General features: G+C 37.8%; 1 protein-coding gene and 1 long non-coding RNA gene across 3 annotated transcripts; both read left to right on the forward strand.

Annotated features, from left to right (window-relative positions):
- Positions 1 to 41,315: 41,315 nt before the first annotated feature.
- aqp1a.1 (aquaporin 1a (Colton blood group), tandem duplicate 1) lies at positions 41,316 to 43,420 on the forward strand. The gene is made up of 4 exons (XM_028020448.1): positions 41,316 to 41,766; positions 42,196 to 42,357; positions 42,527 to 42,607; positions 42,836 to 43,420. Exons 1-4 carry the CDS (start codon positions 41,404 to 41,406, stop codon positions 43,013 to 43,015), a joined length of 786 nt encoding a protein of 261 aa, XP_027876249.1. The 5' UTR covers positions 41,316 to 41,403; the 3' UTR covers positions 43,016 to 43,420.
- Positions 43,421 to 47,862: 4,442 nt separating this feature from the next.
- On the forward strand, positions 47,863 to 53,593 carry LOC114146433 (uncharacterized). 2 transcript variants are annotated; one of them, XR_003595897.1, is made up of 4 exons: positions 48,536 to 48,913; positions 50,579 to 50,675; positions 52,962 to 53,085; positions 53,249 to 53,593. It is a non-coding gene; the product is annotated as an uncharacterized LOC114146433 (long non-coding RNA). The 2 variants fall into 2 exon arrangements; XR_003595896.1 differs by having other exon boundaries at positions 47,863 to 48,913; positions 50,579 to 53,085.
- The last annotated feature ends 7,355 nt before the right edge of the window (positions 53,594 to 60,948 follow it).

Consider the following 60,948-nt stretch of genomic DNA (forward strand, 5'->3'; position numbering starts at 1 on the left):
CTCCCCTGTGATCTTCCGGGTACATCGGCCTCACGCGTACCAACCATCAGCTGAGGGACTAAGTGCACTCCCAGATGACACCAGAGACCAAGCCGTTAATGGGGGTTGGACAGGCCCCTGGGAGCTGACCACATGGGCACATCTGATTTTGGAAGTCATCAATGACTGCACAATTCCTGTGGTGGATTTACCGGACGTGCCAAGGGAAGATGGAGTACGCTGCTCAGATATGTATTACTACACCACTGAGGTGGACGGGTGGGGCAGCAATGCGGTAAGACCTAAGGAAAAGTCTTGCCTGTACTGGATAACAGCGGAGTCCCAGTTTCGGGATGGAGTATTGCAACACCCGGGAGGCGTGGCCCACAGAGCGGGTACGCCCTCCGATCCTAGCACCTCCTGCCAGATTCAGCTGTCAGTGCGCATGATCACCGTCCCCTTTAAAGGAATCTACTCCGTCGGAGCAGCCATCAAAGTGGTGCCAGACGAGCAGAATTACGCCACCGTGTCCTACACCGAACCGGAGCCTCCTAAGAAGAAACCCAAGACCCACGCCTGGCAGAAGCTCGCTTCAGCATTTCCATGGAGGAAGAAGAACCAAGACTAACGGATAAACCGGAAGGGGGAAAACGAGTCGTCAAGTCCCAACGTCAGTCAAAACCCACAAGACGGACAGGTACAAAGGTTTTTGTAACTAAAATGTTCAAAGTAGGAGCTGGAGTCTCGTCGGGACTATCAGATAAAGGTCCGTTCCTGAGACTTCCTACTACCTCTATTCTCCTGGATATGCCAAGAGAAGATTTCACTCCTTCCAATCCGCTCACCGAAGCATATTTTCTCAAGTACCTCATATATCTTCGACCCACTGATTTTCAGAACACCAAACAGGTGGGGGAAAGTGAAGAGTACACGTCACCCCCTCCAACGAAGCCACATTTATTCATCCCCACCGCACCGCCTGCTTGGCAAGGACGAGGGTCCAATAACACGGTCCATTATGCATCAATTTCACCTATGAGCCCAAGATCTCTGCCATGGACTTTTAATACAGTGTATCACAGGGTACAGGGGATCGAACTACGGATAAGGTGGGGTCCCCATTACCTTGAACCACTGCAAGGACTGTATTGTGAAATTTCACTTAATGACATGATTATTTGGACCACATCACCAAGTATGGCAAAAACCATAGTAAAGAGGGAAATGAATCCAGAATGTTATATATTTAATAACACCAGGCTTCCATTGAAATTGGAAATAGACAGGGTCTACCCCAACCCACCACACCAGAGGATTTTTACCCCGTCAACCTGGGGGTACCGCACCAGACTAACTTTGCATGGGCAACCTTTGTACACCTACATCTCAGTACCCGCCCCAATAGGGTACAATCACGAATCTTGGTATGACCAGGCGTTGAAAAACGGCACCGCCCAAGGCCCGTTTCCTCGGCCGCACTATTGGAGGGTGTTCCACTGGAAGTGGGTGTGGAGGGGGCTGGAGCCCGACTTACCCTACCCCTCTCCTATATTTACAGCCTTGCAACACAGAAGAGCCACCAGACGGGTTGCGAAGAACCCTGCTCACCGAGGCTGTATCAAGGCTGTAAGAAAAATTTGTACAAAGCGTGATGAACCGAATCCCAGAGAATCACTAATCTGGCCAGAATGGATGCTATCGGCATGAGGCGCAAACCTACAGACCAGGGTTGGCTGGACTCAACATCGGATTCGGATAGCTCTACCGACGCTGACGACGACTCGGACACCTCTAACGAACCTTTGCTGCGGAAAACGACTACAATAACAGAAAAATCCCTTTGCCTGAAAGGGCTGCTGACGCTTCTTGCTTTGCTGTTTGCTGCTGCTGTTCTCGCTACGATCTTCTACTTCATCGGAGTTGGACCGTGGTACCTTACGCATACAAAGGTCACTTATGGACATTCCAAGTATGCCACCTTCAACTGCTGGAATACAAGCACCACGGCTATTTTTGTGCCATGGGACAACGAAACTTCTGCCCAGAATCGAACCGGATTATTCGCCAAAGAAAACGGCAAAAAGTATGTAGAAAGCCGAGCCTACAAATTGAACGACTCCTCTCTAGACGACCTCCTGAATCGGACCTGGGAGATCTACGCCTATGACTTCCTCAATACCGGAGCGCTCTGCTGGATACGGGTTCTACAGCGCAAGGAACAACGGACCATCAGGTGTAACTGGATTCATCCGGATCGAGGATTTCCAGAATGGCATTGCAACATGGCTTGTCGATCACTACTACTGTTGCCGAACCAGGGGTACTGGGATACCGAAGTAGTATACCCGGCCCCGCACAGGTCCTCAGGCTGTCAGGCCTGGCTCCCACGAGGGGAGTTTTGGGGTGACTATCACCTAAATTGCAGAGAGGATGTCAACATCACAGAGCGATCGCGGGTTAACAGCACCTCCCGAAACGACTTTCTCGATTGGGCAACGAGGCCACCCCCCAACGACAGTTTGACTAACATTACGGCCTTCCTGATTCGACAAGGTCCAACACGGTTTATGTACCAATCTGACCAGCAGCATTGTTATAGGAACCACTTTAGGTGGTTAAATGCCTGCCTCTGGAATAAGTTTGTCAAATGCAGGGGCCAAAATTATATTGTCACAGCTGTAGAGGAATACCGGTCGGATTTCTGGCACTCTGTACGCTCAATACGGACAGAAATTGAAACCTGGCTAAATCACACATTCCCATGGACGTATATAGCCAAAGACCAAACGTTCTTTGAGGGAGACTTCCCCGAGGGAGCGGTTCGCTCTCTTGCTGGGTTAGAGGACTTTCACATTGCCAACTTACGTACTCAACCCCTTCCAACTCCTGATGACCTTCTGAGCGTTCCTAAAGGCGACTTTGCAAAGATTGACAAATGTGTTGCGCGCAGTATTTTTGACAGCCTTAATAACACTTGTTGGGTGAAAACCCACTCGTCACCACGATGTGACCTCGTACAAACTAGCAAGACCTTCTATTCCACCTGGAGGTATCACTGCCCTGATCCTGACGTCCTTCCGACCGCTAAATGGGCTTTACGGGCCTGGTATGAGGATTATTCTCGGAATTGGGACTGGGAATGGTGGGGACTTCAGCAAAAAGAACTTCAAGCCTGGGTTATACCCTGTCTCCGTCAGTCTACCAATTATTGGATCCAGTACCAGTACCTCGCCACAGTTTATTCTAAGGACCGCATGATTTGGCCTGGGGTTTTTTGGAGACCTGAAAACTACGTCAACCCCAGACCCTGGCGCATGACTTGTAAAAATAACACGCGACAAGTCCTTGAGTGTGTCATAAGTTTAGCCAGAAGACCCTGCCATGAGGTTCGAGGTTGGGAGAGCTACTGCAACCAACATTATGCCGATGAGTATGACACTCACTCTTCAGAAGTTACTTGGCGCAAAATAAATGGTACATGGCGGAGGGCTATTGTAAGCGGAAAGACCTGTACCGACGCAATCCTAGGTTACCACCTCCAGAAGCGCAAGAGTATTCTGGGTCTGCCAGTTCCCTTCATCCCAAACCCCCTTATAGCCATCGCCGAAGGACATGCTTTCCGAAAGAGTATATGTGATGGGAAAGTAGACCCCGGGTTTGACTGGATTGGACCTAATCTTTTGTATTCCAACCTCACCTGCACAATCTCTAAGGAGATTTGGCAGAAATGTGGCGAAGGAGCGGACCAACACGACTGTTTCTGGTATGAAACTATGGGAGCAACCATCGTGACCGCAATCACCGAGGTTGTCGAAGAGGCTGCTAGTGTGGTGGAAGGGGGCCTCCACATTGTTGAGCAATGGCTGCTGAGTGCGCTGAGTATGCTGTGGCCATACATCCTGGGCCTACTGGGAGTGGCCGTGGCTTTAATCGTCGGCAAAGTTGTCCTGGAGGTGTGGCTGAAAGCACTTTGTCGTTGCAAAAAGAGGGAGTACCAGGCCCTCCCCCCGAAGGAGGAGCCTGCTTCTGCATAAAAGAGAGCTGCCGTGTGCCTGCGAGCCATTCAATCCTCGCTGCAGCTGCCGACAGCACCGGAACCAAAAGAACCACCATCGGACATCATGGAATCTAACTCTTCGACCAACACATCGAACCCCAACTCACTTTTTGCTCCAATTCAAGTGAGTACCCTTGAGCACTTAGGGGTTACCCTGGCCTGGGTACTCTACTGCCACACTGGTTCCTGGCCCAGGGGACATCCTATGAGGATCTTCGTTGCGCTACAAGGATATGTGAAGCTTATCCTACGACCCATCATCCTCCAGAAATGGGGGTTAGCTTCATCCCTCTTCGCTTGTTACCTGATGGGCCGTACCCGCATCAACTGGCGCAGGGGCGTTGTGGTCTGCCTATGGCTCGTCACCCACACCACAGCCCTGATACTGGAGTTGGTCTTTGGGGGTCGTCAAGCCACTCGAACCGCCCCACTTAAGATCCTCACAGCTATTCTAGAAGGGCTCTTCGCAGTATCTATCCTCGTCTACTTAGCGCGCCAAGCCTTGTCCATCAAAGGTCGGGGCAGGCGCATATGGCTGCAAAAGTGGATAGTTCTGGCTCTCTGGGCAACGGTTTGGGGGATCTTGGTGGTCCTCTACTGGCTTCAGGAAACCTCAGACCTAGCCATCGTTGTATGGATGATGACCTATGCTGCAATATTCCATGATTCCGCTCATGTCTATGATAGGGGCGAACCAGCTCCAGATCATGACATTCCGGTTCCTGTGATTAATTCTCCCTGGCTGGCAGCCCAAGCAGGCACACGAGCTTAAACCAGCTACACTCTCCGCTTTCGCTTTTGCATATTTGTTGTGTTATTGTTAATCCGAAACCCCTAATCGTGAAGTTACCTAGGTTGCTGTTTCTTCTCAGGCACCAACCTGCTGTGTGGGATGTGGGATCGCCGCAGAGTCCTATGGATTCATATGGGTTGCATCGTCCTCCCGCTGGTGTCACCGTTGCGTGAGCAGCCGTATCACCGATGTAACGGCAATTCTCTGCGCCACAGGGCAAGGAGATTTGCCTTACATAGCGGCCTCCACATCTCGATCCCTGGAACGGGTGCACAAAATAGTGTGGACCTCTGCCTTTGGCCAAGTAGACGACGACCTTATAACATCTCCAATGCACACGGGACTCCTGCTGCCCGTGATCCAGAAATTATGGGAGCACCAGCTTACTCGACAATGCCTGCCAACTCTACACCTTCTCGATGGACGAGTTGTGGCAGTGGGCGAGTACCTTCCACCAGCGTGTCCCGTGTCGCCGGATATGTTTATCGATGTCGGATGCCAAACCAGCAGTGCGACTCACAGAAAAGGTACCCAAACTGAGATTCTCAGTTCATCTCACCAAGCGTGCCAGACAGAAGACACCCTCTTCGTGTCATCTCCTTCACCGGATCCGCCTTCAACCGATATGGATTTTCAGGATCTGCTGACTGAGTTGGAGGGATTCTGTGACAACCCACCGACACTGCCAGACTCTGAGATGGATCTGTCTTCGCTTCTGCAATTTTCCCTGGAGGACATTAGCCCTCCCGGATCAGCAGGATCTCCACTTCCTCCACAGTTGGACGCCGAGTGCTGGATTTCTCCGCCGTCCAATCTGACGGAGTATGAGGTTGTGGATACCTGGACACCATCATCATCTCCGGTTGCCTGCTACGAACAGGACATCTTGACTGCTGATTGCGGTGATGGACTTGACCTCTTTTGACCTCGGACTTTGTGTTTTCTGCGATGCACCGTCCGATCTCAAGGAGGGGGTGTCAAGAAAACTGGTATGAGGTTTGAGATCTATCCAGGTACACACAGAAAAAGGTGCATGAAAGCCTGAAGGAAATAAAGCAATCTTGTGTTTTGATTTATAATGATTGAGTGTTTTGATAAGGATTAAGTTGAACATGGATGAATACAATAGGTAAAATGACTGTATGTAAGTAATCACTGAATGATTCACTGAATGATTCTGAAGTGTACGAATCATGATCTGTAATAACATGACAACAATGAAATGATTAAGGTTTGATGATTTATAATAAGTGAAAGAGGTGATTAATGCTTATGATTAATGCTTAATGGAAATCAGCACATAGTTTTTAATATTTGACTGTGTTTAAAAGTTAATCAGAGGAAAGCACATAGGTTTTAATGTTAAAAAGAAAAAGGGAAAAAGCAGAAGGGGAACTTGTGAGTTCCTGCTGTCGCAAGCAGTTCTGAACAGATGGCCAGATGCACAGGATGGGTGGGGCGGTATGGTTGGCTAAGAACAACGCTGAGGAAAGGACGGTACTTTCCATCCCAGCCAGCAGACAGGAGGGGCCGAAACCACGTAAACTAACACTCCCCATACACATATATGGCAGAGAACTGTATATAAGCAGACGGAAAAGGAGAAGTTCTTGTTCTTTGTCTGCGGCACCGAAGTAGAGCTAACACGAAGAAGCAGATCAAGGAAACAACAGCAGACCACACCCTGAAGCCACGGGAAAAGCTGAAGCTTCGTGCCGCCAAAGGGAGACAAGTTCCAATCGTCCAACCCGGGTTTCTGATTTGATCGTCGGTCTTACCTCAACCCAAACATTGCAACAGACTTGGAGAAAGGACAAAGGTCCCGGAGGGATAAAAGAGTTGGGTTTTCAAAAGCAATTGAACCCTCTCTACTTTGCTTCCATTCTAAAGAGGATTTTTTCACACAAAGGATAAAGACTCAGACCAAGGTTTTTGGACGTTCCTGTTGCCAAAGATCCACCACCAACTGGGTATGAGTTGAACTCGCTTCCTAAAAAGCTATCTCAGAATCTGCGACATAGGTTAGGGAAAGAGACAGGAGGGTATGATTGTACATGTTGATCTTACTACACTGCTCTTGACTTATATATAATTGATTATTGATTTGTATGTCACATATCCCTGCTTAAGCTTGCTTAATAAATTCTTACTCTAAAATTCTAATGAGGTTGGTGGACATTGGAATTAATTGAGTCATTTAATCATTTTTCAGTTCTTTTAATAAAGGTAAAACTAAGGTACATGGTTCTAGTGATAAGGAGGCTTCATAATTTCCTTTGGTGAGAGTAAAATAATGACCCAGGGACTTACATCCAAGTCACTAAATTTAACCTAGCCGGTTCCAAGAGCAAGTTATATTTTAGAAAGCGAGCTACCGTTAACAGGAGTGGTTATTGGAATTACGCAGCTGTGAGGGCTACTCAGCTGACTGTTTCTTAACTGAAAAGGGTCGTAACTTCTGGATTGGAGGTAGTTAGAGCTAGACGAATCGCTTTCGACACCAGTTTAAATAGATTATCTCTTATAGATCTCTTTTAGGGTAATACCCAGGTCTTAGAGATTTTCCGGACCTGTTAGACAGAGAACTGGTCAGTAGTCAGTCCCGGAGGGTTATGATGAAGTGGGCGGGGCTAGCTATTGCAGGATAACGGACACTCCAATCCTCCCTAATCATCATAGTTTGTTCGTCTTTGTCTTTTTTTTTTTTTAAACAATAAGCCTTTTAGAGGTATCCCAACATCAGCACTTACTCAGTACACATTAGTATCTACAGGGGGACGAGATATGAGCCACTAGGAAGACATTATCTGGCCTAAATGTGGCCCACATCTGGGTGAGGGTGACTTCCAGATTCCACATTTAGACTGAGTTGGGGTTTTCATTCCACAAAGTTGTGGATTGGATGTGGGCACTACATTTGGGCCAGATTTTGGTCAGGTTGCAGATGTGATTGGGTGATCAAGAATCTGTCCCTTTTTGTGGTTCAGCATGAAATTCCTCGTATAGAAATTAAATGCTTTATAAGGTTGCTTTTCTATCTCCTTGATGGACATAAAATAAATGGAAATGTGAGAGGAAAGAGACCCAAAGGCACACAGATTTTTTTTTTTATGCAATCATCAAGAAGCAGAACCTTTGCAGTTTAAACATACAATTAGTAACAGCATAATCAACCAGACCATGTAGCAGCGAAATCGGAAAGAAGACACAAGCATGCATGACAGCACAACAACCACTCAGTCAATCTTAACTAAAATTAAACAAAAATAAATACTGTACAGTTACTAAAAATAGCATACTGTGTTTAAAAGAAATGTGCAGTGGTGCAGGGTAATAATAATGTTCAAAATACACTGTATGTGCATATTTGTGCATAAAACACCAACCACAACATTTTTCAAAAAATCAATAAATGCTGTGCAGATAACAGCAGAAATAAAAAGTTGTGCAAACTGAGTCTGTTGGCAACAGTGATGGATATGAAGTGGCTGGGAGGAAGGATCTATGATGACATTCCTTTGTCTGCCTAGGATGCAGCAGTCTGTAATTGAAGGAGTTCTCCAGTTTTGCAACAAGAGTCATGCATGTAATGATAGACATTGGCCAACAGTGATGTTATTTTATCCAGAGATCTTCTGCCTGCCACCATTGGGTTTTGTTCCTAGGACAAATTATCTCATCTAACCGCTTTTTCTCAGCTGTAGATAAACTGCTGCGTCATGTTGCACCATGATGAAGATGGCAGGAGCAAAATCACAAAATGAAGTCTGTTATACTCTAAGTGACACAACTTTTGTTACATTTGTTTAGCATTTTATTTATTTTATTGACGCAATTTATATCTTTATGGAAAGGTAAAATGACAGAAAGATTTCTGTTTTACACACATCGTTTTCTTGAATAATTATCCAGTTGAACAATCCTTTGCTGCTGTCAGTATGAGTAAACAATTATATTATCAAATATTAAAATGACTTCACTAAATTGCAGGAGTTTTTTAAGTGGATATTGAATATTCTGTAAAAAAATTCGTAATCCCTTTATTGCAGCAGGTGATTCAATAACACAGGCTCTCCATTTCCTGCATGAAGCCCCTTGAGGGATTACACCACGCTGAGTTCAGATCAGGATCATTTGTTGCTGAGCGTATTCTCTCTTATTATTATCAATATGACAAAATAAATGAAGGCACAAAGGAGGTATGCGGCAATTTAAAATCAGTTTCAGTAGTTTCAGTTTCATATCTAATATTATTTTAGCAAACTGTCAAAAGGGCAATTTTCTGTTAAAAAGAGTGACTTTATCATGCTGCTTAGCCATAAAAATCATGAGAGCAATCTCCTAGGAAATCTATTCTGATAACACATTCCCCCAAAAGATCATTATTGTGCATTCCGTCACCAGTTTCCTCCGTTATTCACTTTGTCAAATATTAAAGCCACTAAAGATATTTTATTGTGAATTTAATTTGAGCTTTAAAAAGGTTTTGGGGAATCCATATGATGTTTAGTAAATGTGTTTGTTAGTTGCTTTTTTATTTGCTTTACTTCAAATTTGATTGATAATATGGTAATATCCTTGATGATTCACACCAACATAAGTCTATTTATTTTTAAGAAGGAAGGGAAGTCTTCTGTTGCTTCTCATATTTAAAGATTAGTGCTCAAACTTTTATTTGCAACATTTTTCAATTCTATTTTACCTATTTTTTTTCTATTAACACTATGCCAAAATAATAAGAGTGAAAAGGGGGGAAATGAAGTTTTATGATATGAACTTATCGCTGCAAATTTCAGCTTGTTTCAGGATAAAGCGGCTTTACCTTTGGTGACTTCCAAATCTCTGCTGAAAGGACAGATAAGACTATAATGGATACCAGGAGCTAATTGAGATTTGGGAGGTTTTCCTGAGCTGTCAGTCTTTTCTAGGGCAAACTGGCTAGTGGTCAGAATGTGTGTGTGATTTATTTATTTTTTTCCACTTTAATAAAGCGCATCAGCACTATCCTCATAGCCGACTTGGTGCTTCACAGGCAGTGAAATCTCAGACTATGTCAGCCTGATATTTTACATATTAAGAAGCGAAAAGAGCAGACACACCCATTATGAGAAAGACAGGAAGACAAATAAGTGGTGCTAAAAAATGTAAAGACAAAAAATTGAAACAGTGCAGGATGAAGCCAAATATACCAAATAACAGGTATTTGCTTTAGTAGAGGGACCAAGACCAGTAATGACTTGGGACCAAGCAGCACTGCTACAGCAACCACACATGTCTCACATAGTGTTTGTGTTTTTGGATGTGTTCAGGAAACAGGGTGTAAAAGGCAGCCTATCAATCAATATCAATCCATACTGGCTGATCAGTATGGATTCTCTCAGAATTGTTTCAAGTTTCTAGCCAACCTTAACACATGCCTTTTCAGTTTAGTTCACAAATGTCCTTTGGGTTTTCATGATTTGTAAGCCATGATCCACAAAATGTCAAGAAATACAGCCTTGATGTATTTCAGTCAATTTGTAAAGAATCTATATAAAACATGAGTGTGATCTTCTGAAATGAGTGATAAAAATATAAACTTTTTTCATGATATTCTAACTACTGAAAGAACAAACTGCTGATTTGACAACTGGACAGCAGCTGTCCAACTAACAATGAATGATGAATAAATGTACCATATTTCCATTAGGAAGGCTCACCACTTGTCTAATGCCTGTGTGGAAAGTAAAAAGCCTTTTATGGGCCTATTCAGCATCACTGGTTTCATACTCATGGCTGCTGAAGAGCCTTTTAGAGCTTGTAAATGCTTTAGAAATATTCCCCAGAGTCAGTCTTACAACATATAATGCATTGTTGAGGAACCTCTGTACCATGTGTCATCATTTACTGTAAGAAAAATCACACAGATCATTAACTAATTAATTTTTGTTGTTCATCATCACCCTAGTTGTCAATTATGATTGTTCCAGATTAAATGTACTCTGACAAGTCAAATTGTGTCTGATGCTATCTAATTGTACTTTTACAATTAAATAGCAATGCATTTACAAAGGAGCAAACTAACCCTATATAGACTCTGCAAAATCTGACTACAAGTCAATCAGTAAATATCTGTCTCTCTCTCTGGACTGTTTCACCATGTTTTTTGTGTTCTGCGGGATTTTAATCCTTCAAACTACTTAGCTACAAAAACGCCATGGAGCCAATGGTGTAAGCAGTGTTTTATGAAGCTATCATTGTAATCATGCAATGTGTGTTTAATCCACAATGCATATACATTTATTCCAATCTTTTCTTTTTTTTCCTTTGCATTGTGTTAAGTCCATTATTTGAAAAACATTTTTCCCCAGAAAAAAAAGAACATGCCATTCCCAGTTTTGCTCATCTCCATGTCCATTCAAAATAAGTGTATGATGAGGAGACAACTAGCTCATTGATGAATCATTTTCACGGAATATATATAGAAAAAAAAGAAAAGCAATCTGCTGTAGTTTCAATGAAAAAAGGCCATTTAGATTTTCCTTCACTATGGAGATCCCTGCTGGAGAATTGTTACTTTTACATCGGACTATGCATGCAGAGTTAATGGGTTTAAATGCACGTAAGTGGGTAAGTCTTTGGCAAGACAGCCTTTAAGGTGATTTTCAAGGCTTCATATATGGTGGATTAGTGTCAGATAGAGATAATCTAGTTGTCAGGAAGCAAGCAGGAGTGGGGGGAGGGTTGACAGATCAGATTATTTCACTCTGGATTTAGATATCATCTTTAGTTTGAATCCTAGTGTAAGGGATCATATTTTTTATGTTGCTGTCTGGCTCACTTTAAACATCATTTACCTGACATTCACATAGAAAATGTGAATAGTTCTAACCCAACATGGAGAAAATCTACTGAAATGCAGTAACATTTGTTTGTACAAGCCACTAAATTAGATTTAATACATAAGATATCAAACTATATCACAATCCAAGCTCAAAACTCAACATTAAGTGGTGAAGTCATGTTAGAGCTCTGAAAGACTTTGTCTCTGAAAGTAAACTGATGGTATACAGATTTTTAAAAATCTAGTTCTGTCACTATCATGGTTTAAAGATTTAAAAAAACTTAATTTAGAAGTTTGCATACATTACATGCTTCACATTCAAATTCATGTTGCCCAGAGGGAAAGAAACTGTCTTTTTTCATTAACAAATAGGTATGTTCCCTTAAAATTTTGTTATATCTTCTTACAGTTTTTCCTTTGTAGTGGTTTCCCATTTGCAAATTTAACATTGGTTTGTGAATTAGAGTGAGTTCATCCAAAATGCTGAAAAATGACCTTTAGGAGAGCTGATGGATGTACAGATGAGTGAATACTCATAATCGTCATTAAATGCATGAACACAAGTTCTGGCACTGTCATGGTTTAAAAGTTTTAACAGCTTAATTTAGAAGCTTGCATACATTATATGCTCACATTCATATTCATGTTGCCTGGAGGAAAAGAAACAATACTCTACTATGCCAACCTGTAATGCATATTAGGCCATAGATCAGCCCATTAACTACATTCACATGCACAACTGAAATAAGTATTTGATTTTCATGCTAACTTTTAAAAGACAAGTGAAAAGGTTTAGACATAAATGTCAATGAAAGACTACACATTTCATCAGTCCAGATATGATGTTTCCAGCTGCAAAAAGTAAACACACACAGTTTGTGTAATGGATATGGGCAGCATTTAAAATGTTGGGAGGACCATTAAAATGGACATAAACATCCATTATTGCCCCCTGCTGGACAGTAGGTTATTCTCTGTGAAAAGCAACGGCACAACCTGAAAGGTCTCCTTTTATTTACACATGTAACAAAAGCGGGAGCTGGACATTTAATCCTTTTCAAAAACTGGAAATACCCCTCTCCCACTGACTAGTTTACTATATATGGGTGGCATATATCACATTTACTGCATGGTTTTGTAAATAATGTGCCCATCTGCAAATATAGTGTGATTCGGTTGTGAATATGGAGGCGTTGTTTTTTACTCTCATTACATACTCATTCTTATCCAAATCAAATCCATAGCCTACTGTTAATGACAAACATGCAAATATATTTGTACAGTTTTCATTTTATAGTCCACACACTTTGTAACACTTTGCTATTGAGCCGAGAACCTAACCATGATGGATTGACAATGAAACCCTTTTCTTATTCTGATGTAGCATTGTTTTGCTTTGCAGTATCGTTATCCTATTGGAAGCCCCAAATGCCAGTAATAATCATCTGCCTGATTAATTGTAGATGGTGCTTGTAAAATTAAGAATCTATACAAAACCCTGTTAGACTGCATTTCTCACAGTGAATTAATATTTTTGCAACCACAACCACTGGAAAGTCGTTATAATTTCTACATTTTAAATTAAATTAACATGTCTTTACAGTTGCACTAATATTTTTTATACTGAAAGGATGTATTTAAATTTTATATCCCAAAAACAGATCTGCAGTGATTTTATTTAATGATAATTCATTTTTAATTTAGCCTTAATAGAGCCATAAAAAGTAGCTATTGAATGTAAAAGTAACAGTATCAAATAAAATATACAATACTTTGACATACAGTCTTTTTGCAATTTTCTCAATGAATTCAGTTGCTCTGTAAATCACTGTAAATTTAACAGTTATAAATTTGTTACTCTATAATTAATAAAAAGACAGCTAGAGTTATGAAAATAACTATTTTAATGTGTAATTTAAAACACAAAATTTAAATAACAGAAAAGAATTATAGATCTACTTTTATTCTGAAGAGTGAACATCATTTGTACTGGACAAAACCTTATTGAAACAAACATTTTTAACACAGAATTCCTTAAACAGACTCATAGGTATAACTGAAAGAATTTGACTGGTATAATAATGATACAATTTTCAAAGGCACTGAAATTCTGCTCCTTATTCTCAGTCATAGGCTACATGTAATGTCTGCAAAGCAATTCAACACTCCAGGGTATTTTCTGACAGCTTTGTCAGTGTTCAAAGAGAGCGAAGTCAGTTTAAGTGAAGGGCTCTCCTGCTGCAAACATCTAAAACAAGGTTTTTAAGGGAGCATAGTGTCAACACAGAATATACCTTTTGTCTCGATCACTGATCTCACTTCAGTGGTTTGTTCCTCTGTTGCTGGCTGACATGAAGGTTTCAGCCAGTAACATTAAAATCCAGTCTTTCAGGATCTTTGCAGACAGATTTGAAATGAGGGAAATCATCTTCACAACCCAATGCTGCCAGAATAATTCAGCTCAGCTTGTGGCGGTAAATTAAACCCAACTGGAGACCTTTGTGAGGATTGTTGATTTGATCTTGTTTTCAGTGGGATTTTAATATGGAAATAGAAATAATAATAAAACGGAAAGAACATTTTCCATCATAGGACATAACGTGTTTAACAGTCAGAGTGGGATTTTAGCATAACTCTGATTCATTCAGTGTAAATCAATATCTTTTGCAAAGGGCAGACTTGACATAAATGTCAGTGAACCCTATATGAAACATATTTACTTTCCTAATGTTCACATAACCCCTGGAGAAATACTTATGGGAAAAACAGCAGCCCTTAGGCTGTGCTCGTTAGTGCTGGGTGTGTTGATTTAAAGCTAAATGTCATTGGACAAAATGCTGCATTCAGAAGCAACAAACATTTACTTCAGAATCAAACTGAGACGAACAGTGAGCCTTTTGTGCACACGGTGGAGATGGCGAGTGGAACATTAGTATGCACTGTTCAAGTCTTCCATTACAGATATAACTTCATAATAATTTAAATTTGTATAAATACCAGGATTTTCAGCAATATAGTAAATTTCAGATTTTACTAAGTACATCATTCAGACTTTTTGAAACCATTTATTTTAAAGATGTGGTTTGAATATGCACATCTACTAAGTAGTCAATTCAATCCATGCATTGATATCAGTGCAAGGTTGCGGGGGAACTGGTGCCATTGGTCATTCCCCAGGTACAATCTGGACAGGTCTTTAACTACAGTAATTAAATAATGTTTATAGTAGTGACAATGTTTTCAAAATGGTGTAAGTTATCACCCCACCATGAGGAGTTTTAAGCTCCTGCTGCTGTTACTGTCTAGAAACAAAAGCATTTGTTAAAATACTAACAACCTCTTCCACAAATCTGCCTATTGATATATAAAATACAGCTTTGTCAATGAGATGTCTTAGCATCAGATTTACATTTTGGTAGCTAACTACTGTTTTGCATCTATATCATTCTCTGAGATAAAAATTGGGATTTTGTAAGAAACTAAATACATTAAAAACACTTTTGCATGATTTTTTAAAATAAATCTATAGCTTGTAACTTAAAAAATTATCTCTATGAAAATTACAGCAATTTTCTTCATCTTTCTTGTCATCTATTATAATTTTTTGCAGCAATTTGGCTTTTTTCCAGGGCAGACCATAACATAGCTTAACTAATCTAAGTCAGAGGTCTTCAACTTCGGTCCTCAAGGGCCGGTGTCCTACAACTTTTAGACTTTTATTTCTGCTTCAACAAGTTAAATAATTAGGTCATTAGCAGAACCCTGGAAAACTTGAATGCATAGACAGGGGAAAATATTTAGCTATTTCAGGTGTGTTGGACCAGAGACACATCTAACAGTTGTAAGACGTCGGCCCTTGAGGACTGGTGTTTAAAAACCTCTGACTTCTGTAATAGAAAACTCTCCAGTTCTGTTGGACTGAAGAGGAGTCAATGTTTAATCTAAGCTCAAGTAAAAATTTACTCTATTCAAACTTGATGTTTCTAGATGGCATCTCATAGGATCCCTATCAGAGGCTTAGAAAAGTTAAATTTTATTTGATTTGCACAAAATCTGAGCTAAATAATTGTTCTTAAAGAATGACCATTATGTGTGGCTTAAGGACCGCAAAGAGTTAAGAGAAACCCAGTTATGAAACTGCTTAAAAACTAATTTAGCGTTTCTTCGAAGAAGCGGGGGAGAGGGGTCTCCCATAAAAAGTGAGTGTCGTAAATTAGCCTGACAAAACTGATCACCTCCTGCCAATTCTAATTGACCTGGAGACCTTAAACACAAACACAGTGAAGGGAGGCCTCATCACAGGTCACACAAATAAAAGCTACCAAAATATACAGATATCTCCAAGTGTGTAGAGATCAGTGCCTTGTAAAAGTAATCATACCCTTGAAGTTTTACATATTTTCCTACTTTACAGCCACAAACATTAATGTATTTTGTCAGATTAAATTTCTGGATTGTATTTAAGAGCACTGCATTAAAGGGGAGCAAATATAAATGCAAGCCATATTTTTTGGGGGGGGCAAATATTGTGAAACATCTATCATTATTCTTTCACTTTACAAAAATGTTATACAGTGAACCCTCGTTTTTTGCGGAGGTTACGTTCCAAAAAGAACCCGTGATAGGCGCAATCCGTGAAGTAGTAACCTTTATTTTTTTTTACAATTATTATACAATGAAATACTCCATAATACATTGAAACCAAAGAACAAAACCTTTTTACAGGCCCAAGCATTTGTTTAACAAATAAAAGTACTCCACAAACGTTTTTTTTTTTTTTTTTTTTGTAAATAACTACTGTACTGTAAAATAATCATTTTAATCATCAATACGAACTGAAGGCTTCAAATTGTGGAGATCAGCACCGCCCCACCGCGACCCGAGTCATTGGATTAGAACGGGAGAAAATGAAAAATGATTATGAAAAAAAATACAAAGTATAGTAGGACAAATAGTGACTCACATGTATTTCACTGCTCTTCTGACTGAGCCGCTGCATCCTGACTCTGCTCTGTAGCGTTTTTTTTCTTCTAAAGCCTGTGGTGCAGGTGTGTTTTTTTTCGAGAGAAGAACATTTAGAGAAGAACTAGTTATCGGTAGTTGTTGTTGCTCTTTGTTCTTCTGGGCAAAAAGATTTTTATAAACCGACATGCCACCATGATTATGTTAAATTTGGCAAGCTGTTTTACATACGTGTACATATTAAACCGCAACGTTATTGACACAAGTAGAGAAGAAGCGGAGAGACTGTTTAGCCAACACAATGCACAATGCACGATGCAAATCTGTGAAAGGTGAACCGCGATATAGCGAGGGTTCACTGTACTTTGTTTTGGTCTGTCACATAAAATCTCAATAAAATACATTTAAGTTTATGGATTACCAAATAGGAAGAAGGTTTTAGGTGTGAAACTGTGTTCACAAGACACTGCAACTCTAGGCTTTATAATCTTCCCCATGTTAATTACCATTGTCTAATTATTCAAAGTGTTATTGTTTATAAACTTCTAATTTAGAAAAAATCTGTTAAGAACAATACATTGTTATGTTGATATTTATCTCTCGTATTGGTGTAGAGTTACGCGAGCACTCATAAGATTGGTGTAATTTTCCTTGAATGAGAAAGTTTGAAGATCTTGATAGGGACTCACATAATCCCTTAGCCATGTTCACTCTTAATGTGAATACAAAGGCTCAGAAGTAGCAAACTAAGCTTTGAGCTCAGGCAGGCTCTGGGGTAATAGCTGGAGGATAAAGAAAAGTTCTAAAGTTAGTTGAAATTTGAAACTGATTTTTTATATCCACTTTCTGCACCCTAGTGTTTCAAAATACAAAAGCTGCAGATGTAAAATGGTGTGTGAATGGTTTAATTATTTAGAGTCAACTGATGAAATATGCATATTTTTTTGGAACTAAAATGAAACCTAAAAGCATTTACTACTGATCAAAACTTTCATTGCTCACTAGAGGGCAATGGTGAGGTTAGAGAATGAGACTTGGAGAGCTGACCCAGGAGTTCATGGGCTGTTTGTCAAACTCATGTTTTAGGAACATGTTGCTTGTGTTTTTTTTCCTTTCTTCTTTCTCATAACATGTAAGGAAGAAAAGAAATAATTAACTTGGAGCTGCATGCAACGAGGAACTGAAGAAAAAGCTGTTGGCAAACTTCCATGAACTTGTTTTGATATTGGAAGTAATTACAAAGCATAGTGTGAAGGAAGTTCAAGCTCTGAGCTATTTAAAGTGTCTGCAGTGTAGTAAACAATGAAATCCATTCAGGATGGCAGACTGTTGGAGCATTATGTTGATTGCAGGGGTGACGAGAGTCAATCAGACCTATGTCACGAGGCATGAATGTGTGAGTTTAACAGTATTGTATCCCAGTGGACTTCCATTTACGTTGCTCCGCAGACCCCATCTTGTTAATGCTTCTCTGGGCTCCAATGGTCAAACCATCTGGTAGGAACATAAATCTTTCTAGAATATACTTCCATTCACAAGGTTCAAGGAATTTTAAGTTTCTGACAGGTTTGGAATAGACCAAAAAAAATGAATAATGTTCTACTATCTCTTTTTTAATTTGCTATTATGAACAGCAAAAAGACATAAATGTGGCCTGCAGGTAAATGGTATGTTTCCACTGCAAGGAACCTCCCACAAGGCAACATTCCAGAAGTGTTGAAGATAACATTTTCAAATTCTTAGAAGTACTAACTAACTTATCAGATCATTATGAACACCCAAAAAGATACCAAGGGCTTGAAAGAAATTTTATGTTTAAACTGTAATCCCAAAAGATCTACCACACCAAGTTTAGTATCAATCAACATGTGGAATGGAGGCTGACTTAATTTTTACAACGTTGTAATTTCCTATGTGCTACAACAAATCTTAGCTCTCACATGTTGTGTATGTTTGCAGCTTTGCTTTTACATGATGCTTTTTCACTTGCATAATAACTTTGATAACATATCCATACGTCACTCCTTCTATTGTTTGCTTCTGCACTTAAGTATTGTGTCGACTATATGAAACTTCTCATCTGAGCTATCAGCAGCAGGATCCATTTCAGCATTATTGTAGAAAGGTTAATAGTCTAGAAACAAAAAGAGACCCTCGTCATATGTCGAAAGCTGCCCAAGAGGAAGAGCAAGCTTGTTTACTATTGTAAACAAGTTTGCAACTTGACAAAAGATGCAGTCTTTGTTTTTCTTTGACTCTATGGCCTTTTGTGCATTCCCTTAAGACCCTAAAAATTTTGTTCAGTATACTTCCACATTGAAGGTCATTTGTGACACCAATAGTGAAAGTCTGCATCTTCATAGCAGGATATCTAATCCTAACCCTTTGAGTTATTTATTTCAGTATTCTATTTTCAAAATGCAAAAGCGTTAAAGATTTGCAAACAATAGAGAGAACTATGAACTAATTAGAATTTTTTCTATTCCTCTTGTCCTCAGATCCAAATTTGTACATTTGTACATACATCCTAAAATAGACATACATTCCACTAAGTTTTTGACAAAAGTCCCTTTCAAAATTTTCTGAGAAACAAAATACATTTTATTACCACCAGAAATATTCTGGCCTAATTTAACTATTTTTCTTATCAGAAATGGTAGACTCAATTTAAATTTGTCATGATGTGCGGTAATAGAGATGGTGAGGAAGATGCTCTGGACCCAGGTTGAAATGAAAGATTGATGATTTAATGATGAATGGCACACAAATAATCCAAAAGTCCAGGCAGTACAGAATGAGCAGAAGGCTAAACCTCAAAACTGGTAGCAACTGGTAACAAAAAATACACTGAGACAGACTTGACTGAAGACAAGACGAGGACCCGACAAAGAACAAGGAACACAGGTGGGTTTAAACACATGGGGAGACAATCAGGAGAAACAAGGAACAGGTATTACTAATCAAGGGGTAGACGGGACAACACAGAGACTCCACAGAACACAAAAACCAAAGTAAACACACAGAAAAACTATGAAATTGTTTGCTTCTATGGCACCGACCTGATTTTTCAGCAGAAAACAGTTTTAAGTCATTCCAGAAGCGCCATATTTGTCCAAATTTTAGCTGGTCTTTTATTATACTATTCACCTGGTGCAATGCACCAATACCCCTGGCATCAAATTAAAATCTTAGAATGATGCTATTTTCAGTGGAGCTTAAAGGTTTCAATTCCAGTGCTTCCAGAATAAAAGTGGTCTAAAGAGGATGCAACTAAATAAAATTCTAAAGTGTGAGTAGTTGTGAAGTGATGAGCTACAACCAGCAAGAACTCAGGTAATCTAACACTATTACATAAATCAACAACCACAACTTATACAGCAAAAATAAATATTCAAAACTCAAAGGTACATCGAAACTGTTTGTAAAAAGAACAAAGCAGATTAAGTTTTTGCAAGGGCCCTAATCTCAACCCTGTTAAAATAAAAGGACTATACTTAAAAGCCCAGTCTGAGCATCAAAACCAATGATTTTAAGAGTTGTTCTATTTATAATAAGGACAGAACAGTTCACAATAATCATAAAACATCTATTGTAGATCCAAATGAACTATTTGTAGATCATGCTCCTGATGGGTGGATGTAAACTTTAGACCAGAACCACAGTTTTTCTTCATCTTTCACATCACCTTTGCGGTTATTCCGACTAAGTCCTTACAGCATGATATAAGAGGAGAAAAAAAATGTAATGCACTTTTTGTGTAGTTAAATCAAAGGAAATCATAATTTCTAAATTTTAATTTTACCCACCCTGTCTTTCAATGGCAGGATACTGAGTTGCAATAACATGAATCTCATACTTTCCTTATTTTGAGTTCATCAGTGTGTCATCCTAATATTTGTACAAGTGCTTTGTCAATAGTGATGTTTCCTGTCCACCCATTCACTTTCCCAGAAATATCAGAGTAAATCTAAACGGTAATAAAATATTGTAAAACATACAGTATCTCAAAACTGTAAAGTACATTGCTGGATTTATTTTCTATAATTACTTTGCACAATCTGTCACTGTGAAATTTAGCTTGTAGAGCCAATTGCACAAGTTGTACATTTTCCTCCTCTAAACGTAACAATTAATTTATTAATTAAAAAAGATCCAGAATTTTCCAAATCAAACAATATCTTAAGCCAATATAAATAACCCCTCTAATCACAAACCTTTGTTTCTCTATAAAAAGCACGGAAGACATTATTTTGCTCAAAAATACTGATACAGTCCTCTTATTCAATATTCTGTGGCATTTGTGCTGAACGAAGGACACGTTTACTTTAGAGTGTTTGTTCCTCCATGTGAAAACGCAGCATTATCTGATGTGAAAAGAGTTGTTTGCTCTATTATGCAAGAAGACCTGATTATGGTTTATTGGCAACAAAAGAATCACATAAGTTCAACAAGTACTATAGTTTGTAAAAGAATGTGTGACAACAGTTCCCTTCTCTGGCCCCAATTGAATTCACAAATCAAATCTTCAAGTTTGAGAATAATGATTTGTTTATTTCTGGGTGAAAAATATTTTTTCTGCACAGACATAAAATGTTTTCACCAGCCGACACAAAGTGACGAATGTATGCACACTGAGACAGGATGCAACACTCCTATCGGACCAGCCAGAAGAAAACAAGTCAACCAGTCCAGTCTGGAGCGTATGTTTTGAACTTGGCTAAAGACACAATGACTGGCCCTGTGCCAAATGAGCCGTGATTTGTAGACAACATCTGCTGTGTCGCTACCTTAACCCATTGTATAAAAAATATTTTGTGGATTGTGCATGGACACATCAGTAGCATCGGGTGCTTCATTTGCAGGGACCTCATCCCTGAAGTAGTGCTATTAAGATGCATTTTGCTTCTCCCTACGCTGAGTGAATATTTTTAAAAGAGCTGATCAAAGTGGTCTAATGTATTTTGTTTTTGTTTCTTGCAGGTATGCTCATACTTAGAATGAGTCACTTCTTGGCAATGAAGGAACCGCCACAGAGATTTTCAGATATTTTGCCTTTTTATGTGCATCTTAGACACAGAGCTGTGCAGTCTGGTGAGTCACATTTGATACAACTGGGCTAAAAAAGCCATCTATATTTTTTCTTCGATCTTATAAACAAGAGTGTTTGGGGTAGATTTAGGCTTTAGCGTTGTTCAACATCTTGGCAGAGCCTTCTCATTAGCATAGGTCTGAAACAGCCTTCTGCTCATACAATTGATCCCATTTCAGTGAAGAGGCCCTACACCCAAGCTGAATCTATAATGGCTTTTATTGCTCTCCATGGGAGCTTTGTTGAAAACTGCAGCAACAGACTGGCATAAAGGACTCAAGAAAAAGACAAAGTGTCATTCTGCTACTTTTTTTTTCCTTTTTGGAAAAAGAAAGGTGAGCCACTCTTATAAAAGACACTCACTTTTTGTCTTGTTCCAAATCATAAAGGTGAAACTCAAATAGTCCGATTTTTCTACGATCCTGCTAAAAGCAGTCTTATAACCATATCTTTCATAACTTGAAAGGCTGGACATAACCTGTCCTACATAAGGGATATATTTATCGAAGAGGTTTTATATCTTAGTTTAATTAGATCAAAAGGTGTGACAGTTTCACTTATGGCGTTAAGAATTGAAGTCATTAAGCTACTGACCAATAAAATCTCAGTGCCAGTAATTATTTACCCACTGGTGGGCGGACAGATTTATGCTGAAGCATGGATGACACCATCTATCAAAGTGCTACATATCTATGCTCTGTGAAATCCAGGGAAGGTTTTAAAAGCCCAAATGTTCACCTTTAGCTGGCGCATCACCTACAGGACATAAATTCCACGGGTTAAATGCAGTTACACTTTTACAAATGTGTTTTTGGATTCAAAATATGTAAAATAGAAGCTGAAACATTATAGTTTCTATTATGTTTTAGAAGGTATGAGAGTAAAAAATAAATCCCAATGACACAGTGGGCTTAGGAAAACCATTTGCAGGTAAAATTGCAGTGTCTGTCTCCAGTTTCTTTCTTAGTCATGGAGTGAAACATCAAACAGCTTTTAACAGGTGAAAATTGTTTGAGAAGGAAAATCTGTGGAGAAAACAGAGAGGTCAGACAGTGTAGCACTTTCATACTGATGGCCTAAAACCCTTTGATCTCCAAATAGAAAAGAAAAACAGTTGTGGTCAATGACTCAGAAGAATATGAGGTCTGCCAAATTACATTCTAAATACTAACTCACTAAACAAAGACATTACACCACAGGAATTGCTGCAGATATAATTATATATGACAAATATCAGCAAATCCATGGGCTTGGAGAAAATGTCCAAAATTTAGAGGGTAAAAATGTATTGAAATATTGCTTTCTGAAATGTGAATTGTGAACGAAATTCCATTTTTTTTCCATCCAATTTGACTGAGGTTGAGGTTTTGACAATAAAAATGGTCTGAAATACCAGGTTTTCAATTATTTGAAAACCTGGGTTCTCTCCAATCAGTTCGTAATATGTCTGGTTGATTACACATATTTTTTAAGTTTAATAAACTTGTACATTTGACATTTTTACTGCTTTGATGTTATAATTATTCATATCCAGATATCTATTTAGTAAGACATAAAATTCAGAATGAAATAATAAAATAAGTGTTTGGATTTCCCTTTCTGCTGAATAATTAAACATATGTTTTGTCTTTTCCTAAATTCATAAGTTTTAGAAGCAATGTCATTCCCAAGAATATCAATAATCATCTTGTCAGAGATGGATAAAGTAAAACATGGAGCTGTTCAGTGGAATTCCTTAGAGGCTTATTCGCCAAAGAAACTCATTAGCTCCCTAAGGAAGTGTCAGATTTGCGTCATCAGCAGGCCAGGACGTCATCAAACAGTGAACATTAACAAACATGTTATTAGGCTGCACGCATATGCATTTTTCAGATCACTGCAACATTTCACTGTTTAGTCTGCATATTGAGTCACCTTGTCTTACAATTCTTACTAATATGTGTAAATGTTGGATATCTATGAAGATAAGCAGTGGGAAGAGTGCCAATGATGCGACAACAAAGCCCAAGTATCCATTAAATAAATGGCAGAGGAAATTCTTTGTTCTTCGACCAATCTGGCACAGTGAAATCTTGGCACCGTTCTTTGCGAGTGGAAGTGAATAGGTCTGCCTCTTGCTATTCAGTAACACGACTCACTGGTTAAACAGATTTAAGGTGAAATAAAAGTTGCTTCTTGTAGTAAAATAGTGTCAACATTGGAGCTTAGTTTTAAGAAGAATTAAAATGATTCCACAGGGTTCAAGAACCTCAGAATATTATATGCCTTTTTTGGAAAGGTTTGTCCTAGAGTCCATTTTTGTTTACTGTATTCTTATTGTTATTTTTAAAACAAGCCCCTTTACTTGAGCCAAACTAAATTTGAAATTCTTCAAAACCCAAAGCAAAAACACCTTGACCCAAAGCTGAAATGTTATCTTTCTCTGCTGACTAATGCCACCCTCTCACTAGGGGAAACAATAACACACAATGCAGGGAAGCAGCTCCCAGATTGTTTCCTTCCCCTGATAAGGCCGTCAATACTACAGAATAGGAGACAAGAGAGTCATTTTTTACACCCCAGGGAGCAGCTCTCTGTGAGAAGATCCTGCGCCTCTGGAGCCAACACCTGCTAGATAGACAACAGTGAAGTTCTCCTTGAGTTCCCAGTCCACCACCCACTGATTATCAACCTTCGGCGATTTCAACAGTAGACACACAATGGTTTGTATGTAAGATTTAATGCTGTCAGCAAGCCATTTAGGAAATGCTTGCATTGTGAGGTAATTACAAAAAAAAAAGATTACTTAAAAAATACAGAGAAAGGAATTGCTGAAATAAATTTAGAGTAAACCCTGTTTAAAGTTAGCAAAAAGGCATGCAAAGGACACGGCAAATATGTGGCAGAAGGTGCTGTTGTCTGATGACACCAAAAAGTAACTATATGTCCTACAGAACAACTGTGTGGGAGAAAACACAACACTTCACAAATTACCTTGAAACAATCCTCATCAAATTCTTTAAAAACTATGCATTGCTGTCCTTCCACTTCACACTTATTAAATGTTTTATGTTGGTCTATTACAGGGGTGCCCAAGTCCATTCATCAAGAGGTACAATCCTACATGTTTTAGATGCATCCCATCCCCAATCAAACGAACTGTTCATTAGCGATTGCTAGTAAGGAAATCTAGCTTTTCCAGTCAAGCACCCCCAACAGGTTCTGTCCTGCTCGGCCCAGGGCAGATACATTTTCCATTAGCAGATCTGGAGCAGCTCTGCTTGACTCTTCTAAAATTTTTGTACGTACTTCAGAAACAATTTTGTTGACAGCTGACCTCATTTGTTGACTGGCTCGTGATTACCTCATAGCAAACTCCAACCAATATTTCTCATATAGTTAGCTGTGGACTGCAGATGCAGTATGCCATCTGCTGTCAGAGAGCTGTTCAGACTGGAGGAGTGTAGTTATGAGTTTAATTACGAGCAGCACCAGGAACACATGCGGTAAGTTTTGGAGCGGAATGACCTTGAATTAGCAGCGCTGCTAGCAGCTCATCTCTGAAGAACGGACATCAATGAAGAGAGAAATGGTGCATCTGTGGTCAGAGTTCTGGCGGAGCTGCAATCTTTGTGTGAAGCACCTGAACTACATAGTAATTAAATTTTTCTTTGGATTTTTTTTTAAATATAAAGTTAATGTGTGGGTTTTGGTTTACATATTTTTGACTGCAGCTAAATCTAAAAGGTTGCACATCTAAGTGCCAGAATGTATATTTAAATGTATATTAAAATAATCTGCTAATTTGAGTTTTTAGCATTATGTTTGGGCCAGCAAGGACTTCCTAAAAGACTAAATTAAATATCGGTTTATTTGAATTCATCATAACTGCAACCTGAAGGTTCTCCACTGCTGAGTGCCCCTGCAACCATCAGCGGAGAGTTGACCACAGCTGCAGCACCTTCATGTCCTGCCCACGATAGTGACAATCAGAACCGTATTGGAGACGTTCACCTAAGGGTAGAACCAAACTTTAACCAGTTACTGTTCGAGTTGACAGTTTAATAGTGCTTCTTGATTTAAGGTTGTTGGAGCACGGAGGCATCTAAAGGTTTATTCTGTAAAATTCCCAAAAAACACTTTGTGGTTATATTATAAAATAAATGAATGCTTTTGTGAGGTACTCCACTGGACTTCAAATTGTTGGAGAGTGCTGAATGGTTTATGTCATCTACTTACTGCAAGAAAAATACAATGACTAATTTTAATAAAACTTTATTGACTTCCTTCCTTCAGCCCTTCCTCAACCATTAAAAAGAAAGCTCCTTGGTCATGGCCAAGGGTTTAAGGGGTTTTTCCAGGCTCCAAGCATAACTGATCATCTTAACGGCTGTTGTTAGGTCATAGTGGCCAATTTTGAAATGCTCGTTTCTTCGTTTGTTAGTTTCTATCCTACGTCAAAGTTCTTGGAAGTTCATGGAGTCAGGAAAATCTCTGTGAGTCAGATGTTCTTGAAAATCTGGATTCTCTGAAAAGCACCTACTAATATTGGTGTGTACTATGTGATCAGATCAGATTACATTAGGATGCCCTTCCGTTGTTATATGCTTTGCTATTCCCAGTGGGGTAATTAGTGGTTACGAACGTCAAGTCCGGAGCTGGCAGGGATACGGGACCTTGTTTTAAAATATCTGAGCACGTCAGAGATTTCTGGACGTACATATTCTCGCGACTTTCCCCATATGACTCAAGGGAAGATCCTTGGACAACAAGGCCACTCAAAGCAACCTGAATACCTAATGTGACTCTCTTCCTCGACCAGAAAAAGATTACTAGGAATATCATTATTGATTATTACCAGGAATCTGGTAGACAGCCTGGGACACTGCCCAATAAACAGCAGCATCCCTCCACATTGTTCTGGCCACCGCTTTTCACTAGATCAAAGACAATGACGCCCCTCACCAATGACTCTTACGGAGACAGGATCTCCTGGAGAAGATTGTGGCATGGGAAGGGAAAGAAGAGGGGGGCTCTCCCTCGTTTCCCAACGGAGAGCATTCTGTTTGTTGGAAGATATAAGCAGAGCCAAGTTTTACATAAGAAGACATCAGACCACAGGCCTTTTATATGAGAAGCTGTGTCAGAATCAATGGTATTTCACATATTTTTCTTTCCCAGAATTAATAATCTTACTCCTTGAATATTACTAATCATCATCAACAGACAGTATGTGAACATTCCAAAACATAAAACGTTTCAAGGTGTATAAATATGTCTTGATAGACTGTTTCACTACAAGACAATCTCAGTTATTTTTCTCTGTAGAGGTAATAGTAGCATTGACAAAGTTTGAGAATATGTGGATTTTCCATAGGCGAGCATCTTCAATGTAAGAACACTACCTAAGCTTCCTTCTGACGCAGTCTTCTTTTGTGCTACCTGATCAGTTGTTGTCATAAAGATCTCAGAGCTCGCATCCCAGTTCCTTGCATTGTGTCTTGACCAGTGGGGTGACATCCTTTTCATGCCCAGGGCAGAGATGTAAGGTCACCCATAAAGCCATAATGGCAATCATTTGCACCTACCTTCCCCTTTGAGCCCAACTGTGTCAATAAGATACAGATAAGAGAACGGCCAACAAGGACAGAAAAAAAGGCAATGGTTGAGTAAGTAACAAAACTTAAAAAAGTAAAACCAGCAAAACATATTCACATATATGGGTACAAGAGCAGAGAATAATAAGTGGTAGAATAGTTTAACATTTAGACCTAAAAAAAAGGGGGATTCTCAATTACTAAAACCAGAACATCATCAATTACTTTATGTTCCAGTTATAAATCACTCATGTTATGTGCTTATTGTTACCTACTATGCAACAGAAAGTTGTATAAATGGACACATTTTTATGTTGGTTAGGAAAGTTTGAACATTATACCAAATCAAATAGATGGCAAAACATCAAACTAGAAGCAGTGATGTTTGTTGTGACTAGGAGAGGGTTGTTGGAGGTGGAGATTTTGGAGAATGTATTTTTATTATTTTTTTTTGCTTGGTAATTAACAATGCCTGGAAAATAAATTATATTTAGCAAGAATCCAAAGTTTTGCTATGTTTATCAGCAGCAACAAATGCATTTAAGTCATTCAAATTCCTGTTCTTAGCAATTCTGATGTTCATTCAGTCATGGTCATAATGCCTGGATTCCTGAAGGTATAAAGTTGTTGTCCTGTAACTGTCTGATTTACTTAAAGAGAGGGAATGATGTAAAATCAACAGTTTTTAGCTTTATAGCACCCCTGATGGAACTGTGAGTCTGTTAAGCTTATTGGAGATACTTATCAAACTAGCACACCTAAGAATGGCTGTTAATGGCATAATTAGAAGTATTGTTGTGACTATGTGCTGAAGGTGCCATGCTGGAAAAAAAAAATTTATATATACAGTATATTGTAATTTTATAATTGAAGGAAACATAGTTACTTGATTGTGACATGTGCAAGGAAAGTATATAATACCACCCCATTAAAAAGTAACTGAAGTTGTGTATCTAAAATTTCGAAGTGCATGTATGTGAGTGCACTTTTATTGCAAGAATCTCTTTTTGAAAAGCTGAATACATTTATCCTTCCATTAAACAGTGAGGGTAGATGCACCTTGCCACCTTTGCCCAACTTTTTCCTTTCAGGAATAATTCAGTATTAAATTATACTTCTAAAATGTGTTTTATTAAAAGCTATCAATTTTTGATAATCCCTTCATGATCAGTTTATTTTTATTAAAACTAAATCATATATTAAATGAATGATACCATACACTCACAGCAGGCTGTGCAGGTTCTGAATGTTTGGTACAATCTGCTCGGCGCCTTGCACTTTTCTGCCTTGTCAGTGTCATGATCTCTCCTTATCTATCTCTGACCAGCCTCCTTGGTCTTATATTATTTCCTGTCACCAGCCCAGTCATGCTGTATAACTCTTTCACAGTTTCCACAGTCGGCGACTTCCTCTGTTTCCACGACCAGTCTCCCAGTGACGTGTCTTTTGTCTTTTGTCCCCTCTTTTCTCAGAATTTTGAGTCCCTTTGCACCTTGCACATGATATGACTGAACTGATGGTGGTCCGAAATGAACATTTGTTCACCAGTTCCTTGTTTTTACCTTCTCATTTCCTTTAGCTTGCTGAAGGTGATGCTTGACTTTATGCCAGAGTTTTTCAAATGTTTCTCCTTCTCATAGAAAATATCTCCATGTTTTATGATCTGTGAATAATGGTTCTACTTTTCAGCCATGCTTTTTAGAGACATTTTTCTGTCAGATGCTGATATGTTGCAGTGTTCACCTCCTTTTTGCCCCTTATCATATGGTGATGTCAAATATTTTTAGATAAAATTCTTAGCCTGGCTTTTGTCAAAGCTTTCAAAGTACTAGTAGCCTAGTTTATAAATCTTTTCGTCTGTTCAAAAGTATGGCACCGAGGAGATGTTGATCTCTGGCACTCGTCAACTATCATCTTGTTGAAATCAAGCTGTCCATAAAACTCTTTGAGCAAGCCATTGGTGTAAGTTTAATAATCATCAGAGAATTTTCCCCTTCAAATATACTACTGCTGAAGAAAGTATACTCATAGGACATCAAAACAGTTTTTAACCAATTTTAATTGTTTTCTTAATGTGTCAATCTTTCGGTGCCATATAATCATTGGGTTTTAAGGCTGTTAGGTAAACAAGGTTGACAAAACATTTAGGTGTTGGGGCAAAGTGCTGCAAGCTTTTTTGACTGATTTCCCTCATAACTAAATACAATTTTATTAAAATGTCTAACATTTTTTTGTACTGTTGGTTACATCAGATTGTAATTGCTACATTAACACATTTTGTTCTCAGCTTGTGCTCAAAGTCTATTGACTTTTTATGTTGGGTGGGACTGCAAAATGAACTGCAAAATGTCTGAACTGAAAAATGTTTGAGCAGCAACCTCAGCATACCTTTCATGATGATTTCATTTGTTTTGCAAGTTGACAATTATGAATTTACTTGATAAACTAAATTATATAGTCAGTTGCAAAGGCATGTTTTCCATGCATGCATGTGTGTGTGTGTGCGTGTGTGTGTGTGCCTGTGTTGCAAAATAAGCACTCACATTGTGTAGCATAATAATGTTAAGTCATTCCTGGGTGCTGTCAATTTTGAAATTGTTTACCTATTCAGGAGTTGCCAAGAAAGTTGACTTTATTGCAGTTTGAGCTCCTTTTGCACATTCAGATTTACTAATATGGTTATTATGCTGACAGTAATGAACATTACGTTATACATATAGTAGAAACAGTAAGATGTTTGCATGCAAGTTTTATCTTGAATGAAATAACAGGCTGAAACCTGACTTGTTTTAAGGTAGAAATACTTTAATTACTGAAATGACATGGATTTAAAGGGTTGTAATAACATAATGCCACAGTTCTGATGTATTGCAAATTATAACATTTATTTTAAAATAAAAAAAAACATTTTGACTGATAAAGGCTTCTCTGCAATTTACAACCCAATATTCTCACTGATACAAATCAGTGCATTTACCGTCACACCCACACACCAGCACTGACAAGCTAGCACAATGTTGGAAGATTTTGTCAAAATAGGAGTTTTACATGTAAATAAAGTTTAGTATACCATGCAGATGCAAAACCTTTATCTTTATATTTTAAGAGACATAAAAATATACATTTACAATATACATTGTTTCCACATATAAAAATAACATACATTGTTGTTGTGTCAGCATGTAGTATTTGAAGATGATTTACATGACCAAGCTGTAAATGGAATGAGCTATACAATTTTATTTCCAAACTCTGAAATGCATCTGTATCTCCCTCCTCTGCTCTGATACCTCTAAATTAATTACATAGCACCCAATTGCCTTTAGAAGTTAAATATTATTTACATGTTATATATTCCCACTGTAACTCCAACTGACCTGTGAAAGTCTCAGATGTTTTCTAGAGGACATCTGTGGACAGTTGTGTAGAAGTTTAAAGCAGCTTTAGATTATAAAACAATATCTTAAGCTTTGGACAGTTCACACTGTCCAATCCATTATCTAGAGTGGAAAGGGTATGGCACCCTGGAAAGCCTGGCAAGAAATGACTTTGCTCCTAAACAGACAGGAGAGCCAAGAAAGGAATTAACAAGATAGATAGGATAAAGGCCCATGATTCTCCTGGAGGAATTTTAGAAATTCACATCTCAAATGGCAGAAATTGTTGACAGACCAAATGTGATATGTGATAAGAAGAGTTTTATTGTTGAGAATGGGTCAATAAAAGTCTGTTTATAATTTGTCACAAGCCATGCAGAGGACACTTGAGGTGAAATACGATCAAAACCTTCTGGCCTACCATCACAATGTTATGTGTGGATAGAAACAAACACTGCAAAACACTCCTTTTTCATTCCCATATTATGCTGTGGAAATTCAATTTAGTAAGAGTTTATGAGAAGATGAATAGAGCTAAATATTGCGCAATCAAAGCATAGTAGAGGCTAACGACGCTGGGTTGGACTTCATCTTCAATCAGGATATCAAACATATACATACAGCTGCACTTAACTGAATTAGTTCAAATCTTATTCATGTGTTAGAATGCCCTATTTAAAGTCTGAGCTTAGAGCCAATTGAGAATCTGCAGGAAGACCTATGAATTGATATTCAAAGATGCTTTCCTGTATGAGCTTGAGCTATTTTGCAAATCAAAAAAGTGTAAAATTCAGTTTTTAGATGTGTAGAACTGAAAAAAAGACCTTTAATGACTGTCATCTGTAATTTTAGCACCAGGTGGTTCTACAAAGTGTTAATTCAGGGTGGCTACATATAATAAGTCACATTTCTATTTGTAAATTAAAAAAATAAATGGTGAATTTTCTTCGGTGGAAACGTCATTTCTCTATACATTGGAGAAGCATGCAAATCTACAAAAAAACCCTGATTTTTCATGTGAAAGCACTCTTATACACTGACTCTGTCAGCCCTTCAGTGAACGGCTGACTAGCAAAATAGCAGTGGGGTGGGGGGAAATAACCTGTCACATTGATTTAAGTTGACAAGATGATTGACAGTAAAACATGTCCCAGAGGATAAGAAGCAGACAAACAGGCTAACTCATGCTTCCTGCTTTGGGGCTGTAAATCAAACAAGTGGGTGTAGATGCAGCTGAAATTACCTGCTTATAGGAAATATAATGGAAAAGGAAGGGCACTGAGTTTTTACTTGGTAGACCTCAACCTCCTGGGTAGTCTTTCTTCTAAAAACGTAGGCAACATTTGTAGATATCCTGGCCCTTTTTCAAAACAATACTGCAAGGAAATGGTGATCTCCTCTGTGTCCAGTGGATCCACACAGACTGTGCTGCACTGTCTTGGTCAGATGTAAAGGGAAATGAAGAGAAAGTCAAAGAAAGGAAAGGAGAGAACTGTAAATAAAACATATAGCAATAAGGCCTGCACATGGTGCCAAAATAGAACAAGACCTACATTATATACCTGACAAGAATGTAATTAAAAACTCAATTTCCAATACTCTCAATAAGCAGTTCAGAGCAAATAATGTAACATATTGGATGAGAGCCAGGGATGAGCTTCTTTCAAGTACAAAGTTATCAGTTTCAGTTATCGGTTATCAGTTTCCACTCCACATTTTATTATTTTACAAACATGTTTTCAGACCAAAATAGCACATTACTATAAAGACCAAATAAAACCCACAACTGCCTTAGGAAAAAAACCGGAAGAAAAAAGAGAAGGATTTGTTATACAGGATATTGTTGATTTTACTATCTGTGAAATCAGCATGCAAAACGTTTTTATTATCTGTTAAAACAAATCTAAAAGAAACAAAAATCACCATTTGTGCCAATTAAATCAGTACAGAGCTCAGCTTTTACACTATAGAAATCATCCTAGTTTGTCTTATTTTACCATTTGAAAGAAGTTAAGATGTTTTGTAATGGATGTAATATAATTTGTCTGCAATGTTTGTTTTTATCTTTGTTGGGGTTTTTTGGGGGAGGGGCGGTTGTAATTCATTAGATACAAAGTTAAGCAGTATGTGCTTTATTTGAACTGCAATACTTCTGAAATGCTGGATCTGCTGTCATGGCATCACAAACCGCTGGTTGAGTCCTTGAGAAATGTTTTTGTATGAGTTTTGTAGAGGTCGGGCAGCACAAGAAAAAGGTTTTACACTAGTAATAAACAGGCAGGAATGCAGGAGCCTCACTTAACTGAGAGGATCTCACACTGATAATAGCCCTTCTGCTTGTGTTTGCGAATCTACTCACTAAACCAAACTAACCAAAGACTTCAAACTGATTCAATGCAAACAATTCACTTTCTAAAAGAAGGAGAAAAATAACTTTTTTATATAATGCACATCAGTCTGTAAATTTGAAGAGCAGAGGTTGATTTTATTTATCAATCTTGAAATCTCTACAAAGAATAATTTGTTAAAATTTAAAGAGCCTCAGATATGAACCAGATAAGAGCCTCAGATGACAAGATAAGATACTACGATAGTGTCGCAACTGCTATAAAGCTGTGTATAAGTGAAGAGTTCACGTGTCAGAAAAGAATTTATGTGATTTGTCCGTAATGTGAAGAGACGAGTTTTAATCTGTTTCGGCAGCCATTTTAGGTAAAATTCTAAAAGTTTTAATCACAGATGGTTTTACTGTTTAAAAAGTGAGCAGTTTATGGAGAGAGAAAATTACTTGTAAATTGTATGCCATAGAATCTAAAACCTGGAAAGACATTAAATCTTTCCATTATTTAAGTCTTGTGTGTGATGTCATATGATGTCATGGCTTTGTCGTGAACAACAAAACAGCTGCTAATTTTTTTGAGTGTTTCTTTTAAATGTTTTGTTCATCCAATAAAATGATGAGAACTGATGCAAAGTGTTTATTACCACAAGGAATGCTTCCTTTGATGGTAAAACATTTTGTGGCCAGGCCATAATTAGATAACTTTGAGCAATTAGTAAAAGGGTCCAGAACTGTCCAAAGCTGTTTCATGGGTCACTTGGTTTCTCTGTTGTCTCTGCTCTACAGTCTTAAATTCTTCATTCTGTTTGCTCAGCATGCAGTATTCCCATCAAATGCTCAGTGTGTTTCAGTCTACGATGTCCCTGCAAAACTGAAGCAATACAGGAGGAAAACTGTGACAGACCAAAATGTTAAGGGTAAAAAAAATAAAGCAAATAATTATTCTATTTAATGTTTTCCTTTAATTGATTCTAGTTATTGTCCTGTTTATTTTTCATTGTCTTGCCTTCACTATAAATATCTGTAGATTAAATTTTTCTTGATTTATTTCTTTGAAAAGTGATCTGCCTGTGTCTCCCCCCTTCCAAAAAGGTAAATTTACACACAAGCAGCTGCAGCAGTTCAAGAATGGAGACAATGGGGAACTGCTGGGGAAGCAATTCACTGACTGAACTAATTGAGAACACAGAATGTGGTGCGGAAACAGAAGCAGCATAGCTTTAAGCTCGGGAACTGAAATGTTGGATGAAACAAGACCATTGCTTTTATTACCAATTTTCATTTGTCAGATGGCAAGATGAAAAACATACATTTGCACACACAGTCATAGTATACAGTGTCATGTATACTATGACAGTATACATGGTGTTTTTTTGTTTGACCATTTGCATAGGAATTCAACTGAATGTCCCATTGGTGTTCTGCAAAATGTATATAGTGTGGCTGTGTTGCACATCTGAATTAAAACTCGAAGCTTTAAATGAAGCTTTGGCCAGTACAACAGTTGCTTACCAAGGAGACACTACAAGATAATTAGATAAATAGACTGATTCCAAAGAGGTCACGGTGCAGCACTTTTTACATTTACATCAGGTTGAACAGGAAACAGTTTATGTATTATGCATTCTAGGTCACATTTCTAGGTACTTAGTTAGGTATTCAGCAATTTTTTTGTCACTAATTATACTTTTAACTCAGCTATTCTAATTGTCTGGTTCAACTTGTGACATCTTTGTGGAAAAGGGAAAATCTAATTGTTAACAAATGCGTACCTATAAATAACATTAAAGCAATTCTACTGTTTTTGTGCTTTCATACATGACTGTTTCATAGACTAAAATACTTTACAAATAATACAAAAGGTACATTCCTGGCTGAGATATTTTTTTCCCAGGTCTTTTGCTAAATGTTTCAGGACAAAAAAACATTGATATCACGACCAAAGTATTTCTTACCCAGATACATTTAGAAGCTAGTGTACACCTTAAGTTCACCAGAGTGAAACATATAAAAGGTTTCAGAACATCCACTCCTACCATCTTCTGACATAAATAACACCCTTTGAGCTTCAAACTGTACTTATACTTTGTGCCCTTTTAAAAAACCTTTCACATTCTTTTAATACTTTTTTGACCATCTCACATTTAAGTCTGAGTTAAGGTCCTTTTATAATTCTGTGTGCCTGATTGGTATTATACAGAGAAAATAAACTGTGAGATAAAGAGTGGATAAATAAATACGACTTATCCTATGTGGGATTCCTGAAATACCAAAAGCTCTATAAATTTACTATTTTTTACATTTGCTATGTTCCACTGTAGGCAAAAATGTGCCATATGAGGATTCATGCTTTAAATTTCTTTTTGCTGTAACAATTGTGGTAAAAATTAAAGAATAAGACTGTACTTACTGCAGTCACGTAAATACAGCTGGGTAAATATAGCTTTAAAATGAACTTATGTGGGATTCCAATTATTTATTTTAAGGCTTTATTTTGCTGACTTACATTTGGTCTTTCACAAACAGTTAATCACAAAATTATTCTTACTTCTGGCAGAATTAAACTTAAACTTTTCTTTAAACCAAGAAGATCGTCTTATATAGGAAATGTGTCACAAATGCCTTTACTATTTTATTTTTCAGCAATAATATATTAACCTTTTCATTCTATGCATGATAATTCTTTTTCTTTAAATCCCCACATACCTTATCTCCTAGGCTCACTGGTTTGCCCACTGCTATGGGAATACAGTGCTTTCAGAAATACCTGTGAACAAATACATCAACCGTGGTGCTGGTTGCCTACGGAGCATGAAAATATTGAGTAACAACATTCCTGATGAAGTGTTCCTGACCCCAACTTGGACAAAACTTGATAATCTTGCCACTTATTGCTACCATTGCTATTCATTCTCATTTGCCACCATTCCCCACCATTTTCTCTGAATCCTTGTCTCAGCAGGGAATTTTGTACACACACATGCACACACACACCCCTTACTATAAGTTGCACTGCACTGTGTAAATCAAAATTAGACAGTGTCTCCTCCAGATAGATGAAATAAATTTTCTAATTGTACATTAGAAACTCTTTCTTCAATTATATTTCCAAGTACGAGAGCAATATTTTATGGGGAAAAAACTTACATTTTCAAAAGCACATCCAATATGTCTGAAAATCTTCAACAAATGTTTTATAAAATATTAATTTTCTCACAAGCCATCGGGCCATAGCTAATGTTACCAGGTCTCATCTGTCTGCAAAGCTCCAGCTGTCTATTCCCCTGAGAGCAGCTCATTTAAAGTCAAGTTTGACAGAGTGCAGCACAGATCCAAATCCCATTTGACTTTCCCGTTGGTTCTCTGAACTCATCTTCACTCCTCTGGCTAGGTTGGAACATGCCAAACTTTTACCGCTCCTGCATACACAAATGTTATTTAAGGCTTCAGTGATAACTCTATTTCTCAGTGTCTGCAGGCCACTCCTGTTCTGAAATGTTATGTTTTGGTTCTTGTCTGGGAGGCCCAGAACAGAATGAGCACTGGATATTATCGAGTAGAGGAATTGGGCAAATAAATTATCCTTTATGGATATTTATCTAGTTCTGATTTTGATGCTCAACTCTCCCAGCAAAACAATAGATGTGTCAGCTGTACATCATACACTGTACCCTAATTAATTGACCAAATAGTACTACATATTCCTATGCTTACATACTAATAAAAATAATTATCAGTATATCTACTGGTCATCAGATCTGAGGTTTATGGCCGTTTTCAAAACTTTTTGGAATTCAAACAGATTTCTCCTATTTCCTCAAATCTAAACCTCTAAACAAATAAAGATATGAAGGGAAAACAGCTTTGTTTGTGTGCCACATTTTTCAAATTTCTTTCGTCTGACACACGTTTGTCATACTGGAGAAAGAACAAGGATATCCTTTGTAAAGTTCAGTTTATCATTGCATTCCAGATTTGATAAACTCTCATTGGAAATCTTAGGTGTCTGACTGCTGTGTTCACAGTTTAACAGTCGAGGTGTTTGAAGCTAATTTAACTCCTCTGTTTGACACTCTCACCCTCCTCATAAGGTTCAGTTCACGTTTTTTTCCAGTTGAGAACCAAAGCTCGTTGCTCCAGAGCAAACCGATAGACTTTGTTTGAAGACACCATCTGCAAAAAACAAGGACAAGACATGACAATACAAACCAAACATTATCCTGTCTATAAACACACTCTCCTTATGAGAGAGAACTGTCAAGGAGAAGCTATTGTAGAGTCCATCCAGCCTGGACACTGGAACAAGCTCTACAGAATTATTACCTTGAAGGGATGGCTTGGGTTACTTGAAAATAAATTCTGTCAAGTTATTGTTTTAATAATTTCTCATTTAATTTCAATTAATGACATCTTAGGATGCCATTAACAATCTGTGTGGTTAACAATTTCTAAAAGAACTGCCAAAAGGGATAGTTTGCAATTTCCTTTGAGGGAGTCAAATCATTGTCAGAGCATGAAAATCAACTAGTCAGAGGAATCTCCAGCTCCAGCTCATTTTAGTGACTAAACCTGGTCAGACTTTACGTGTTGTGCTATAAGGCAATATTACTAGATATTACTAATCTGTTTGTTCACAATTCACCATAATTAACACAGCTGCTGGCTTTTCAATTACAGTTTTACTATGTTGAAGTTATATTTACAATTCCAGATCTAGAAATTGTCTCTGCAAATTTAAGGAGTAAGTAACCTAGTAATGGAAGCATTTAAAATTATGACTTGAGCTAAAGGCTGCAGATCCTACTAAGACAGCTTACTCCAGGCTAATCACATGCATCATGGTGTTACTGATGAATGCATTACCGCCATGGTCAGTGAACCAACGTTTGAGAGTGGGCAGATACCAAGTCCTATTGGAAAATTAAATCAGCTTCTAGAAGGAAGCTTGAAGTACACTAAAAGTCACTTAATACATTTTACAATGGCTGCATTGACTGTCAACTTCCAAAAACATAGTGAATCAACCAGCAGCTGACAATGCACCCAAAATCTTCACTGACAGTGGAAGCTTCACACTAGAGTTCAGGCAACATGGATCATGTGCCTCTTCCTCAAGGCTCTGGGATCTTGACTTCTAAATGAAATGCAAACTTTATTATCATCTGAAAATGAGGACCACTGAGCAACAGTTAAGTTCTTTTTCTTCTTGTGCAAAGTAAGATGGCTCTGACATTGTCTCGGGTTCAGAAGTGGTTTGGCACAGGGAATAAGTCATCTGTAGCTCACAGGAGCCTCAGCCCACTCCTTGAGAAGCTCCCCCAAATTCTTCACTAGAGTTGAACTGCTGTTATTTCTATTGCTGATGCACCTTTTTCAACCCTACTTTTTCTTTCCACTCAGCTTTCTTCAAATATACTTAGGTACACTAGGTATACTAGGAACAGAACTCTGTGAACAACTAGCTTCTTTAGTGATTACATTTTGGGACCTCTGTCAAGTCAGCAGTATCCTCCATGATCCACCCAAGAAACCATTTAGAGGATCTAAGTGTCTGACTCTTTATTTAGGGTTTTAATTTTCTTTAAACGATAATTATTAAAATCATAAGATGTAAAGGAATGAAATATTCCAGTCTAGATGTAATATATCTATATAATATATGCTTGACTTCAGAAATGAGTGAAAAAAAAATGATGAAAAGATGTAGTTGTATGTTACATTCAATGTGGAAATATGAAAGATTTCTTTTCATGTATTTTTAGGTCTCAACAAATCTGATGTCTAAACAGATTATTGTTAAGGTCATTGTTATCCACAATGGTTATATGCCAAGAATCTGAACATTTTCAGTTTGAGCTGTTTGGAACAACTAAAGTCACATATGATAAGGGATTTAGATGACTAACTGTTAGCCTTCCACCACTCTGAGAATTTATTGCCGTCTTTTATAAATGTACTTTGAAATGACATCTTTTTGAAGCAGGTAAGTAAACCTATACTGATAATGACTTCACCTCACTTCAAAAATATGTGAATTTCAATATCTATATGATACTGCAGAGTAGGTTTTCCAGGTCGATGAGCACTGACAGGGTTGTCAGTAGTAAACTGATTTCAAATGAGCAGATGCTGAATGTAACTATTATGAAGACTGAGACATCTTCCTAAAGCCAGACAAAAACATATATTTCTATAGAAATTCTTTTGAGTAAGAAACAGAAAGCTGCTGATACATGGACATATCTGCAATGATTCATTGCTCTGCGGGAAATCTTGAAGCAAGTTTTCATCTCTGTCACTGTCAAGTGAGATTAGGTAATAATTAAAATGTTATATATATTTTTAAGGATGGGCGACTTCCCTTTTCTCATTTTGATGTTGCACAGAGAAAAATTTAAATAAATCACAAGATTAATTTAGCTCATAAAAACAGATAAAAATATCAAAGAAAAAAGCTGAACAGTTAAACACTGAGATATTAAAAACATTAAATTATGAACAGAGACATACGATGTAATGTTAGGAACACCATGCAAAAAAAAAAAAAAAAAAAGATTCGGGTAGGTGACCTTGTGAGAATTTGCTTTAGAATATTTGGTGGCCAGCTGAGAAGATCCATGCTTTGGGTTTCTATTTGCTACAATGGGTCCATGAGTTTGGGGTCAGCTGCAACAGACAGCTCTGTTCACAGGGTTGATGATTCACTGCTTGCTCAACACTACAACTAATAACTATGTAGAGAACATCCTTTCAGTTAATGAATTACTGTGGCTACATTCATTCGAGATAAAGAACAAAACATATTGTGGAACATACAAAAATATTTTTGATTGTTCGATGTAGATTTGCTTTACGAAAGTATTGATAACCCCTGAACTTTTACACATTTTGTCAATGAATAATGAATTTTATTGCGACTTGATAGACTGTGATATCCATCCATCCATCCATTTTCTGTTCACCCTTGTCCCTAATGGGGTCGGGAGGGTTGCTGGTGCCCATCTCCAGCTACGTTCCGGGCGAGAGGCGGGGTACACCCTGGACAGGTCGCCAGTCTGTCGCAGGGCATAGACTGTGATAGACCAACAAATCTATCACAGTCATACCTGCAGAGTGGAAAGAAAATGATAAATGGTTCTCATTGGAAACAAGCAAGTTAACCACTATAATGGAAAAGGGACAGAGATTCCCATCTCAGGTGGAAGAATTTGTCAGCAGAACAGCTATTAGTAATCTACTCCACATATCTGGCCTTTCTGGAAGAGTGGGAAGATTGTTGAACAGAAAACGAAATCCATAATAAGTCTTGTTTGAAGTTTGCCACAAGCCTTAAAGAGGGCACAGCAAACATGGGGAAGAAAATGCTTTATTGAGAAGATGAAAATTGTGGCCCGCATGAAAAAGACTGTGGCAACACTCTGCCTGAGCAAACCACTCCTGAAAAATATGCAAGTCAGGAGTTGTAAAAGAAATTAATAAATAAACACCACTTATCATTTCCTTCCTCTTCGCTGTTATGTCCTACTTTTTGATCTTAATGAAACACATTTAAGTTTGTGGTTTTAACATTACAATATGTGAAATAATTCAAGGTGTATGAATGCTTCTACAAGGCACTGTAATTGCTTCTAATTAGCTATTACTTGCTGAAAAGCTAAACATTTAAAAAGTTATAATAAATCTTTTAAAGATAAATTTTAGAACACAATAAGTCTAATTGATAATAATGGCATTATTTTTCCTGTCTTTGTCTCAGAATGTGCCCCCCAAACAGGGGATGTAAGACATTATTTGGGTGGTCTTGTGAAAGTGTCTGCTCTGGGAGGAAGGGTGAGACCTAAATGTCAGATAGGGAGTTGTCTGTATTTTATCTGACTCCTCCGTATGTGCTGTCAGTGGCCCTTACTGTTAGTAAATGACAACATTATGTATTGGAGTCATTTCACAGATAAAGCACACAAATAAGGAAGTCAAAATAGACTTGAAATCCTCAAAATGTGTCATAATTAAAGCAAACTTTATTACTTAGAGCTCTCAGTGAGAAGCTCTGCTGTAGCTTGACATGGGTGTATCAAAGGAAATTTTACCTTTGGATACAGTTATTTAAAGACACAGCTCTATTACTCACAAAAGTCCAAAGACCAGAGAGGGGTCCAAAGAGAGTCTGTAGGGAGAGGGAGGAAGCAGAGGGAGGGATGTGAGAGACCAGTCTTTAGTCTTCTCATTAATTCAGTGTGGCCCTCTCTTTCAGTTTTTTTTTTTTTTTTAACCCGCCCACCAACCATTATCAGCACTCAGACCTTATATATGCAGCCTGTTTGCAGTTGTTTGTGAGTTTAACTACTCAGACCTTGCAGAAGACCAGCTTCAACTTAAACCCTAAACAGCCAGTCCTCATCCGCTACCATGCGAGAGTTCAAGAGTAAGGAGTTCTGGAGGGCCGTTTTGGCTGAACTGGTTGGCATGACCCTCTTCATTTTCCTCAGCATCTCCACAGCTATCGGGAACAAGAACAACACTGCCCCAGACCAGGAGGTGAAGGTGTCACTGGCATTTGGACTTGCGATTGCAACTCTAGCCCAGAGTTTAGGCCACATCAGCGGAGCCCACCTGAACCCTGCAGTGACCCTCGGGATGCTTGCAAGCTGCCAGATCAGTGTATTTAAGGCAGTTATGTACATTGTGGCGCAAATGCTTGGCTCAGCTCTGGCCAGTGGCATTGTGTATGGAACACGTCCAAATGAAACGGCTGCACTGGGGCTGAACTCTGTAAGTATTTATTTTGATAATTCTCCAAAAAAAAAGATATATATCCACATTTAATTTCAGCATGTTGTAGCTTTCATAAGGCTGAACTGAAACTGTTTACCTTGTCCTCTTCCTTAGAAGACATGAGATATCGTTAAAACAAGTGGACAGCTGCAAGAAATTTAAAGTGAACATATGCAAAATTAACACTTTGAGTTAAGTGCTTTTGGAAGCTTGGGTTTTACAGACAGAAACATATCCGTGAGCAGCGCTGAAAAACATAACTTCTCTGTTGATAACTTCTAACGAAATCGAATTCTGTTTCTCTGCCAAGTTACTGTCAAAGTGTCAGGACAATCCCAGCAAACTGCTAAATGAGAAACTGGGAGGAGGGATGGGAAACTATCCATCTAAATAAAACCAACTGTTGTTCTGTTTTTACCCTCACAGCTTAATGGTGTTACCCCCAGCCAAGGCGTAGGCATAGAACTCCTGGCGACGTTCCAGCTCGTGCTGTGTGTCATTGCAGTCACTGATAAAAGGCGGCGTGATGTCACCGGCTCGGCACCCCTGGCCATTGGCCTCTCGGTCTGCCTGGGACACTTGGCAGCTGTGAGTTTATCCTCAAAAACATTGCAAGGTTTATCCAGCAAAGGTGCACCATGTTTCAGTGTGGTGAACCAGCAGTAAACATGGCAAAGCTCTCAAAGACCATAAATTTTACAGCTTGCTTTAGTCGATATCCTTCGTCCCAGAAGATAATATTAATTTGTGATTGCAGATCAGCTACACAGGCTGTGGCATCAACCCAGCCCGTTCCTTTGGTCCAGCTTTGATCCTGAATGATTTCACAGACCACTGGGTAAGTCAGTGGGTAAAACACTCAAGCATTTTATGCACACCTCACAACTCTGCACACATTATGTCTCAATGTTAAGAATCTTAATTGCTTCCTAAAAGCAAGTTAGTTAATTATAGCTAAAAAAGTGCATCAATAATTCAGTATAAGTCACTACCAAAAGGAAAGCTTCTTTGCTCACCAGGATTCTGTGTTATTTGCGGTTTGACTGATCAGTGTTGTCTGTTCCAGGTGTACTGGGTGGGTCCGATGTGTGGTGGCGTGGCTGCGGCTCTCATTTACGATTTCTTGCTGTCGCCCAAATTTGACGACTTCCCAGACCGCATGAAGGTGCTGGTGAGTGGACCAGTCGGGGACTATGATGTCACCGGAGGCAACGATACGACCACCGTGGAGATGACATCTAAATAGCTACACACACTTAACCCCAATGTACATGTCTATACTATTGTAAAAAGATATAAAATATAAAACAGAAAAGCTCTTTAGTGTATTTTAGCATTTTTGTGTTATTTTAATTACCAACATGGGGCTTTCTTCTACGGGTCATTTAGTGTCACCTTCTAATTCACTTTTTTTGTCGACCCAGTGCAAACTTTTCATCCAAACTGCTGCTTAAGTGTGCACTGAGGACTGAAATCCTAACAAAGCAGTTTGGACAATCTTTTGTTTCCTTATCAGTATTGTATGTTGAGCCATTTTGTACATTTCTATATTTCTGTATCACTTCTTATTGCTGACAGATAAGATGCTGTGTGTGCACTCAAATGTTTCACTTTTATAAGTAAAATAAAAATAAAAAAACACTTATAATGAGCAGTTTTAATTGTTTGCATATTTATTAATGGTTTAATAGAAAATAAAGTAGACTTTTTTTTTTTTAAGTTGTCACTATAAAAACTCTCAACCATTTATAAATGGAAAGTTGAAGGTTTCATTAAAACACAACCAATACCTCAATTCAGTGCAACGCAAAACATTTTAGGTTGGAGGTGACTGCTAAACACATGGTAACCGAAAGCTATTCCAATAAGAAGCAGGTTGTTAACTTATTCTTAGACAATTTTGCAACAGATCTTCTAAATTTAGCTTATGACCAATAAGCCGAAAGAGAAAAATAAAAAAATGAACATACATTCATTTTACCTTTCCCTGAAATTCTATGTAAAGCATCAAAATGTTTCTTTGTTGGAAAATTTAAGCAAATTTTCCATGAGTTCAGAGCAGCTCACACTCTGAGCTGCTCTGAAGCTCAGAGTGTGAAACCAAAGGAATGAAGATTAAAAAAAAAACCTCCACAGCATGATAGCCCAAGATAAGACTGAGGTAAAGGTCATATTCTTCAGAGATAAAATAAAATATAGCTGGCAGACAATACTTGGTCAAAAAGAAACATCATTGTTTTTCATGAAAATATGGATTGATCAAATTATCAAATTACTTTTTTATGCACCCGTAAAGAAATCTGGTGGCAGAGTTGTGAAAGCTTAGTTGAAATTAATGGTCGGAGGTTCTCAAATAGTAATGGTTAAACAAAGAAGAGGTGTGATGAGATTTTGCGGCATATTACAATATCCCAAGATTTCCCCTAAAAATGAAGTCTTTAGATAAATTATCATTTATCATTTAACCAAACCATCATTTATACGTGTAAATAAACAATCTGCAGCGCAAGTTAGTCAAAACTATACATGGACACCTCAAATTTTACACCATAAAGGTTTTAACACAGCTCTCCACATCTGTGCATGCCTCGCTGACAACCAAGTGCTGCATTTTTCTTTTGTAGCTCAGCTGATTGACCACATATGACTAAGAGACACAGTTTCACTACTGGGTTTTAGGGGGCGATGATGAGCTGGATTGTTAATTTCCAACTGAGAAGGACAGAATAAGAAAAGGACTGAAAAGAAATAGTAAAGTTATTTCTTGTTAGAATATTAATTTCACTTGTGTTGTTGTTGTTCCGGACAAATAAATTAATCATTCTGGGAAACAACAGGGCTCTCCTTATTTCTCTTCTGTTTGTGTTTTTTTCCCCTTCTGCTCGTGAACTGACCCATTATCTCTTTATCTGTTATGTCTTTGTGTGACTTTCTAACAGGAAGTAATGTCCTGCTCTCAGTGTGCTCAGTAAGCACAGTCACAGAAACCTGGCTACACATAGGTGTCAATGGAAAGATGCTAGTAAGTGGTAACAAATGAATAAATCAGTCTCACATAGACTCCATGATAGAGTGCATAGAGAGGTATGAAGTGCACCTTAAGTTGGATAATATGTTCATACTTAGTTATTTGCATTTAAAACTGAACCACAATCTCAAGAATAATCCTGTTTTACTTTGTGTGTGTTCAACACTCATTTGTGGAAGCTACAAGTTAAGCTCCAACCTTTTATAGGACATGTGTGGGAATACATAGAATTTAGATGAAATTTTACCAAACTGCAAAATTGTTACTTAAAAAAACTGCTCTTTACTAATGATTAAAGCTACCACTTTACTGCAACTTCTGCTACTTTCCCAAAGGTTCAGCCTACAAACAATACTAGGATTGTTTAAACTTTTGGTAAATTATAAGCCTCAGAAATAAAGTTGGTTCCATTTTTGCTCTCATTTTGTAGTAAAAATGGAAGCAGTTTTTGAATTGCACAGTTTGTTGACAATGTTCATACAAACTGCTCATTTAGCAAAAGCACTTCATTACAACAGCACCAAAGAAGCTCCAACCACTTTTAAATTATTAATGCTAGGAGTATTTTGCCCCATAGGAAAAAAACAAAAAAACAAGGACAGGCAAGATACATACTCAAAGTATTCTGACTAATAGCTTTGAGTATATATGCATGTAGATGCATAGATACATCTATGCATGTATGCATGTAAATGCATAGATGCTATGCATAGATTGCTATACATCTATGCTATGCATAGATGCTATCCATAGATTGCATAGCATAGATGCTATGTTGCATCTACTTTGAAGTCTCCTTTCAAGGGCTATTTCTAAGTTATGTAAATAGTCTGAACTAAGTTTAAACATCTCAAAATCAAACCTGAGCCTGATTTATTAGATATTCTTTAAACCACTGCCTAACATTTATGAATCATTCACTCTATTTGTAAAAATATAAAATGGAGTAAGTTTGATGTTTGTTTTTTGGCACAAGGATGACCTTGTTTGTCAATGGTAAAACCCTTAAACGTAAATGAAAAAAAAAAAAAAAAACAATAAAACTTTCATTTTGTCCCAAAACATTTTGTACTATCTAATGTTGTGGGCAAAAACAATTATCTTCATATTTGTAACTATAATAAAAAAAATTAAAAACTATAATAAACTGGATCTTGTTGTAACAGCTGCATAGAAATCACATTTCCATTTCCAAGATACAATGAAAAGCAGATGAATGCTCCACACTTAATGCTTCAACAAAGCCAAAATGTTTGCAACAACTGACATTTGTTACTCCAAAAAACTAAAAGTGATGCTCCCTTGTATTGACATTTAAAGAAAATAGAAGATGAAAGAAGGACATGTATGACTGGGTAACATTCCCTTTCCTTTCAGAAGCAAAAGGGCGCCATGCTTGGATAGCTTTGCCCATTCTATTGCTGTCTCATTAATGTCTGCCTGTTTTCCTTCACACCCTTCAGGAAGGCAATTACATGCTTGGTTTGTGACAACCCATACAAGTGGATGCCTTTTCCCTGGGCTGAACTATTCTATTATTTATGTTCTTATTTTTAAAAGTAAGAAGAAAAGCTGAAGAATATAGGTTAATTGACTTGGTTCCCAAAATGGCTCGTAGAAATCTGCTCCTCACTGACCAATCATCTGTTTTTATGGTTGTGTTGGCTTCTCATAACCTAAACCATGACACCCTGCTTTTAACCAAAGAGCTTACACATTTTTCCTTTTCTTTACCTTGTTAAATGCTCTTAAACTGTTTTCATTTCCTGCAGTTTGAAGATATAAAATGTTGTACACAGAAAAAGTTAATGTGGAAATTAAACCATAAACCTCAATATATTAAGGGAAGATTAACAACAAGAACCTCAGTCAGAAAAGCAGCCAAGAGACTTTTGCTGCGAATGTGAATCTGTTGATTGGACAACTTTTAGTCGAGTCCTCCACAGAGCTGGTGTTTATGGTAAAAGGTAACAGTAATTTTATTTATATAGCACATTTTCAGCAACAAGGCAATACAAAGTGCTTTACATGAATTAAGAGGAAATACAAACAAAATAACAAACCAAAGGAAAGAGCAAAAGAAGAAACAGCTAATAATGTTGATCCAAAGTAAATAAACTAGATACTCATATTCAGGGTTGGTAGATAAGTATAAGTAAGTATTCTCTGGTCTAATTCCTTTTCTGGTTTAGAAGAATAGGAGCTTAAAAAGTAGTTGCTAAGATAGTTTTTCTGGGTTCCAAGTTCTAATCCCTGTTCTGGGTTGCCAAATACAGTAAGTAAGTAAGTAAGTATCCTCTGGACTTCTGGTTTGCTAGATAAGTGTAAGTAAGTAATCTCTGGATACTCCTATTCAGGGTTGGTAGATAAGTATAAATAAGTAAGTTTCCTCTGGTCTAATTCCTTTTCTGGGTTGGGAGAATAGGAGTCTAAAAAGTAGTTGCTAAGGTAGTTTTTCTGGATTCCAAGTTCTAATCCCTGTTGTGAAAGCCAACTCAACCACAGAGAAAACATGTGGTCAGATTAAATCAAAACTTCCTCGCTTCTGCTTTTCTTCAAAAGGGACAGTTAAAGGACAAGTTAAAGTTACAGATGGATTGGTTAGGAACTTTGTATTGGCTCAGAGGTTCACCTTCCAACAGGACAATGACCCTGAATATTATGCCAGAGGTACAATCAAATGATTGAGATCAAAGTATAAATACGTTAGAATGGCCCGGTCAAAGTGGAAAAGGTGTGAAAGTCTATCTTTATATAATCGTTCCACTCAATAAGAGTAAGCTTAAGCTGTTTTTCAAATAAGAAAGAGCAAAAATCTAACCCCTTAAATGCAAATTTCACTTTTTAATTGCAAAGCTGGTAGAGATGATCCAAAGGATTTGCAGCAGTAGCTGCAGCAAATAGTGGCTCTACAAAATATTGACTGAGGCAAACTGAATGAAAATGTTTGCCACACTCTTCAGATACTGTCAAAACTTTGAAAACCAAGTACTTCTTTCACAAAAACAAATAAATGTTTTTGGTTGTACTGTGATAAAATGTGAAAAATATGTATGTCTTTCAGAGGCACTAAATGAATAAAAGTTTAACTTTAGGCCCATCTTGAATTAATCTAAGTTTGGAGATACCTTCAGCATACCATATAATATTTGATAAGCATTTCCTTCTACTTTCTACTTTCCACAGGTGTAAAAAACTTTTCTTCCATTGTTTGAGAATACTGTTTGCTGAAGCTGCTTATCAATTGATTGATCTATCTTTATTGCTCTGTTTCCACCTTTGCATATCTCGTGTTCTTTAAATTCATCTGTGTTGAAACATGAAGCCGAAGCCAATTGGTCCGCAATAAAGGCACTAATAAATAAACAAATAAATAACAGGGAAAAGTGGGATGAAAGCTCTGATTGTTTTTATTATAGGCATGTCGTGTGATTCATAATCATGTCACTTTCTGCAGTACACGTTCCAGGAGGCAACTTTCTAGGGATTCACGCCAATACTGTGACTGGGCCTTTACTGTTTTGTATTGACACTGCCTGGTTTCAAGGAAGTGGCACTTTTCTTAGAATTTTAGCATTCATTTTCAAAGAGCCTGGGTCCTTCAGCTCCTCCTCTCAGATTTTTACATTTCATAAGAGGAAAAAGTCCTATAATTTTTATATGTTTTTTTCAAATTTAATGACCGGTTTGAATACTATCCACTGTTGTGATAGAACTAAATCTTCAGAGGTTTTGGTGAATGATCTGTGAATGAATGCAAGCGCTGTCTTTTACAAGAGTACTTGATGTCATCATGGGTGGTAACAGACCATTAACAGTTCTGCAAAAAATGTGATGGAAATAAGTGATAGCTAGATAATATGTGATCAGAGCCTTATTTAAGGAAAACTGCACACACACAAAGTCAGTAGCTTGGCTTTTTCTGAACAGAACACCTGAAAGCAGTACTGAGCTCTCTGGCCTCGAATTGCACAAACTCCTGACCTGGACTCTGGATTACCAGCAGCAAATGGATATAATGAACACCACTATGTAGTGTGACACATAGATTTCTCATCATGCTATTCTAACATATTTTCATCCATTTCAGCATATGGAAGGCACATCATTAAAATTGTAAGTATCATTTTACATTGCTTGACAGAAAGCATTCACTTTGATTATTCATTTCTCGTTTGTCCACTTCTGCCTTGTTTAATTACTTAAAAATATTCCCAATCTATAGCTACAGTATATCACGTTCAAAACATTTTGTGCATCTGCAAGAGTTGATTTAGACTCGCGAATCGTATTTTTATTATCTGAAATTGGCAGGGTATGAAAATTATGGATGAGTGCAGGGTGAGGACACGATGAGGTGCTCCTACTGGCAAAAAGATCAAAGTCAATTTTAATAAGCTCTGAAATTCTTCCCTTAACCAGAGAGAGGTTCTCACCAAGTTAGATGAAAGCCACCCTTCGGACTAATCGATTAGCTGGGAAAGGTTCATGCAAAGCTTAACCAGAAAAAGTTGTTTCTGTCATTGTTCGTTGTGATTTGTATCAATAACCATGCAGTGCTTCTAAACCATATTTGTTTAAAACTTTGATTAAAAGCAAATAAAAAATAGTGGTTTAACAAACAAATATGTCAAAATTAAGGTTTTTGTAGAGTTAGACACTCAATACAATTTAAACCCTCTGAAGCAGAAGATCAGGTTTCTTCTTCAAGAGTCATTCTTATTAATTTGCCATAATTTTGTCAGCAAAGGCCAAATCCATTGTTGTTTCAAAGTGGTGGCAGACAGAATAGCTCTTTTATTTTCTTTCTTGGCCAGAAAACAACTGTTTGCAAATAACATTCTGTGTCTTCACTGGCTGCCCAGGCTGCCAATAAAACAATGAGACCATATGCAGTGGAGACTTTATTCGTGTCCCCTCTGCCCCTCCATCACACGGTGCCACTCACATGAACTGTCCTCATTCTCACTCCCATATTGATTTTACTGCATTTATATTCATTTTAAGACAGGTCTCATTTATGCTGAAGAGATGGTAACACTGATATAAACAACCATTTATGTAGAAGAATGACACCCCCCAGCATGATGCTGTTACCACCATATGTCAACTGTGTAGATAGTTTTTTCAGGTTGATGTCAATTTTCTGTTACATTAGAAAAAAATAATCTGGAAGTTAAAGTAGAACTCAGAACCAACAGCAGAACCACAACAATATAGCAGGAGAAAGCAAACGTCCAAAATACTCCTAATATAGCCATCCAGACGAGGATATTGTTTAGAAAAAGAGAGATATTCTTGTTGGCAGATCAAATACAAGCTATGAGTGTGCATTACACGGGAAACTTAGTCACCCACTTAATCTCAGCAGGTATTAGGGGAGACTATATAACACAGGTGTCACCCATTTCCAAATTAGGCAACAGAAAACCTGTTCAGAGGACACTTTTTTTTTTAAGTGCTTGTGACACCAAGCGCCCCAAGTGATGCGACATCCTGGGCAGGCAGCCAGCCAACCAGCCACCCAAACTACAATTGACTATGAAATAGCAAAACTTAAACCTACTCAATTTTATGCTATCACAAAACTAAAGCATTTTCAAGCAGACTTATAAATGACCGTTTATCTAAAAATAGAAGGACAAGATAAAGCAGAGCACAATTCAGAGATGTGCAACAAAATACTCAAGTTAGAGCCTGTTTGTAGGAAAAGGAAAAGTAGACATGCAATGCTGTGTCGGCAAAGGTGATGCTTTAAAAGGTTTCTCATTCTTTTCTCAGGAAGGAAGACAGGAAGTGGCATGGCCCTTTACCCCACAGGTTCTTTTGCGCAGAAAGGCAGAGCAGGAGTCTGGTTTCCTTGTCATGCATTCAAAAGGTCATATTTTCTTTCCAGCGGTAAATGACTGATGTTGGCCTCAATGCAGTCAGCATGGCACAACATATGCTTAAAAATAGAATTTGAGCTATAAGGACAGAAAAAAAAACCTTTGACAAGACTTTAAGCATGAACTGAGATTGTCAAGATGCCTTTTTGGAGTCAAGAATGATTGAAAATGTTTATTCTCAATAGAGAAAATATTTGAAGTTTGTTGAAATTGCAAGAAATAAATGACGACTGCAAAGCTTTTGCATCTTCTAACAGAGATCAATCTTCTCTGCCTTCTTTGAAAAGCCTTTTAGCCTTGATAAAAAGCTAATAAATCTAATAAAGGGGGCAACTCCTCAGCATCTATGTACACCTAGAATTGCGTACAGTTTTCACAAAAGGTTCTGTTTTGGTGATAGGAGAATCAGACCATGAGATGTTCTTTAACACATCCTACACATTCTCAATGGGATTTATTTTCTGGGCTCTATTGTGGACAGTCAGTGTGTGAAAGCAGTGTCTCGTGGTTTCTGAACAACTCTTTCACAATTCAAGCCCACTAAATCCTGGCATTGTCTGCTAAAGTGAGATGGTTGCTTAAGACGTGAGAAGCTGCTCACTGAGTTACTTAGTGTTATTTAACTTGCTGCCAGCTGCTCTGAATCACTGCAGTACTTTTCCAATTAAAGTCTCCTACCTACTAGTGCAGTCAAGGTTTTTAACTTTTTTTAATCCTTACAATATGTTTTGCTATTAACTCAAAAGAACACCCAGATAAAATCATTAGTTGTGTATTAAACTCTTTTTTTTTCTTTTAATTCTAATCTACAAGGTTAACGAGTAATAACAACAGTTTAGTTTGGTTTTACATAAGCTGTGAATAATAGTAAAATGCATCTCAGCCTTGAGCTAAACTGGAAAAGTACTGAACAGAGCATGAGAAACAAAGGACAGGTTCTGAAATGCAAATGCCTTGACTTTCCTGATCAGGTAGAGTTTTTCTAGTTGGGCTGGATGAGGGCAGGTCAGTGTTACACACAGTGTCCGGTTGCAGGTACAACCAAATTTAGTGCCTCTGTGCACTTTGACACGCAAATGTCACATAAGGTCTGCTGGTTAAACATTTTCTAAGTTTCCATGTGCAAGATTAAAATGTGAAGCTTTTCTGGTGAAGAATAGAATTTAAACACAGAAATTTGTACAAAAGGGTGAGGTAAAGGGTGGATGTGATCAAAATCTAGAGTTATGGCCTACATGTATTCTACGTTTGGATGAAAATTAAAATGGCATGTCACCATGAGAACACCATGCCCTCAGTGAAACATGGTGGTGGCAGCATAATGCTGTAGGGATGGTACTTTGGCAGGAACATCTGACAAAGGAATTATTCCTTAATAAAGATAAATGACAAATGTTTCAGTCTAGATAAATAAAGATGGCAGAGATGTGCACCAAATGGCAGAGTGGGGCTTAATACAGATTTACACCACACTATTCAGATTACAATAACATGTATCCTTTCCTTTCACTTCAAAATCTTTGCTACTTTGTGTTGGCCTAGCATATAGAACCCTCTAAGAAACAATAAAATTCGTGGATTTACCTTGACAAAATGTGGGAAAGTTCAATGGATGCGATTATTTTTCAGGGAGACGGTAAGAGATAAAACTGGGATTGCTTAGTGGAGCTCATTTGAATCCTTGCATTAACTTGAATCTGCTTATGACTGGCAGGGACAATGTCCTCGGAGCCTGGTGCTACATGGATAGAGCAGATGGTGGGTGCAGTAGCTGGCAGGGCCTTTGTGTATGGTCTTATTCTAGAAACAAACACATTTGCTTGGTGTTAACAAGCAACAAGTGAATCCAATTTTTCAGACTCATGCTTTTTCTGATAAATTACATTTAATGCTTGGACTGGGTGGAATTTGGGGATAATGCAGTCAGTCTAATCTGGTTATGTGGAAGGGTCGTGTTGTAGCATTTAAGACTGCCTTACTTGCTGACAACTGGTGATTTACTAATAACTGTGAATTATTGAGGTCTGTACTTGTGTGCAGCAGAGGCAGGCCTTCTTTTATCAAAGACTTTCATAGGATGAAAGCATGTGCTGACCTCTGCAGTAACTTATGTAGTGAATCAGGCAGATAAATAAAGTCAATTCGTTGCAGGCTTTGCACCACTGGTGCTTAATCTGTTAGGTTTTTTTTCTATGCATCTCATGAAGTCCAAGAAAACATCCAGATCACAACTGACTTTGATAAAAGAACCCATTGACATTTTTTTTCTTTCTTAGATGGAGTCAGTCCATGTGAAGATTTTGACTTAAGAGTCCCACCTGCATTGATAAAATTTAGTATCTTGACAGGAACATGCCTCTAATCATTGGGCTCCCTGCAGGGGTGGGACGCCTTATTGAGGTGAGTTAATCAAAACATTCCTTCATTTCCCTAGTCATTAATTTAGCAGATGATTCCTCCATTTCACAGAGGCCTCGTACAATAGATTGACTTGGTATGCTCTGGCTGATGTGCAGCCAGGAAAGCAAGAGATGTTCTCTGCTGATATACTGTATGTTTGCAGATCAACAAGGCAGGAAGCGGAATCAACTCATCTCTGTCCTTTGGCCCAGTAGTTCATTGTGCTGAAAATGAGAACTAGCAAGCTATTTCATTTGTACATATTGGATGTGCCTGTCCTGTTGTTTGGTTTTTCAGGTGTACTGGAAAGAGCTGCTGAGGGATACACATCTGTATAATTACCTGCTGTCAACTGAAGATGAGCTCTTCTGTTCTATCTGTGTTACAATACAGAAAAAATAATCTGAACCATTTCTAGAGCATGCTAAGTGTATAATGTGGTAAAAAAGAGCTGGTCTGAGAGGCAGAAATATGGACAAAAAAGTAGCAAATAAAATATTTCTCCCCATATTGTTTTTTTGTCTCTTTTATGCACAAAACATACCTACATTGACACAAGTATTCATTCTATTTTAAAGGTTTTTATTTTGCTAAACTGCAAACCTCAGTGGAGATTCTAAGATTTTATGTGAAAGAACAACACAAAATAGTGCCTGATTGTGAAGCGAGAAGAAAATGATACTTTTTTGTTTTTACCAAGAAATATTTTTAAAAAGTGTGGCATTCATTTATTTTCACCCTCGTGAACCACATGTAGCTGCAATTACAGCAGCAAAATATACTGATTTATTTCTCTAAAAGCTTTGCACACATAAAGGCTGAAATCATTCCCAATTCTTTTTTGCAAAAAAAAAAAGAATTGAATTCTCAAACTCTGTCAGATTAGATAGAGAGCTCTATATGTCACTTACTTTTTCTGGGCCTGTTTCTTTCCTTTACCTCTAAAAACAAAGTATTTAAAAAAAATTGTTTTGCTTTTGTATATTAGAAACAAATAGGGGAAAAAATGACAGAAATAAATATTCTGGGAGGACTTCAACTGCAGGCCATGTTGGAATGTGATTGTTTTTTTAGGGGCATGTCAGTGAAGCACATCTGCTCCCTGAAGTGAATTTGGTCTACCGGTCAGTCATCAGATTGGTGGATCAACATGTGTATTCTGCATGCTGACACAAAGGCTTGGGTACATGTTGCAGAAAATGAACTATAGACGCCAGGACAATATTTACATGTTATTTAGTATTTTTGTCCATGGTTTATGTTACACACTGCTAAAAATTCAGTAAAAATATGATGTTATTTAGTAGTTTACATTGAGGGTAAAGTGAGTTTCTTGCCTCATTTTAGTTGATAATGTGCATTTCAGAGCTTGTGACTGACCAGATTTAAGGATTCAGACTTCTCACTGCTGTATCCAACTGTGCGAGAAATCTGATTTCGCAACTCTGTGTGAATATAATTGCTGTTCTGATTAAAAAATATCTTTTTTCAATGTTTTTCAGTTTCTGCTAAATTAACTCAAGACTTTTCTGATATTTATAGTCTTACTAGAACTTACTTTTCTTATACTAGTGAATATACAGTAATATAACAAAAGAAATAGGATGTGACATTTTATTTCACCTTGAATGAACTTTTTTGGTTTGTTTATGCATCTGGATTTTTATTTAAACTATCAGTATTGTTATTTCCTGCTTACTTCTTGTTGATGAGGGTCTGCAAGTTTCTTTCAGGCAGCACAGTTTCCGTGTGAATGTGGTGGCCAGGATTCAACACAGGCCCTCCCTGCAGCATTACATAATTATTCAGGGTGCGCGCGTGTGTGCAGGCATGTGAGTCTCTGTATGTGTGTTTCGATATGGTGCCAGCAGTTCAAAAATCAAAGTTGGAAATGCTGCAAGTTTCATAATTAGATGTAAGTAAACCAGAAATATGTTGCAATTTTAATAAGGGGATCTTAAATTTGTGTTAGAGAACAGCTTTTGTCTTTCGAAAGTCCTAGAAATAAACTGCAGCCATGACTGCAAAACTAGAAAACTAATGTATTAAAATATTAGTCACAACGACATAAACAGTGAAATTAAAGGACTGTGCATTTGGGCCAGTAAGAACATCTCAAATTATCATATCTTCTATTTTCAGGTGCTATAATTTAAAAATTAAAAGTGCAAGATTTTCCTACACAGCATGTATGTGTGGTTGGCTACATATTCCCAAAATGATGCAATGAATTATTCAGCTCCAAGAATGCAAATTCTTCTCTTCACAGAAATGCTTTATGGGTTTCCATTTTTAGACAAGCTCTTTATTAGTCCGTTATTGTTTTGGTCAGTGCATTATTATCTTTCCCCAGGAATTTGGCAAATTTAATGTGGCCAATCCATTGTCACTTTCCCTTGCATGTGAATGGGTTGGTACCAGTTTTGCCTCATATCACCTTAAATTTCCCTCTGGATGCATAACAAATATTTAAAAATTGAAAGCAAAATTAAATTTTGCCTCCAATGGCTCAATACAGTGGCATACTTTCTCCTTCATGTTTTTATTGTTTATTAGCCATTATAAGCTCAAGTTCCTGGTCTTTGAATGGAAATTCTTATACTTATATTCCTCCAAGCTTTTATCATCGTAACTCATTGTTCACCAGCCCAAACAAAGCAGCTCTGAAACGGCTGCAGTCATTTCAAAACACAACCACTAGATTACCAAACTCAAAACAAAAAGAGATTGTGAGGCTTGAAAATGAGGTCAGTGGTGAGTGCCTTTAAAAGTAACTAAAAATACATGTATTTAAATTTCTTTTAATAAAAATGTGCACATTTTATAACGTTTTACTGTACTGCAGTTGAAGGGTGTATTTTCAAAAATGTGGTCAATGCTCTCAGGAGATCAGGTAACTGGACATGCAAACACTTTAAATCCTCCCATCTTGTATAATCGAAAAGCTTGATTACACAATATGGGAGGAGGCCATCGTGGAGATTTCTCACTTGGCTCTGTCTCAAGAATGCTGTCTCTACCAATCCACACACGTGGCTCCTCTCACATCCCATTTTATGACTTGTGGATATGTGATGGTTTTCACACCCCTGGCTAATCATTGAATAAGCATAAAATAACTTAGAGCAGCTCCATAACTGGACACTCAGTTACAGTTAAATTCGGAAAATCAACAAAATAATGCTGCAAGGGCAGTCAAACCAAGGTTGTTTAAATACACATAATCTACTTTTAGGTTAGGCACCAATCACAATAGCTGATATGGTTGGGTGCTAATCTTGATGATGTTCCCCTCTGTGTGTGAGGATCATTAACAAATGTCCCAAATAATTTTATGAGGCAGTAAAGTATTGCTCTGTGTCACCGGTTGTGCAAAAGGAAAATCCCTTTATCTCTTTCAATTTAACAGACCATAATGAAGCTTTGACAAAGAAAATTCTCAGAGCGAGTTTGCAACTGAAGCATGAAGATGAAGAGACTTTAGAGGCTACAGAAATTAGCATCTATCATTAAATTCAAACACAACAGCTGGCTCAATCTAATTAGAAATATGAATCCTCACTCTGTATGTGGACCTTCATCTGGACCTTCATCTGGCATAGTGTATGTGCTCACAGCAGAGGTGCAGCATGGCTTTAAACGTACAAATGGCCTTATCTTCTTTACATGACAGTGACTGTTCTTCACATGTTCTTGTTTATGGTGGAATTTAAGCCATGTGACAATTAGGACCAGTTTAAAATCTCCTTCCTTTGTGTGTATAACCTCAGAGGTCAGAGCATTGTGTTTCGCCTCTTGTTTTGAAGTTTGTCAAACAACATGGACAATGCTCTTTTTGTTGCTCCACAGTCATTTTCTCTGAGAGTGTTCATCACATTATTTGGCTCTCGCAACTGAACTTGATTGGTTTTGTAACTTGGCACCAGGCTGTTTTCAGCTTTCTTCTCATTATATTTATCTCGCCAAAATAAACAGTTGAGAGTCTGGAACTGACCTGGTTTAGACTGATTTTACAGAAACACTGGAAAATGATCATTCCATGGAACAGGGTTTGAATCAGTTTGTTTTATTGTATGTTATACAATACATGGCCCACTAAAACATTCAAGAGGATTTCATTTTACTCTTAATAATTTTCTGGCTCCGCTAGCAGATTTGTTCCCTTTTGAATTTGTCTCATTTAAATGTTTTAAATCATTAAACAAATTATAACATTAGTAAGATAAAACTACTAAGTTCAAAAAGTACTTTTGAAATTATGATTTCACTTCTTAAGATTAAAAGCTACCAAACTAGTTTAGCCTTACTTAAGAAAGTAATTCTCCCAAAACCCACTAAATGTTCGCCCAACAGCTATCATCAACTGTTTGCAATCATTTGTAATGAGCTTTATACATCACGATGGAGGAAATCTTATTTGCAGAATTAGTTTAATTCAACTATATCTGATATTTATTCATCAGAATACTCATTCTGATGAATAAATATGTTTATTCCTCAGAATAAACATATTTATTCTGATGAAGCTTGTAATGTGCAAGATCCTGGGTGAATGTAATGCATTAGAATCTGCAATCAAATATAGTTTAATCATGATTCTTTCCGGCACAGTTACATTTTTTCCCTTAAAAGGAGTTTATTTTCTGCCCCGCAAGACAGTAAAGTACACATTTCTCACAATATGTTGCTCCGATTTTACCTCCTTCATTAGCATAAAGCACCTTAATAAAGCTTGATCAGATTTCTCATCAAAAGATATTCAGAATTTGGCTCTATTGAGGTTAATATTACTTTATCCAAGTTTTGAGCAACAGATTTGAGTAACTGTATTAGTTATAATAATGCAAAGAAATGTGAGCAATTTTCTATGGATGTTTCACAATTCATATTACTCATTGTCATGTATGACCTGTACTTAACTTAATCAGTGACTGAGTATAATTGGTGGTAGTGGGAGGTTAATTGGTGAGGACAGACAATGCTCTAATCCCACAAAAAAGCAGGAGATGATTCAGTCTTTCAGATAACTCAACCTTAACCTCAACGCCCAACCCCTAGGAGTCGTCTTTAACCCTGTGTTGAAGAAGAAGATCATTTAATGCTAGCTTTGGACAAAAAGCTTTGGCTCTTTCCTCTTTTCTCTCCCGAGTCCTTGGCGAGTGGCGGCGTCCTGCTAAAACGAAACTAACACAGCGTGTTGACGTCACAGATCACAGAGTTTAATTCATAGAAAGCGATGAACAACAAAGCTGCAGAGATACAGAGATATGCATTAACTCATAAAATAACAGACACACAAGGGATAGACAAACGAACACAGAACATATAGACAGACAACGGCGCCCAACGTGGAGAGGAAAAATGGAAAAACTCTCTCCCTGTATTAGCGTTACATTGTACTTTATACTGACTAGGCGTTTCCTCACTTTAATATATGCAAAGAAGGCGTTCCGTAATTCAACCAATCAGAGACCTGTTTCGGCCCCCAGAGAAACCTGAGAAGTCTCCCCCTTTACACCCAACTCGAACGGGCGTCTGGTCTCCGTCAAGCCAGAAGGGGAAGAACACTTAATCTCAGAGGTACTGGGTACGACTGTCCCCAGCACCGAAGTCCTGAGATAAATCTCGCAGACTCCCCTGGAGTTTTGACGTCCCACATTCCAGCTGCCGTTTCCATGGAGATGCTACTTTATGGCCCTTGTGTGCTCTTTAAGCAGACAGTGGAAGGCGTCTGCTTGTCTCCTTGGGCCATCTCAAAGGGTCACACAAAGCCTGTTTTTCCAATAAAAATGCTTAATATTCCTTTACACATGTTGTAAGTATTTTAGCACTTAACTAATCATTTTCCTTTACAATCCCCCTGTTGAGGTCTGAAAACAACAGACCTCAATAAAAATCTATCAAGCCGCGCAATACACAACCAAAACACAGAACAAACAAAAAACCCAAAATATGAAACAAAAAATAAAACAGGGACATATACAAAAAATTAATAAGAAATGCTCTGCAACTTAAAAGACAACATACATCACAAAATTACAATCTGTCAAAATGAAAAACACACAAAAGTACAATCTGTTGCTCGTCTTTTTCTGTTTTTTTTTTTTTTTTTTATGTCCATCGATAGTCTCTGAAAAACAAAATACGCGTCTTCGTCAGGAAATGTTCAAAAATATGCGCGCAAAAACGAAAGTCCTTTTCAGAGTTCGCAACGAACGAAAACACGCAATAAAAAGTTAATGATGATCCTCTTGCAGCCTGAACCTCCTCGGATGGAAACCTCAAGTTTCCCACCTGAGTGGCTGTAGCTCACTGAAAATTGGATTATTATGCCAATATAACAGTGAGTTTCAAAAAGAAGGTGAAATCTCGTCCTGAGAAAACAAGATCCTGCCACGTGACCCGACACCAGTTTATAAAACAGACATTTTGTTTCAACATAAGTTTCATTAGCATCAGAAACACACTTACAACATTCTGTAATATCATCATAATCAAACAATGGGTTCACTGAAAAACAATTTTTTGCTTTGTCATTTTCCATCAGGAGAATTATTTCTTACTCTTTATCAAATAACGCAGACTTTGAAGGAGATCACATCCAGAAGGCACCAGAACAACAGCAAACTGAAATGAGAAAGCAGATGTAAGAGTCTCCAAAAGCATCATTCATTTGTGTATACCACACAAATATCTTCAATTCACTCGTGTCCGAGTGAATCCTCCCCGCTCGTGGCTCTGTGGCTGTTATCTTTGAAAAAATGTGAAACCGCTCCTCCAAGCAGCTGCACACCCCCTCTTAAGACAACAGCATTTGCCGTAAATTCCAGAGTCAGACTTAGAGCTCTGAACTCCAATCCAGTCTATATGTAGAAAACCGTGAGCAGATCTCATACCTGTCTCGTTCTGCACATTCGACGTAGGATGTGATCCATTCAACCTACGTTTCAATTATTTCATATCATACCTCCAACTGGTGGAAAACGCCAAAACCTTGTAATCACTTGCTTCAAAAGACATGTGTCCAAAGTAATGTTTTGCCAGAATGTTAAACAAATGCAGATCTTTTCTTAAACCAATCTTGTAAAAATAGGATTAAACAAACGAAATAAAACAATAACAAAAGCTTAAGATCGTAGTCGTAAAGCTTACATTCACCATCAAAAAATGAATATCAATATGAATTAAACAGTCCAGTATCAATTACTTTTATAGAACCAACGAGATCTTACTGGTTGTTATTGTCTAAAACATTTTATATACGTTCTTCAAACAAAATTCAAAAGAGACAAACCTGGAGAAATTATAATGTCAATGTATCAGTGAACAAATCCAGACATTTTCAAAATATACCAATTTTACCTATGTCTTTTGCCTGTCGAATTTAAAGTTTTATTCAAAATCGTTTTAAATGGATATAAATCAAAACAAAAATCAAATTTAGAAAAATCATTATAATCCCTCATCTCAGGCCCCCTGAGTGCTTCTACTGATTAGTGATACTTAATCAAAAAACAGATTCTTCAAAACATTTATTAAGACGTTTTACTCCATTAAATTAATGCTCTGAAAATGGCCAGCGCAATAATATTTTTTAATTTCTATAATTATTTTTTCCCAAGTTAATTAACCAAAATATGCTTCATTCTCACTATAAAGTTTTCTATTGGTTTCAAAATACTTTAGCCCATTGTCAGAACATTTTCAACGGAGAACAACTCAAATCCATTTAAAATAAGCACATATATCACCAGACCATATTTTCCTTTCACTTTTATGTATAGCACAGATCAGACATGTTCTTCAAAAGTTTTGTTTAAGTACTATAAATTTCAGTAATCTCTAATTAAGTAAAATAAACCC

The sequence above is a fragment of the Xiphophorus couchianus genome, chromosome 6, assembly GCF_001444195.1.
Source record: "Xiphophorus couchianus chromosome 6, X_couchianus-1.0, whole genome shotgun sequence".
Lineage (NCBI taxonomy): Eukaryota > Metazoa > Chordata > Actinopteri > Cyprinodontiformes > Poeciliidae > Xiphophorus > Xiphophorus couchianus.

Excerpts from the sequence above, each read along its gene's own strand:
- aqp1a.1 (XM_028020448.1), top strand. The coding sequence starts at position 41,404 with ATGCGAGAGTTCAAGAGTAAGGAGTTCTGGAGGGCCGTTTTGGCTGAA. Across the intron at positions 41,767-42,195 it reads CTGCACTGGGGCTGAACTCT|CTTAATGGTGTTACCCCCAG; the intron begins GTAAGTATTTAT and ends TTACCCTCACAG. Across the intron at positions 42,358-42,526 it reads GCCTGGGACACTTGGCAGCT|ATCAGCTACACAGGCTGTGG; the intron begins GTGAGTTTATCC and ends TTGTGATTGCAG.